The 72,089-nt window shown below is 42.2% G+C and overlaps 2 protein-coding genes across 2 annotated transcripts; one reads left to right on the top strand and one right to left on the bottom strand.

Annotated features, from left to right (window-relative positions):
- The first annotated feature begins 16,680 nt into the window (after positions 1–16,680).
- Positions 16,681–60,622, top strand: LOC142198013 (arylacetamide deacetylase-like). The gene is made up of 5 exons (XM_075268805.1): positions 16,681–17,156; positions 50,525–50,747; positions 52,829–52,898; positions 56,522–56,693; positions 58,377–60,622. Exons 1-5 carry the CDS (start codon positions 17,019–17,021, stop codon positions 58,989–58,991), a joined length of 1,218 nt encoding a protein of 405 aa, XP_075124906.1. The 5' UTR covers positions 16,681–17,018; the 3' UTR covers positions 58,992–60,622.
- Positions 60,623–64,755: 4,133 nt separating this feature from the next.
- On the bottom strand, positions 64,756–65,937 carry LOC142196751 (cysteinyl leukotriene receptor 1-like). Its single transcript, XM_075266726.1, has one exon. The coding sequence runs from the start codon at positions 65,892–65,894 to the stop codon at positions 64,854–64,856; it is 1,041 nt and encodes a 346-aa protein (XP_075122827.1). The 5' UTR covers positions 65,895–65,937; the 3' UTR covers positions 64,756–64,853.
- Positions 65,938–72,089: the final 6,152 nt, after the last annotated feature.

Raw genomic sequence — 72,089 nt, 5'->3', positions numbered from 1 at the left:
CCGTAACCATCACTATAAAGAATTTGCTCAAGGCAGGGGGTAGGGGGCCCTGGAGAAAAGCTTGCATCGGGGCACACAAAACCTTATTTATGCTACTGGTAACGCCGCAGTTTGTGTCAGAAATGCAGCGGAAAAAAAATGTGCCTTTTTATGGTCACTGCAAAGTGCGAAATCTGTAATGTGGCCCCTACCTTCTGTGATTTATATTATTGGTATATTTTATGGGGCAGGCGCACCTTAGGGGTCTCCTCGGGGTCTCGGGCCTGCCACCCTGCTAGTTACATTCATGCTCATATCATCTCATTGTAAATCTTAGCAAAAATAGACTCCATATCAGATTTTGAATATATTTTGTGGTATGGAAGAATCGTGTCTCTGGCTGCGGAAAGGAGAACGGCTTTACAGGCATTTTGGCAGAATTGAGCCTGTGCATAAAAGAATATAGATGTATATTTGTGTATGGAAACCTTATTATATGGCAACATGTAAATATCTGCACACGGAGAGAGACTTTCTTGTCCTTTCTGTCCAGACTTGAGCTTATGGGACAACCAGTCACAATGGGGGAATATATCAAGCTCAAATATAGGATGAGTGGTAGTTATGGGTGGAGGTGACACCTAGGATTTTACATAGAAGTTGGCGTTTAGTGAAGAAATAAGGGGGGGTAATAGAAAGGTGATAGCGGCACAAAGCACAGTCAGGGGTGCCAAAGGTCCTGGCAGCAGGAAATATAGCTGAGTGGAAGGCAGTGAAGATGGAGGAGAGAGCAGCAGTACTATTGGCTAATCCTAGTCATGTGACCATATGGTTACTATCCAGCATAGACAGGAACCATACACTGCCCTTAGCAACCAATCAGCTTCTAGATAGGGATAGAAAATGAAAGGAATGATCTCATTGGTTGCTAGCTGTGTTTGAGGCTCTACTGCAGTGACCTCTCACCTCTGACCTGTGACTCTGCCATACCTCCCAACTTTTGAAGAACAGAAAGAGGGACAAAATGTGCGGTGAGCATAGCGTGCTTAGCTACGCCCACTTTTATGCTGACTCCGCCCATTCTCATTAATTTTTCATGTGCCCCCACACAGTATAAGGTTAAGTTCACACATGAATTACATGTGGCAAAGTTTGGTAGGGAAAAAAACGCTTTTTAATTAGGAAGCAGTTTTTGGATCTTGAAGCGTTTTTTGGAGCGTTTTCTGGAGCAGTCTTTAGTAAAAACCGCTTCAGAAAACGCCAGGTGGTTTTTCCCTGCCGGGCAGTGAATGGACCCGAAAAAAAGCGTTGTGGTTTTTGGCAAAAACCGCGACGCCGTTTCTGCCTCAAGAAAGGTCATGTTGCCGGTAGCAATATACAACCCTTTTTTTTTTTTTACCATAACGTGATACCTGACCCCTTTTTCTTGCCCCCCACACGGTATATGACCCCCTATATCTGGCTCCCAACCACCAGAATGTTCAGGGGATTTTATAAAAGGCGACACCACACAATAAAGAAGACACAGACATGAATGAATAAATTAAATTAATCTAAATTTTATTACTATAATAAATCTAAAATAATTAGAAGCCATCCAGTAGAATTTATAGGATTTACTGCATAAAATAGTGTGAACCAGAGGAAGGCGAAAAGAACCCCCATATAAGGGGGAAAAAATTCCTTCCTGACCCCAAGTCCTGGCGATCGGCTACTCCCTGGTTCACTGCAGTGATGACACTGGATGGGGCCCTGTCACATGTATATATTATATCTACACAATAAGTATATATTATCTAATTTATACTGTACTATATGTTAAGTATACCTATACTTATGCGGTCTATACTATTCTATATTATACTAATCTTATACATTTTTAGTGCATTTTTATTTTCATTTTTTTTGTCCTTATTATACCTAATCCTATTCCTGCGGTATATAATCCTATTCTATATATAATCTCTATCATTCTAATTTTTTTTTTCAATTTTTATACTATTTTTCATTACTATTTCTATGCTAATCTTATTCATGTTATATCTAGCTTATCTTATATATAAAGTCTAACATCTAATATTATACACCTATAGTTTTTTTTATTATTATTTATATATATATTCTTATCATACACTTATTTTTTTGCTTTTTTATATTTATTTTATTATTTTTATACTATATAGTATTATTACACTTACACTTAACTTATTATACTACAATTACACTAAAATATCACTCTATATATCATCATATACACTTATTTTTATTTATTTTTTGCTTTTTTATGTTTTTTATTTTTATACTATATTGTGTTATTACACTTATTCCTATAGTTTATATCTTATCTAATATATAATATCAGTTATTCCAATCTATATATCTTATATTTATTTTCTTGTTTATACTTTTTTTTTTTTTACTATTTTCTAGTATTAGCCTATCTATAATATTTTTGTCTTATTTCTGTCTTAGCGTAACATTTCTAGCTGATATAATTTTATCACATACTTACGGTATATTTTACCTCTATTTCTATTTTAGTTTTTTTACCTTTTTTATTTTTATTATTTTACTTAGATTCTTACCATACTGTTATGTTGTTGTAAGGTGTTGTCTAGGAATTGGACCAACTCTTGTAAAGGCCGGGGAAAATAAAAAATAAAATCCTCACCCGTACCTATCCCTGGCACACTATCACCCGCCACCTATGTCTATTCAGTCTTTACTAGTACCTGGATGCTGTAAGTCCTGCGTCCCACGTGACCGTTGAGATCAATCAGTAACCGCAGCAGTTGCTGGTAAGTAACCGATGATGGTGTGAGTGATATCACCAGTTCCCTCTCCAGCGGCCGCTGAAGCCACTGATTGATGTCAGCGGTCACGTGGGACGTAGGACTTACTGTTTAAACGGCAATTTTCTTGTGGTCTGTGGGCATGCGCAGTCTGCTCTACCTGAGGCCTGAGGTCTAGAAGTCTGAAACCTGCAACGGAAGAAGATGATGAAGAGGACTTTGATGATGAAGATGAAGGTGGCGCTGGAGAGAGTTCTGTCGCAGCATTGGGGACGCCTCCAGTGCTGTTTGAGCCCTGAGGACCACACCCAGTGCTGCAAGAGAACTCATTTGCATACCATTAAAAACCAGGATTCCTACGGAACGGCGGCGCGGAGAAGACATCTAAGTTAGGAGAAGAATAGCCTTTCTTAAGGCTATTCCGACATGTTATTCAGAAAAAAATGTGTTTGAAAGATAGGATCCCTTTAATGATTACATTTTGTTCACTTTGCTGGCACTTTCTGCAGCCGCCATAAATGATGTGTGTCACATTACGGAAAATCAGATTTTTTGTTGCAGATTTTGCTACATTTTTTGTGCAATGTGTGTATGGGATTAGCCAGAATGTCCTCCACTTTGCAGGTACTGTAAAACGCAGCATTTTTTGTTGCAGTGTTTTTGCTGTGGCCAAAACACAGTGTTTTCGCAATGTGGGACCCTGGTCTTAAAGAGGACTTTTCACTACCTGGGGCACATGCGGTTTTAAATACCATAAGGGCCAGTTCACACGGACTTATGGGCGGGCATTCTGGCACGTATACAAGTGTCAGAATGTGAGCGCTCAAAACAGATCCCATTCATTTCAATGGGTCTTTACAGGCGTATAATGCGCGTAATTTTGCGTGCCAGAATGAGCGCCCGTAACTCCGTATGAACTGGCCCTTAGAAAGCCGACAGTGCGTTGAATTCGTTCTGTGCCCCAGTTGAAGAGCTATTGGTGCTGGTACCGTAGCTCTTCACTGTCAAAAGGGCATTTCTGACAGTCAGTCAGGAACATCATTCCTCACAGCAACATCAATAGCACTGTACTGTCAGAGCGGTGAGGAACGTCTTCCTCCGCTCCTGATAGTACTCGTCCATAGACAGGGGGGGGGGGGACGTTCATCAGCGTCATCACTGGGCGGTAAGCAACGCCCCCTCTCACAGTACAGCGCTATTTGACGCTGCTGTGAGGAATGGTGTTCTTGACTGACAGTCAGAAACACCTTCTTGACAGTGAAGAGCTACGGCACCGGCACTGATAGCTCTTCACCGAGGGCAGAGAAAGTGAAAGGCGATAGTCCGCTGAATTCAGCGCACTGTTGGCTTTCTAGCGGTATATAAAACCGCATGTGCCCCAGGTGGTGAAAGGTCCTTTTTAAAGACCTTAGGAACACTCTAGTAAACAGAAGTGATAGGCAGAGCAGTACATCAAATTAACAATATGACTATGTAGTAGGTACAATATGACTACAATATTGTACCTACTACATAGTCATATTGTTAATTTGATGTACTGCTCTGCCTATCACTTCTGTTTACTAGAGTGTTCCTAAGGTCTTTAAAGAGGACCTTTCACCACCTGGGGCACATGCGGTTTTATATACCGCTAGAAAGCCAACAGTGCGCTGAATTCAGCGGACTATCGCCTTTCACTTTCTCTGCCCTCGGTGAAGAGCTATCAGTGCCGGTGCCGTAGCTCTTCACTGTCAGAAGGTGTTTCTGACTGTCAGTCAGGAACACCATTCCTCACAGCAGCGTCAAATAGAGCTGTACTGTGAGAGGGGGCGTTGCTTACCGCCCAGTGATGACGCTGATGAACGCCCCCCCTGTCTATGGACGAGTACTATCAGGAGCGGAGGAAGACGTTCCTCACCGCTCTGACAGTACAGTGCTATTGATGTTGCTGTGAGGAATGATGTTCCTGACTGACTGTCAGAAATGCCCTTTTGACAGTGAAGAGCTACGGTACCGGCACATTTGGGGCCCCACTTTTAATTTTGCCCAGGACCCCACTTTGTCTAAAACAGGCCCTGACCATGTGACTTGTTCCACCACAACAAGCCGACCTGCAGCTGCGATAGGAAATAAAGATGTTATTTCTCTGGTAATGCAGCGACACAAAACATAGCAATTTTATTTAAAAAACGTTTTTTATTGCACAAAAGTAAAAAACATAGAAAAGCTACAGGTCTGTGGTATCAATATAATCATACCGAACCATAGAATAAAGGGGACAGGTTATTTATAACACATGGTCAACGGACAGCGCAACCCCCCCCCCCCTTCCCCAACCCCCAGTGGTGAGACCCCCCAGCGATCAGATACTTGTAACCCCCCTGTGGATAGGGAATAAGGGGGAATTGTGGCAAAACCTCTTTAAGATCCAGTTCACATTATAATTTGCCAGTACCATAGATGTGCCAGGTAGTGCCCAGTACATGCCCATCACATACCAGTCACATGATCTGTTCATTGTAACTAATTAATATCCCAGACACATGGAAAATTGGAGCAAAAAACAGAATGTGAACACAGATATGTAAAATATGTCGGCCATTTTAGCCTAACTGTAATAAATGTACTGGAAACATCAGTGAGTATTTACTAATATACTGTAATAAGCCCAGCATTGTGGTTGTCCCCGCTAAGCAGTGCTGCCCCCTTGTGGAATACAGACAGCTTCCCTGTTTTCAGTTACAAAAGGACCCCTTATGAAGGAGTATATACCCAGATCTGTCCATCAGCGCCCTCTATTGAATAACCCTGTGCATGGCGCTGTATATGTGCTAGTTATCTATAGTGTGATGGACGGGTCTATAGAGGCCAAACTTGTTACAGGTCACCTCTGCGTATATACACTGTGTGCTATGGATGTATTACCCTGTGTGTAGTGTATATAATGTGTGGATTAGGATTTACCAATCGGTGGTGAAGATGGTACCTGCAAAAAAAAAATAACACAAAGACACAAAACCACTGACAGACACACACAGAACAGCAGACAATACAATACAGAGAACAATAAAGTGCCCATGCGGCTCCGCAATCCAAAAATTTCCAAATCGCTCCTCGTAGAACACGAGACGCAAAGATCCTGCTGCAGCACTGAAAGACACCTCAGTAACAAGTGAGCCGAGAATTCAAATCATAACAAGTCATAACAGTCAGTGCAGGTGCCGCAGCTGATCAGCCGCATGCCAGTCACATGCCAGTCACAGCAGCAATGTAGCAATGTATCCAGGTGGTGTGCGAGTATAGATGGTATAGATACAGAGTATATATATATATATATATATATATATATATATATATATATAGTCTTTATTTTTTTGGCATTATATATTTTTAATATTTAAAACTCTCTTTCCTTTTTATTTCGCCTCCCCAGGGGACTCTAGTAGTAGCTGGTAGTGTTGCAGGCCATTAATCTGGCTGTAGACAATTTTCTTCAATTTAGGGGAAAACTCCATCTTGACCCCAATCTGTCAATCAGAATAAATCTTCAACATCAAAAACCTACTGTGTCCTGTTATGGCAGGCATGGTCGGACTGGGGTGTCTACAGGATTTCCAGAAATTGGGTATCACCATGATACCGAACAGACAGAGGCGGAAGACAACAGGGTGCTGGGGACAGGTGAGTATGTTGGGGTTTTTTTTTTTTTTTTTTTTTACATTTTTACACCTCCGGGGCAGCCACAGGGGTCACTCCAATTTATGGACAACCTCTTTAAAGGGGTTGTCTGGGCCACTTCACTGGTCCCCCACATAAAGTGGTCTCTTCATTGGTCCCCATACTGTATGAGGAACAGTGATGGGGCCATTATTTTATGTGGGGGCAGATATGGGTGCCAACATCCTGGGGGAGGGCATTAAACTGTGTGGTACATATTAAAGGGGTTATCCAGGTTTAATGATTGTTACGGACTATGCCCAGGATAGACCATAAATAGCTGATTGTTAGGGGGTGCTGACACATGGCCCCATCAGCTATATGGAGCCATTTCCGGCGCACGTTCTGTACACAACAGAGGTCCAGAAGCAGAAAGCTTTGTCTACTGTATTGTAGCCCAAAACCTTCACTACAGCTCAGATCTCACTGACCTCACTAAGTGCTGAGATGCAGTGATGGTACTGGCTAATATACAGTGGGCAGAGCTTTCTGCTTCCGGCCCCGTATTGTGTACAGAACATGCGCCGTAAGTGGCTCCGTGCAGCTGAATGGTCTGGGGGCCGGGTATCTGCCCCCTACAGATCAGGTATTTATGACCTGTCCTGAGGATAAACCATAAAAAAAATCTTATTCCTGGACAACCCATCTAATATACTCCCTAAATCCTCACACTTTAAAAAGGTTGTCCAGTATAACTTACCCCCTGTCCTGATGTTCCGGTGTTCTCCCAGCCATAAGAATTTTACACAACCCACCTGAAATTCCACCTCATATCAGCCTCCTATTCATTTCAATGGGACTCACTAGCTGATTTTCTCAGCTAGCAGAAACAATAAGCGTCCTGCTCGCTCTTCAGGCGGAATCCATCTGACAACTTGCATTGAAATGAATTGTCAGGTGGATAATATACCTTTACCATCAGAATTTGGAATTTGGTCCTGCCCAATAGAGGCAAAATATAGTGGCACTCTTCTTCAAAATCAGCGTCCTGTGAGGACTTTCTGCCCCTAGTATGCTTATACAGAAAACTCCAGCCTTTCCATAGATATAATGACATGCTGCGATTTGCAAAAACACATGCATTTATGAGATGGCAGCTTTTCCGCTGCAGATTTTTTTTCTGCAATGTGTGGATGGGATTAGCCAGAATCCCGTGTACTGTGCAGGGACTGTAAAAATTTCTATGTATAGGACTGATGGAGCGCTATATTTGGCTATTAACATCATTCCCATAGAAGTGAATATAGTGGTGGTCACACTTGCAAACCACTCCATTCATAAGTGGGACATGGGAATGGAAAGGAGTTCAGCGCTCCATCAGTCCCATAGAAAGGAATGAAGCAGTGGTTATACATGTACACATGGGACTCAATGACCCCTCTTCTCATTATTTCTTTGTATAGAGAATAAATGCTGTTCTCGTGAATGCTGGGGGTCTCAGCTGTTAGATCACTAAACTAGATATACAGTACACCACATGGGACATACATTTTCCAATGCAAGGAAATGTCTCAGCATAATATAATTTCCAGTGAATTCTCTAAAGGAAGGATAGAACAATAGTGTGCCATCACTACAAACAATAACACACATCTATATAGTATTAGACAACCCATATGGGCCTACAAAGCAATATATCAAGAATGGGTAACATAATACGATTACAATAATTTGGTAATAGTCAGATAATGGTATTTACTATTTGCATTTCCAACAGAAGAAATAAAGAAGAAAGGAAAAAGAAAACATCCAAAATATAGCAACAAAAAGAGCAGAAAAGATAGAAAAAGAAATAAGGAATGAAAAAATAAGAACTGGGGAAAAATGAGTAGGAACATTGAAGAATAGTAACCGCTGTCAGAGGCGTAACTTCATGCTCCTGGGCCCCAATGCAAAGTATGTCCCGTCCCCCCGCCAAATTATCATGTGTCATCTATGAAACTGGTGTCTTCTTATGTTTGGTCTTTGGGCTCCCTCTGGCTCCTAAGCCCGATAGATATTGCTACCTCTGGATTCCCTAAAGCTGTGTGGCCCTGGTTCCTACAGCCAGCAAACCCATTTGTTACCTAGATCTCTGATTTGGTGGATCACATTTTCTCCATTATTGGTGTATTTTTGATATCACTCTCTCTGTCCTAGGAGAAATATTAGTTTTCTACTTGGACACCAGTTTGTATAGCCCACTGTAAAAATCCTATTAACAACACATCTAAGGCCTGGTTCACATCTGCGTTTAGGTTTCCATTCTGGGAGTCCACTTGAGAACCCCCTGAATGGAAACCTATATGCATTAGAAAGCAGTTACTATGCGGATCCCATAGCCTATAATGGGGTCCGTGTGGTTTCTGCTCTGTTTCTGCACCAAACATGTGGAGAGAAAAGTGTTGCCCCATTATAGTCTATGGGGTCCGCGGATTTCCCAGGAAACTCTTTCTAGTGGGTATAGGTTTCCGTTCAGGGGATTCCCAAGTGGACTCCCCGAACAGAAACCCGAATGCAGATGTGAATCAGGCCTCAGGCTTTAAGATACAACATCAAATGAGAGGTTTGGAATAGCCAACTGCAGGAGGGGCCACTTTCACATGATCAGTATTTGGTCAATATTTTACATCAGTATGTGTAAGCTAGAACCAAAAGTGGAACCTATTCTGAGAAAGACTACAATGGTTTTGGCTTATAAATACTGATATAAATTACTGACCGCATGAATGTGGTCAAAACAGGGAAATATTTCAGACATTTCCTGGAAATTGATTTAAATATTTCCAGCAAGAAAGTCATTTTGAATTATTTTATTTGTGTTTCATGTTGATTGATTCCAAATTGTCTCCATCTTGTAAGAATTATGATGGTTATGCTCAATCTTCTATGTCCCACAGAACAAGCTTGTCTTCCAGGTCTTCTGAATTCTCTAAGGTATCCATTATATCGGTATTGTTGGTAGTCACACTGTCCTCGGGCGTCCATTGCTGTTCCTGCTTGCAAGACAGAAAATGATTTCCATAGTATAGTTTTGGTCCATGTATAAGACCACATACACGGTCACACAAATTAAATCTGAAATTTTTTCCCCACTTACAAAACTAGAATGGAGATTGCATAAAAATTTGCCAGTGCTCTGCTGACTAAATAACTGCAGAGCCCCAAATCTGCTCTAGCATCAACATCAACGCAGTAACATGTGCCCAGGGAGCTTAGTGGCATGAGTGTCCATGGCTGAGCTGCTACATGCAAAAACCTACATCACCTAACTCAACACAATGCCAAGCATCAGACTGAGTGGAGTGAGGATCCGTTCCCACGGAGTAACGCGCCGCTCATTTAGACACGTAAACACGTGTCAGAGGGAGGGACTTCAAAACAGATCCCATTGACTTCAATGAGTGTCGGCTTACGTGCGCTACACATTGAATTCAACGGGAGGCTTTATAACCCTTTTGATTTCAATGTGTAGCGCGCGTAAGCCGGCACCCATTGAAGTCAATGGGATCTGTTTTGAAGCGCTGCGCTCTGACACATGTTTATGTGTCTAAATGAGTGGCACGTTACTCCGTGGGAACGAAACCTAAGGCTGAGGCCCCAACATTGCAGACACACAGCTTTTTTCTTGCAAATTTTGCTGCAGTTTTTTGAGCCAAAGCCAAGAATGGCTAGTAAAGGAATGGAAAATATATAGTAATCTTTTATACTTCTACCTTCTGTTACATCCACTACTGACTTTGGCTCAAAAAACACAGCTAAATCTGCAACAAAAAAGCTGCATTTCTGCAACTTGGGGCCTTAGCGGAAGCGGCTTTGGTAATACCAGGAGAACGTTACTTCCCTGACTGCATTACACTAACTGTAAAGTTTAGATGAGGCGGGATAATGCTATGGGGTTGTATTTCAGGGATAGGTCTTGGAAGTAAAGGAGTCGGCTTTGCCCGGAAAGCACACGGACCCCATTATAGTCTATGGGGTCCCCGTACTTTCACTGCACACCGCTTGCTAATGCGTTTGGTAATTCATTTGGGGAGGGAGGGGGTTCCCATGCAGACTCCCTGAACAGATCACCGAACGCAGATGTGAACCATCTTATAGATGTGAACTACCTTACGAGGCCTTATACGTATACCATATATACTCACACATATACATTATAGCATATATACATTTATATACATTCATATACCATATATAAGTCATATACACTCACCGGCCACTTTATTAGCCACTTTATTAGGTACACCTGTCCAACTGCTCGTTAACACTTAATTTCTAATCAGCCAATCACATGACGGCAACTCAGTGCATTTAGGCATGTAGACATGGTCAAGACAATCTCCTGCAGTTCAAACCGAGCATCAGTATGGGGAAGAAAGGTGATTTGAGTGCCTTTGAACGTGGCATGGTTGTTGGTGCCAGAAGGGCTGGTCTGAGTATTTCAGAAACTGCTGATCTACTGGGATTTTCACGCACAACCATCTCTAGGGTTTACAGAGAATGGTCCGAAAAAGAAAAAACATCCAGTGAGCGGCAGTTCTGTGGGCGGAAATGCGTTGTTGATGCCAGAGGTCAGAGGAGAATGGCCAGACTGGTTCGAGCTGATAGAAAGGCAACAGTGACTCAAATAGCCACCCGTTACAACCAAGGTAGCCAGAAGAGCATCTCTGAACGCACAGTACGTCGAACTTTGAGGCAGATGGGCTACAGCAGCAGAAGACCACACCGGGTGCCACTCCTTTCAGCTAAGAACAGGAAACTGAGGCTACAATTTGCACAAGCTCATCGAAATTGGACAATTGAAGATTGGAAAAACGTTGCCTGGTCTGATGAGTCTCGATTTCTGCTGCGACATTCGGATGGTAGGGTCAGAATTTGGCGTCAACAACATGAAAGCATGGATCCATCCTGCCTTGTATCAACGGTTCAGGCTGGTGGTGGTGGTGTCATGGTGTGGGGAATATTTTCTTGGCACTCTTTGGGCCCCTTGGTACCAATTGAGCATCGTTGCAACGCCAAAGCCTACCTGAGTATTGTTGCTGACCATGTCCATCCCTTTATGACCACAATGTACCCAACATCTGATGGCTACTTTCAGCAGGATAATGCGCCATGTCATAAAGCTGGAATCATCTCAGACTGGTTTCTTGAACATGACAATGAGTTCACTGTACTCCAATGGCCTCCACAGTCACCAGATCTCAATCCAATAGAGCATCTTTGGGATGTGGTGGAACGGGAGATTCGCATCATGGATGTGCAGCCGACAAATCTGCTGCAACTGTGTGATGCCATCATGTCAATATGGACCAAAATCTCTGAGGAATGCTTCCAGCACCTTGTTGAATCTATGCCACGAAGAATTGAGGCAGTTCTAAAGGCAAAAGGGGGTCCAACCCGTTACTAGCATGGTGTACCTAATAAAGTGGCCGGTGAGTGTATATACTTGTATGAATACTATATACACACATATATACATAGACATTATTATAGCATACTGTATATACTCACACACAGTGTCGGACTGGGATGTCGACTGGGATGTTTAGGGCCCACCAGTGAAATTGTTTCTAGGGGCCCACCACCAGGGCCCTGCAGATCAGCAGTACCGAGACACGATGGCTAAATTTAATAACATGTCAGGAGCCATGCTGTTCACGCACCATACCATGGGCACCACTGCACTACTTAAACCTACTGCTACACCTTGTATGGCAAGTGAACAATGCGGCTCCTAGAAATGTTACCATTACCTGTAGCCACACTGTCCTGGAAAAGCTGATCTGCAGAGGTCCTAGCTGTTGTATCATCACAGATGTAATATTGATGGTCTATCCTAAGGACAGGCCATCAATATTAGAAACATGGATAAATCCTTTAAAGTGGTTGTCCAGGAATTGGAGCAACTCATGTGTCAGGTGGGAGGTGTAAAATAAAAAATAAATAAAAAAGCATACTCACCTCTCTCCATTGTCCGTCGCCAGTGTCCGTTCAGTCTCGTGCTGGCGCCTCCTTGCTGTGAGTCCTGCACGTCATGTGATTTTTGAGACCAATTTAGGTACAGGATTTCCAGAAATGAGTTGCCACCATGAGACTGAACAGATACAGGTGGGGGACAACGGGGTGCTGGGGACAGGTCAGTATACTTTTTTTTTTTTTTTACACCTTTCTGGTGGCCGCTACAGTGATAACTCCTGTTTATAGACAACCTCTTTTAAGGGGTTTTCTGAGCCAAATCTTGTATGGCCACTTCACTGGTTCCCATCATACAGTGACCTCTTCACTGGTCCCTATCATACAGTGACCTCTTCACTGGTCCCCATGATACAGTGGCCTCTTCACTGGTCCCCCATAATGTATGGGGAACAGTGATGGTGCCATTATACTGTGTGGGAGCAGTGATGGGACTAACATCCTGTGCAGAAAGGGGATGTTAAACTGTGTGGGACATATTAAAGGGGTTGTCCAGGGTTAATCTATTTTATGGCCTATGCTTAGTATAGGCCAGTCTTTCTCAAAGTGGGCGATAACGCCCCCTTGTGGGCGCTGGAGGCCTATAGGGGGGCAGTAAAGGGCACAGAGAAGATTGGGGGGCGTTGAAGCGGTTTAGGGGGGCGATGGCTAATTTAAAGGGGTGGTATCATAACAATGATTCTATCTATACTGCTTGTTAATGTGGATTTAAGACTTTTCCTAAATACACTGCTTCAGCAAAACTGCTTTGTTTGTCCACTATCTTACTTTATTCACTTCATTATGGACACTAGCACCTGGCCCCCTGCTCATTGCTGAGGGAGCCACATGACGTAGCTCCCTGCTGTGTGGGGGGAGAGAGGGGGGGGGGGCTGAGTGTACGGAGCCAGCCTGTGTCTGCACCACACATACACATCACCTAGCTCCCTGCTGTGAGATAGAGGGGGGGGGGGGGGGTGTGTAGAATAAGTGCTGCTTTCTTATATAAAGCAGTCTAAATCTTACTGGGCTAAAGAACCTGGTCTCTCTGTTCACTAGGATAAAGCTTTATTATATAGAGCAGGCTGCTAGTGGGCAGAGGAGCCAGGTCCTTTAGGAAACTCCGTACAAGGTAAATCCAAGTCTACAGGACCTTTTGATGACATCACAGGCCCTTCAGTCATCCCATAGGATCACGCTATGTGGTGGGCGGAGCTACATGCTAATTTGGGGGCGGGGCTAATTGACGAGAGCAAACAGGAAGAAAGAAGATTTTTAGGCAGCTTAGAAGGCAAATCAAGCTTCATGAGGCTACCCCTTTAAAATAGTTTTTTTGCTTTTAACACAAACTTTACCGCTCCTTTACGCTTAACGCGCGTTTCCTCGTGTAACGCCATCTAGGGGACTAGACAGTAACTATTTCCTGTCCAAAAGTTGTCAAACTGTACCATAGATGGCGGTAAGCTCCAATGCAAAGCGAGATGTTTCTAGTCCATTCTCGAAAGCACTAGGCCCGCCCGCTGCCTCATATAAAAGTGCACGCGCCATCATGTCACAGCCAGTCATGTCATTCGACGATATTACGAAAACAAGTGAATTTAGCCGCTAAAAAAATTGGGGGCGCTAGAAAATAATTAATTCTCGAAGTGGGCGGTAGACAAAATAAGTTTGAGAACCTCTGGTATAGGCCATAAATCAAAAAAGTTGAATCCGGCCTCTCTCCGATATAAAATTTAACTTTTATTTAATTCCACATCATAAAAAATGACAAAAAATGATGTAACTGAAAATAAACAGAACGATAAATTCCCCCTAAAAAAACGCAGACGCGTTTCGGAACATCAGTTCCTTCCTCCTCGCTCTGAGGAAGGAACTGATGTTCCGAAACGCGTCTGCGTTTTTTTAGGGGGAATTTATCGTTCTGTTTATTTTCAGTTACATCATTTTTTGTCATTTTTTATGATGTGAAATTAAATAAAAGTTAAATTTTATATCGGAGAGAGGCCGGATTCAACTTTTTTGATCATAGTTCTTCACACCCAAGGGATAGAGTGTGCCGTGCACCCCAAAGTTATATAAGAAGAAGCCGAGAAGCCAACTATATTTGGGTGAGCTAAAGAAAAAAACTTTTTTTCATTATAGGCCATAAATACCTGAAATCACACATGGCTACTAAAGAAAAAAAAAAGTGTTTTACAGAATCAACAAAGTGAATTAAATTTACCTCATCCACACGTTGCAGGGAAAAATAAGATGTGGAACAGCCGCAAACTCTAAAATGCATGCGCTTCAAAAAACATGGCCGGTTACTTTCAGCTACGCAATCGGGAGAAAGTACAGGGAAAATGCATCAAAAGCGTAATGAAAAACACTGTGGAAAAAATACATTGTGATTCACTGCTATTTTTTTTCCACAGGGTTTTTAGCTGAGTCTCGCTGTTGGGCCTCATCCTTATCTCCTTATCATCTCATTATACTGTGTACTACACTGTAAGGGTGTATTCACATGGAGGAAATTGGCGCTGAATTTGGTGTGGAATTTCAGCACTGAAAAAAAAGCTTCCCATTGATTTCAAAGGAATTGAAGTTAATGGAAGCCTTTTTTTCAGCGCTGAAATTCAGCACCAAATTCACCGCCATTTTCCTCCGTGTGAATGGACACTAAGGCTAAGGCCCCATGTAGTATCCCACAGTAAAAAAAAACGCTGCAGGAAAGACCCCGGCGGCAATGCATGAGTTTTTCCCACACCGCTTATTGCAGAAACTCCACAGAGGTTTTCATGTGGCCGTGTGCAACTTTAGAGTTCACCTGTGAAAAATAAATTTGTTTTCAAGGGTGAATACGGAGCAATTTTGTAATAATTTGACATACTCTTGCAATTTTTGTTTAGAAATGTCTCTTTCTGTTCATTTTATTCTTTATTAAAGAGTCACAAATGTGGCATAGATAAATGGTAAGAGCACATATAAGAAACAGTAATGTATCTGAGAAAAATGTTCTCTACTTGCTGTGTCTTTTTCCTGCTATTGTTATACTTTACGGATGTTTACTCAGATTCTAGAAAAATCAGTTATGGTCCATTAATGGGGACTTCAGTTTATCAGATTACATAGGAGACTATGGAGAGAAGAAGGGGAGAAGTGTGCAGAAATTGAATGAGAGATGAAAATCACAGACAGAGACTCCTCGAGCTGAATTGTAGGTTTTTATTCAGATCAGTGCTGGTCACTACAATATCTTGTATGATCCTACATGCTTCTGAGTGAGAGAGAGCAGTAGAAAGTAGATTCTCCTCTTCTTGCTGTGACGGAGACATGATAGCAGATATTTTCCACACACCAATTCTGAGACAACTAACAACTAGAGGCAGAATAAAAGTCATATAATGGATAGAAATAGTGTTATTATAGTAGTACATATGGAGAATTTTAACCATTTTTTAATTTTCACCATAAAAGGTCACTGAATTGAAGAAACTATGTAATTTATTTTATGAGAGAAAACTTACTTGTCTGGCTTGATTCCTGCTCCCCACAATTACTAGACTGAATTTTACTGTAAAAAATTATGTTGCATTCCATATTGCTAGAGCAAGACAGTGACCAAAGGTCACAGAGGTGTCAAGTAACTATCTGCAATAGAAGTCTAGGTAGGGAGGAGTGAACGGGGGCTAGGTTAAGGAGAGAGACAGCACAAATACTATTACAGATATCTGTAAGTATGTTTTATTCACATCATTATAGGGCAGAATTTCTTTATAATGCCCTATATGATCTTGCCAATGCCTGAGAAAGAGAGCGTTATGGAGCAGATTCTTCTCTACTTTCTGTGTATTGTCTTCTCATACATGTAGTGTTCCTGCCTGATAACCCGGCTACAATAAGGACATCATGGCTGGGTTTTTGACAAGTCCCAGACAATAGAAAGTTTCTGCATTAGTGGTCATATCCATTGGTAACCGATCAAGACAACCGACTGTCACCAGTAAGATGGTTAGAGGAAATCTTTAAAACTCTGCAGAATTTTTAACTACTTATATATGCAAAAATTTTAACTTTTAATTATCTACAAATATAGATATGATTATGTTCATGAGAATACCCCTTTAAGTAAATTTTAATTAATTATTTGCTAACACTGTACTGAGGTCTTAAAGCTCATGATGACGTCTTTTGCTTGACCTCATAAATATGTTCTTTGAATGCATAGGGAGGCTGTGAACTTTGCTATTTTCTATTGCCTATGCAGCAGACCCTCCTCTCTTTCCACGTGCACGGCTAAACAGAGCTCATATCCAAAGTAATAGTGTCAGCACAACAAGCCTGGTTTATCTCTATTCTCTTGTACGCAGAATGTATTCACTCACATTGGATCCTATCCGGAGACGAGCTTAAAATTGTATTTTCCTATTCCAGGCAAGCATGCATAATAGAGACAAACACATACAAACCTAACAGCCTGTTACAGCGTCTCTATAGACTGCACTGGAGATCAGATGACAAGTGGGCTCGGGTCCAACAGATTAACTTTGCCCTATCAGTGTCTGCTGCTGACTTGTAACACAGTCAGTGCGAGGAGCCTTAATCACTGGAGAGTAGTGGGTACAGTAGTTAGACATGGCATCAAAATTACTGTGCTTTGTGCTTCTGTCTGTACTAGTGGCGTATTACATTTATAAACCTCTGCCAGACAACATTGAGGAGAAATGGAAAGTTATGCTGATGGATGCCGCCTTCAGAAGTCTTGCACATTTGGTAAGTTCAATGTTTATTCTTGTAGTATACTTACAGTATTGCTTTCCTGTGCATGAGCCATGTAGTCGCCTTTAAATGCTTTTGACTGTAACTAACATAAAGGCATTATGGTGTCTGTAAGAAGGATTTAGAAAATCCTGCAGAGTTCTCGTATGCATATAATAGACTTGGTAGTAGGAAATCTGTTCATTATATCATATGCTGTATATCCTATGGATACCTTCAGATACACCAGCATTTACCTGCTAGTTTTTTTTTTTTTTTACTATACATTATCCTGAATTATACCAAAATAATCTTTGCTATGTATATATCTGAATATACAGTAGCAGCGTACAGTATAGCAAACATTTCTCACTCCTGCGTTCCTGCTTATGTAAACATATTGAATGACAGTAGAAAAAAAGAAAAGATGAAGATAGTGTATGAGCTATGCTTAAGACACAATAGCAAAATCATATATGAATATATACTTCCCTTTACAATTGGATTGTTGGCAGATTCCACTATAGTAAACCAGTATACAGAAATAGACTTAAACTATACACTAAATCATTAATAATAAGGACTAACCCAGGACTAAGGATACTTGCCAACTTACCCAGTACAATATGTCTAAGAGGTTCCTGAAAAAAGGAGAGATCTCCTAAGTGCAGTGTGACCTAACAATAACTCACTTCTCATTTTCACAGTCCTTTTCCCTCCCCGGCGTCATCGCAGACAATGTTGTGATACTGCATCAGAATGTTGTCTGCAATAAGTCTTAGGAGTGAAGAGATCTGCAGTCTGCAGGAAACCGAAGTCCAGAGTGCAGTACCTGCAGAACCTGATCTGGGATCTGAATTTAGAGCATGTAGAGTATTTAGGAGGTCTGGAGAATGTATTTGGGATGTCTGTTATGAGGTCTATATGTATATATGAGTCCTGGTCATGGGTCTGTATATATTTAGATGGTCCCATCTGGGTCTGTATTTGTAATACTTGGCTTCCTTGGAATTTCAAGGATATATATTCAGATTCTTTCAAATAATCTTGAGGATATGGGAGAAATGATTCCTGCTTTCAGCCCAGCTCCCTAACCCTGTAACTCGAAGAACGGAAGGAGGAAGGAGGACATATTAGAGCAATGTGGGGCATAGCAGTTTAGAGTAATATCTTGGCAACTTAGACACACATTTTCATGGGGAAAATGGTGTTACATTCAGGTGAGCCTGACCTATCTAATTTTGTTGCTGGTTTAATATACTTCATCCTAATGACATGCTGTTAAATGGTTATTCCCATTTCTGGAAATCATTGAAGAGAATGTAGTAGTTGCTTGCATATCCTGACCAGTCTGGTGGGACTTAAAAAAGGCAAATTGTTGCTTTACTTTCTTAACATAAATACCAGAGGAGGAAAGGTTTGCCAAAATTCTATCTATTTAACTTCTAAGATGCTGTACGGTCAATAGTGACTAGAGATGAGCGAACACTAAAATGTTCAAGGTTCGAAATTCGATTCGAACAGCCGCTCAATGTTCGTGTGTTCGAACGGGTTTCGAACCCCATTATAGTCTATGGGGAACAGATACTCGTTAAGGGGGAAACCCAAATCCGTGTCTGGAGGGTCACCAAGTCCACTATGACACCCCAGGAAATGATGCCAACACCTCTGGAATGACACTGGGACAGCAGGGGAAGCATGCCTGGGGGCATCTAACACACCAAAGACCCTCTATTACCCCAACATCACTGCCTAACAACTACACACTTTCCACATTCAAAAAAACCTCTATCAAAGTGGGAAAATACCTGGAAACCTTCTTTACTCCCCAAATGGATGGACACAAACCCCAATTTAAGCTCAACAAACAGTAACAACCACCCCTTTAAATCACGTTCCCCATGACAACCACAAATGGAATAGGCAATGGGAATTCCAAAAGCCCTCACCCTTAACTGTCATTTTGAGTGTGTGTGTGTGTGTGTGTGTGTGTGTGTGTGTGTGTGTGTGTGTGTGTGATGTGGTAAGACCTTCCAAAATTCACTTTTCTAGCCCTTAACATGAGCCCTTCCAAACAAAGTTACATGACCTTAAGCTGAGCTACCAGCAGAGATTGAGGCCCTTGGCATGAGTAGAGCCTTGCACCAGCAGTGTTTTTGGCACTTAGGGTGAGTTGAGCCTTGTACCAGCGTGTGTCCCTTAACATCAGGCGGGCCCTAAGTTCTGCGCTTTGCACAAAAGTTCCACATTAACTAGGCTGAATGGTACAAAGATTAGTAGGCCCGAGAACCAGGAACAGGTCTTGCAATGGCTGTCGGATAACGCTTAAAGCACATTGTCCACCAGCCAGTCAGCCTCTACCTCCTCTTACCCAACAGTCTTGTCCTCCTTCCACCCAAAATTCCCAATCTTCTCAGAACAATAACCCCAACTGTCCCTGCTCCCCAGAGCTGTTCTCCCTTCCTTTGACTGTACCGCAACCTGCCCCTCCATTTCGCGATTCCACGGACCTAACAGACGAGTATCTGTGTCCAGATGCTCAAACACTAGAGTCTCCTCCATTCCATCTCCGGTCGATTTGGTGGCGGATGACCAGCAACCCACCCTCATCGACGACGATGAGACGCAGTTGCTGTCAGGGCAGCCAGTTGACATGCGCATTGTGCAGGAGGAGGAGGCGAGACAGGAGTTGGAAGAGGAGGTGGTGGACGACGAGGACACCGACCCCACCTGGACAAGGCAGATGTCAAGCTGGGAAAGTAGTGTGGATGTTGAGGCAGGTGCAGCACCAAAAAGGGTAGCTAGAGGCAGAGACATGTCCAGAGGCAGAGGTCAGCTGCTTTGCCGAAGCCAGGCCAGACCCGGAATGTCCGAAGATGTTCCCTTTTGTACCCAGCCCAGAAAAACTCCCCCATCGAGGGCACGTTTCTTGAAGGTGTAGAGTTTTTTCAAGGAATGCGCCGAGGACAGATATAGTGTCGTCTACACAATTTGCCTCTCGAAATCGAGTAGGGGCCCTGAGAAGAGCAACCTGTCCACCACTTCAATGCACCGTCATTTGGAATCCAAGCAATGGAATCAGTGGCAGGCAGCAACGGCAGGACAAACGTCGCCCGCCGTTCATGCCACTGCCTCTGCTCACAGTGCTGGCGATGCACTCCAGAGGACGAGCCAGGACATCACTTCATCTGCCTCCGCCACTTTGTTGACTTCTCCCTCATCCTCCCCTGTTTCTGTCTTATCTCCTTCTCCTGCACCATCAAAGGCACCATCAGGCGCTTCTTTACAACAACCCACCATCTCTCAGACATTGGAGCGCCGGCAGAAATACACCGCTAACCACCCACCCACGCAAGCCTAGAACGCCAACATCGCTAAACTGCTGGCCCAGGAGAGGTTGGCGTTCCGGCTTGTTGAAACTCCCGCCTTCCCGGACCTGATGGCAACTGTGGCACCTCACTATGCCGTCCCTAGCCGTCTCAACTTCTCCCGGTGTGGCGTCCCCGCCTTGCACCAGCACGTGTCACTCAACATCAGGTGGGCCCTTAGTTCCGCGCTTTGCTGCAAGGTCCACTTGACCACCGACACTTGGACAAGCGCCTGTGGTCAGGGATGCTGCAGTGCTTATCTTTAATGACAGGCAGGGTGAATGTGGTGGAGTCTGTTCCCCGGGTGCAAACTGGGGTGGCCTATCTCCTCTCCCAGGCCAAAATTCATGGCAGGAGTAGACTGAAACCCTACGACGCTGCAACCTCCACCACAGCTACTAGCGGCAAACGCTAAAACACTGGTGTGGGGAGACGTCAGCAGGCGGTGCTGAAGCTCATCAGCTTGGGGGACAGACAGCACAGTGCCTCCGAGGTCAGGGATGCCATCCTGGCTGAGATGGCATTTTTTTTTCCCTGCTACACCTGGGGCCTGGCATTTTTACGCCTGTGATAATGGCTGGAACCTGGTAGCGGCTCTGGAGCTTGCCAGCCTCCAACACGTTCCATGTTTGGCCCACGTCTAACCTAGTGGTGCAAAGTTTTTTAAAAACATACCCAAATGTACCAAAGCTACTGTTGAAAATGCGGCGCTTGTGCGCCCACTTTTGCAAGTGCACAGGAGTCGCTGCTAGCCTAAAAACACTCTAGCAAGGCCTACATCTGTCCAAACACAGGCTGTTGTCCGTCATTCACACACGCTGAAACCCTACAATACCATATCTTGAGCAGGGTGTGTGAGCTGCACAGACCTTTGATGGAGTTCCATCTACAAAACCCAAGGGTTCCTCAAAGTCAGCAACCAAAGTTTCTGCACCATGAGTTTCCAGGGGTGGCAGAGTTATGGCTAGGGGAAGAGGCATGGATAGGGATGATGTCTAGGGGCAAAAGCAGTGTGGATGTGGAGGCAAGCTAAGCAGGAAAAACTGGGGGTACAAGCTAAGGCATGGACTGGGGTGATGTCTAGGGGCAAAAGCAGTGTGGATGTGGAGGCAAGCTAAGCAGGAAAAACTGGGGATACAAGCTAAGGCATGGACTGGGGTGATGTCTAGGGGCAAAAGCAGTGTGGATGTGGAGGCAAGCTAAGCAGGAAAAACTGGGGGTACAAGCTAAGGCATGGACTGGGGTGATGTCTAGGGGCAAAAGCAGTGTGGATGTGGAGGCAAGCTAAGCAGGAAAAACTGGGGGTACAAGCTAAGGCATGGACTGGGGTGATGTCTAGGGGCAAAAGCAGTGTGGATGTGGAGGCAAGCTAAGCAGGAAAAACTGGGGGTACAAGCTAAGGCATGGACTGGGGTGATGTCTAGGGGCAAAAGCAGTGTGGATGTGGAGGCAAGCAAAGCAGGGAAAATGGTGGCTAGAGGCAAAGGGATGTCCATAGGCAGCAAGGGCAAAGATGCAAAACTCTCCCGTTTCAAGAATTTTCCTGACTTGTTTCCCCACAAAACATTCCTGGGAGGAGGGCTGAAACACCACCCTCCTCCTCCTCCGCTGTTAGATTTACCCCAGCTACGAGCTGAAAACGCTGCAACACTGGTGTGGGGAGACGTCAGCAGGCTGGGCTGAAGCTCATCAGCTTGGGAGACGGACAGCACACTGCCTCTGAGGTCAGGGATGCCATCCTGGATGAGATGGCAATTTGTTTATCCCCGCTGCCCCTGGGGCCAGGTTTTTTAGCTTGTTGGAGGGCTCTGGAGCTTGCCAGCCTCCAACACGTTCCATGCCTGGCCCACATGTTCAATGTAGTGGTGCAATGATTTTTAAAAACATACCCCAAATTAGCTGAGCTAAGGGTGAAAGTGCGGCACTTGGACACCCACTTTCCCAAGTCTACAGTACCTGGAGCTAGCCGCAATACACTCCAGCAAGGCCTACATCTGCCTGAAGCACCTACTGTTGTGCGAGGTCACCACACGCTCTAACCCTAGATACCGTATGTTCAGCAGGGTGTGTGAGCAGCAGAGACCTTTGATGGAGTACCAGCTACAAAACCCAAGGGTTCCTCAGAGTCAGCTCCCTCACTTTCTGCACCATGAGTTTCCATGGGTGGCAGACTTATGGCTAGAGGCACAGGCATGGATAGGGGTGATGTGTAGGGGCAAAAGCAGTGTGGATGTGGAGGCAAGCTAAGCAGCAAAAACTGGGGGTACAAGCAGCCGGTGACATCATCACTGACAAGCACAGCTGTCTGTCAGCTGACAGGCTGACTTTCACCAAAATGAACAGACAATGGATAGACTCATCATATACATGTCAGTTACATGACAAATTTAGTGCAATTTGCAAGTCCAAGATGGTTTGGAGATCTGCGGAGAGGAATCTCACCACCTCTTGCGGGTGCCATCATTTGGAAGGCAAGCCCTGGGCTCAGTGGGTGAGAGCAAGCGCAGGATAATCGTTGTTTGGCCTGGCGGCCACTGCCTCTTCCACTGTTGACAGGGCTGGCGCTGCAGTCCAGACCAGGAGCCAGGACACCTCCACATCTGCCTCTGACACTTTGGGGAGTTCACCCTTATCCTCACCTTTTCCTGCCATTTCTCCTTTTGCCCGCGCCATCATGCGCCTCTTCCCAGCAACTCCCCATCTCCCAAGCCTTTCATTTCATGCTAAAGTACAGCGCAACCCACCCACATGCCCAAGGCTTCAACGGCCTCATCTCAAGAAATCTGGCCCAGGAGATGTTGGAATCCCGGCTGGGGGACACTCTGCCCTTTTTGGGCAGAGTGTCTACTGCGCCACCGCACTGTGCCGTCCACACCAGCACTTTCCCCCAAACATGAGGCGGTCCCTAAATTCAGCGCTTAGCCCTAAAGTTCCATGTGACCAGTTACGAATGGACAAGTGCATGCGGACAGGGACGCTACCTTTCAATTTGGGCACAGTGGTTGAATGTAGTTGAGGCGTGGACCGGGTCGCAAAATGTGGTGGCCTGACTTGTCTCCCCACACAACATTCCTGGGAGGAGGGCTGAAACACCACCCTCCTCCGCTGTTAAATTGACCCCAGCTACGAGCTGGAAACGCTGCAACACTGGTGTGGGGAGACGTCAGCGGGCCGTGCTGAAGCTCATCAGCTTGGGGGCCAGACAGCACACTGCCTACAAAGTGAGTCATGCCATCCTCGATGAGACGGCAATGTGGTTTTTGCCACTGCACCTGGGCCCAGGCATGTTGTCATGTGTGATAATGGCCGTAACCTGGGATTGGCTCTGTAGCTTGGCAGCCTGCAACATATTCCATGCCTGGGCCACGTTTTTAACTCATTGCTGCTAATCTTTTGAAAAAGGTACCCCAATGTTCCTGAGCTACTGGTGAAAGTGTGGCGCTTGTGCGGATAGTTTTTAAAGTGTATAGTTGCCGCTGCTAGCCTCTATGCACTCCTACAACGCCTGTACCTGCTGGAACAACGGCTGTTGTGCGACGTCTCCACACTGCTGGCACTAAACATATCATGTGTTGAGCAGAGTGTGTGAGCAGCACAGACCTTTGATGTAGTTCCAACTCCAAAACCCTCGGGTTCGTCAAAGTCAACTCCCTCAGTTGCTCAACCATGAGTGGCCATGGGTGGCAGACTTATGTGAAATCCCATCCCATCCATTGCACTGGACACGAAACATTAGCATGCGCTCAGCACAACTTCGGATATGGCAGATGCGTTAAGCAGGGTGCAGGGTACAACACAGACCAGGCCCGAGCACCAGGAACAGGTGTTAGAAATACTGCAGCATCTGCCATTTCCTTCCAATTTTGGGGTTTTGGACCCGCCACCGACTTGTCTGGACCTAAGTGGGGATCATGAGACACAGTTGCCATCAAGGCAAGCTGTGGTCATGTGCGGTTTGCAGTAAGGGGGCAGTGCGCAATTGGAAGAGGAGTTGGTGGATGACGAGGCCACCGACCCCACATGGACAGGGGTGATGTCTAGGGGCTAAAGCAGTGTAGATGTAGAGGGAAGCTAAATCAACAAAAAACCTGGGTAGAAGCAAAGGCATAAACTGGGGTGATGTTTAGGGGTGAAAGCAGAGTAGATGTGGAGGGAAGCTAAGCAGCAAAAACAGTGGGTAGAAGCAAAGGCATGCAAAACTCTACCCTGTTGGAAGACTTATTCCTAGGTCTGGAACACGTTAATGGCCCCCCTGGACAAATTACTGCCACTCAGGGGCCTAGTGTCACCAGGAGGGACAAGTATAGGCGCATGTTGTGGGAATACCTGGCCGACACCAGCTCTGTCCTCTCCGATCCCTCTGTGCTCTACAGCCTAAACTTATTTTCTCATCTTTTTTTCTGAACTGCACATCTCTTGCCTGCTTCCTTTGGGATCTTAGAAATGGTGGTCCACTTCCACAGATGGTAACTTCAATAGACAGTGTAACGGGAGTAGCTGAGGGATCGCTGTCTTAACCACTTTTTGGCACAAAATTAACTTCCAAAGCCAAATATGGTGCAAGTATATGATGCAAGGACACCTACACACCTATCTCTGACACATTGGGGAGTTCACCCTCATGCGCCCTTTTGGCCTGCACCATTATGCGCCTCTTCCCAGCCACTCCACATTTCCCAAGCTTTTCATTGCAGGCAGAAGTACAATACAACCCACCCCCATGCCCAAGCCTGTAACAGCCTCATCGATAAACTGCTGGCCCTGGAGATGTTGGTGTTTGTTTATGCTTCTGGAGACCCAGGCCTTCCGTCAGCAGATGGCAGCTGGGGCACCTCCCTATGCTGGGCCTAGCCGTTACTACTTCTCTTGGTGTGCTGTCTCTGCCTTGCGCCTGCATGTGTCCCATAACATCAGTCGGGCCCAGAGCTCTGCGCTTTGCTGCAAGGTCCACTTGACCACCGACACATGGACAAGCGCCTGTGGTCAGGGATGCTGCAGTGCTTATCTTTAATGACAGGCAGGGTGAATGTGGTGGAGTCTGTTCCCCGGGTGCAAACTGGGGTGGCCTATCTCCTCTCCCAGGCCAAAATTCATGGCAGGAGTAGACTGAAACCCTACGAAGCTGCAACCTCCACCCCAGCTACTAGCGGAAAACACTGTAACACTGGCATGGGGAGATGTCAGTAGGCCGTGCTGAAACTGATCAGCTTGGGGGACAGACAGCACACTGCCTCCGAGGTCAGGGATGCCATCCTGGCTGAGATGGCATTTTTTTTTCCCTGCTACACCTGGGGCCTGGCATTTTTGCGCCTGTGATAATGGCTGGAACCTGGTAGCAGATCTGGAGCTTGCCAGATTCAAACACGGTCCACGCATGGCCCACGTTTTCCAACTTGTTGGTGCCATGTTTCTTTGAAACCTACACCATTGTGCCTGATATACAGGTCAAAGTGGGGCCATTTTCGTAAGTGAGAACTAGCCTCTGCTAGGCAGAAAACATTCAGAGCACACTCCTCTCATCTTCGCAACGTTGGCTGGCGGAGGAAGACGAGGGGGTTGGAGTGGCATCTGATGTCCCTATCCCACACGAGGCTAGAGGGTGCACTTCAGTGCATCCCATTGCTTCACCACAAATGGTGTGAAGGGGAGTGGAAAATGGAGGAAATGGAGAGTGACCCTTACAGTTGGGGCCAGCAAAGGCATGCCAAGTAACACACTGGCACACATGGCTGACTTCATCTTGGGTTGCTTTTCAACACATATTTCACATCATGAAGAACAAATAATACTGGATTTTTTCAAGCCTCGAACCCCGGTCTAGGTGTAATGTCTGTTCCTTTCTTATATTAGGGGAGAGGGAAAAAAAATTACTTCAGTGATACGTTTAGCGTACATAGACTGACTATTAATGTGTATCCCACTTAGTGTTGTTAGGGTTACACACCGTCACAACCTGGCTAAAGCTTCTATAGCTGTTAATAAAGTCAACATAACTTTACGGTATCCAAAAAGACAGCTGGTACCGACAGAGAGCAAGACAAATGTCACCCAAAGCTGTGAGCTCTGAACACCCACAGTGACTTTGGCGTCATCATCATTATAAGGGAGCGGGTGGTAATAAATAACTTGGCAGTGCCTAAAACCCAAAAAGCTTATACAACTATATTTACATTAAGATACACAAATGAAACTTTTCAGTAGCATGTCATGAGACAAGCTGATAAGCTCTTCCTTTGTGCAGTGCTATTTGAAAGTTAAACGCTGCCTTTATTTTAATTCTGGAGAAGGTGCAGACATTAGATTTAGAACATGTTGTCTTCATTGTCCAAATCCTCTATATAGGTAACGTGTTTTTCGGGCCGAGCTGTCTGGGAACGAGCTGGTGCAGCACTGACAACCTGGGTGAATATGGCAAGAGCCTGAGATGTAGGGTGAATGAATCCCCAAATTATTTGTGGAATTCCCAGTGAGACAATGGCACTGTATACCAGTATTAAAAATTGTGGGTGCACATAACCCCCATATATTCTTTGAATTCCCAGTCAGACAATGGCACTGTATAGCAGTATTAAAAATTGTGGGTGCACGTAACCCCCATATATTCTTTGAATTCCCAGTCAGACAATGGCACTGTATACCAGTAGTAAAAATTGTGGGTGCACATAACCCCAATATATTCTTTGAATTCCCAGTCAGACAATGGCACTGTATACCAGTATTAAAAATTGTGGGTGCACATAACCCCCATATATTCTTTGAATTCCCAGTCAGACAATGGCACTGTATACCAGTATTAAAAATTGTGGGTGCACATAACCCCCATATATTCTTTGAATTCCCAGTCAGACAATGGCACTATATACCAGTAGTAAAAATTGTGGGTGCACATAACCCCAATATATTCTTTGAATTCCCAGTCAGACAATGGCACTGTATACCAGTATTAAAAATTGTGGGTGCACATAACCCCCATATATTCTTTGAATTCCCAGTCAGACAATGGCACTATATACCAGTAGTAAAAATTGTGGGTGCACATAACCCCCATATATTCTTTGAATTCCCAGTGAGACAAAGGAACTGTATAGCAGTATTAAAAATTGTGGGTGCACGTAACCCCCATATATTCTTTGAATTCCCAGTCAGACAATGGCACTGTATACCAGTATTAAAAATTGTGGGTGCACATAACCCCCATATATTCTTTGAATTCCCAGTCAGACAATGGCACTGTATACCAGTATTAAAAATTGTGGGTGCACATAACCCCCATATATTCTTTGAATTCCCAGTCAGACAATGGCACTGTATACCAGTATTAAAAATTGTGGGTGCACATAACCCCCATATATTCTTTGAATTCCCAGTCAGACAATGGCACTATATACCAGTAGTAAAAATTGTGGGTGCACATAACCCCAATATATTCTTTGAATTCCCAGTCAGACAATGGCACTGTATACCAGTATTAAAAATTGTGGGTGCACATAACCCCCATATATTCTTTGAATTCCCAGTCAGACAATGGCACTGTATACCAGTATTAAAAATTGTGGGTGCACATAACCCCCATATATTCTTTGAATTCCCAGTCAGACAATGGCACTGTATACCAGTATTAAAAATTGTGGGTGCACATAACCCCCATATATTCTTTGAATTCCCAGTGAGACAATGGAACTGTATAGCAGTAGCAAAAATTGTGGGTGCACGTAACCCCCATATATTCTTTGAATTCCCAGTCAGACAATGGCACTGTATACCAGTATTAAAAATTGTGGGTGCACATAACCCCCATATATTCTTTGAATTCCCAGTGAGACAATGGAACTGTATAGCAGTAGCAAAAATTGTGGGTGCACGTAACCCCCATATATTCTTTGAATTCCCAGTCAGACAATGGCACTATATACCAGTATTAAAAATTGTGGGTGCACATAACCCCCATATATTCTTTGAATTCCCAGTGAGACAATGGAACTGTATAGCAGTATTAAAAATTGTGGGTGCACGTAACCCCCATATATTCTTTGAATTCCCAGTCAGACAATGGCACTGTATACCAGTATTAAAAATTGTGGGTGCACATAACCCCCATATATTCTTTGAATTCCCAGTGAGACAATGGAACTGTATAGCAGTATTAAAAATTGTGGGTGCACGTAACCCCCATATATTCTTTGAATTCCCAGTCAGACAATGGCACTGTATACCAGTAGTAAAAATTGTGGGTGCACGTAACCCCCATATATTCTTTGAATTCCCAGTCAGACAATGGCACTATATACCAGTATTAAAAATTGTGGGTGCACATAACCCCCATATATTCTTTGAATTCCCAGTCAGACAATGGCACTGTATACCAGTAGTAAAAATTGTGGGTGCACATAACCCCCATATATTCTTTGAATTCCCAGTCAGACAATGGCACTGTATACCAGTATTAAAAATTGTGGGTGCACATAACCCCCATATATTCTTTGAATTCCCAGTGAGACAAAGGAACTGTATAGCAGTATTAAAAATTGTGGGTGCACGTAACCCCCATATATTCTTTGAATTCCCAGTCAGACAATGGCACTGTATAGCAGTATTAAAAATTGTGGGTGCACGTAACCCCCATATATTCTTTGAATTCCCAGTCAGACAATGGCACTGTATACCAGTATTAAAAATTGTGGGTGCACATAACCCCCATATATTCTTTGAATTCCCAGTGAGACAATGGCACTGTATAGCAGTAGCAAAAATTGTGGGTGCACGTCACCCCAATATATTCTTTGAATTCCCAGTCAGACAATGGCACTATATACCAGTAGCAAAAATTGTGGGTGTATATAGCCCCAATTCTATTGCTAGGGGACTTGCAGGGTATTTCTGAGGTGAAGGTGGGGGGGCACACCGTTGGAACGGGGATTTGGGGTGTATATATGGGGTATACGGGAATACACTGTCAGTGTGTTCCATTCAGGATCCTGGGAAAGCTGGGTTGCGGCGATTGAGCCCGTCAGTGCCACGTTACACTGACAAGCTTCTCCCTGGAATTGAAGTTATATGTAAGCCCAATATATTCTTTGAATTCCCAGTGAGACAATGGCACTATATGGCAGTAGCAAAAATAGTGGGTGTATATAGCCCCAATCCTATTGCTAGGGGACTTGCAGGGTATTTCTGGGGTGAAGGTGGGGGGGCACACCGTTGGAACGGGTATCGGGGGTATATATCGGGTATACGGGAATACACTGACAGTGTATTCCATTCAGGATCCTGGGAAAGCTGGGTTGCGGCGATTGAGCCCGTCAGTGCCACGTTACACTGACAAGCTTCTCCCTGGAATTTAGCTCTTATAAGAGCTGTTGGTTGTCTTCTCCTTCCTATCCTAGCCTGTCCCTGCCTACCCAGAATCTAACCCCTAGCTAACTGGACGGAAACCTCCGTCCTCGGTGAATTGCAAGCTCAGAATGACGTGAAGCTGGGCGGCGCTGTTCTTTTAAATTAGAGGTCACATGTTTTCGGCAGCCAATGGGTTTTGCCTACTTTTTTCAACGTCACCGGTGTCGTAGTTCCTGTCCCACCTACCCTGTGCTGTTATTGGAGCAAAAAAGGCGCCAGGGAAGGTGGGAGGGGAATCGAGTAATGGCGCACTTTACCACGCGGTGTTCGATTCGATTCGAACATGCCGAACAGCCTAATATCCGATCGAACATGAGTTCGATAGAACACTGTTCGCTCATCTCTAATAGTGACCATGACAGCTTAAAGGGTTTGTCCCATCTGAAGGATTCTATCTATACTGGTAGCTTATGTAAATTGTAGACTTTTCCTAAATATATTGCTTTAGAAATTCTGCTTTGTTCTCCTGCTTTGTTCTATGCGACCTTATTCATCCCATTGTTTACACAGCATTGCTATAATCACAGACCTAGAGGACAAGTGACATCACTCACTCACCGCTCTTGCCAGCAGGGCATAATTGCAGTTTGCTGATAAAGCTTGGTCTGTTATCTCTCTATGTAAACACACAGATAACATTGAGTCGATTTTGTACAAACATGTGTATATTATCTGACCTGCATAAGGGCTAGTTCACACAGAATTTTTTGCAGGCGTTTTTTTCCGCCTCAAAATCCACCTGCAAAAAAGTCTCCCATTCACTTCAATGGGAGCCACTCACTTTTTATTTTCGCTTGCATTTTTTTTCCACTAGTGGGAAAAAGAAGCGAGATGCCCCTTTTTCCCACAGATTCCGAGACTCCCTTCTGATTAGACCCATTCATCCGGGCCTAATCAGGAGAGGAATGCTGCAATGGGATGTCTGTGCACTGCATCGGCATCCCGTCGCGGCTTGCCGTGTGGTAAGTTCACACATGGAATTTGGTTTCCGCCATGTGAACATACGCTAAGTATTGTGAGACTTCTCCAGTCTGCTTAGAGGGAAGGGGAGGGAATAGAAATACAGGAAGTGAGAAGCAGATACAGCAGCCAAACTGCAGAAACACTGAGATGGGAAAACCCCTTTAAGGGTAAAACAGCCCTCCTCCCTTTGGTAAGCAAGTGGTTGCTATGTTATTTGGGGGACTAACAGTAGTTGACATGGCAGTCATCAAAACGTCAGAAAAATCACAAAAGCACACCAATGAAAATGTTAAATTATTCCACAAAAATGTTGATACACAGTTCTATTGGTTGAAAAAAAAGTTTATTTTTTTTTTAATTTTTTCCCATCTAAGTATACAGTTAATGCTCAGCGCAGTAATAGTATGATGCATCAATGTAGCAGAAACAGTAGCTGTACCTGCTCTATTGCTTCTGGCTCCGGGCTCTATTATACAGTTGGGATCCATGATTAACTGTCAGAATCGAAACATGATGTGGAAGAAGAGGGAAGGCTGCCCCTAAATTCATCTCCTTTGCCCCCTCTGGTGTTATTTCAGGGTTCTAAGGGAATGCCATGGCGGTGTGGACACCCCCAAGCTGCCATGAATAGTTGTGTGATAGACCTTGGCCTAATAGATGTGCAAAATGTGCTATATACTGCAAAACAGAAAGGATTACGTGATCCAAGGTTTAAGGCCCCTTGCAAGAGAGTAAAAATATAAATAAATAAAAGTGTAATATGTTCAAACTTATCTAAAAAATTAAATAAATGTTCAAAAATAAAAAAAAAAGTAAGCCAAAAATAAACATATTAGGAATCATTATCAGGGGTGAAACTTGTCTGCCTGCTGCCTGATGCAAACTATGGAAAGGTGACCCAGCAATCTTTAGCTGCATGATGGGGCACCCTAATTAAAATTGTAGACCACACCCCCCATTTACAGTTCAAAAAATCCCCCTATTTTTCTCCATCACAGTGTAGTGCTCCCTTTTACTAGACCCCACACTGTTTAATGCCCCCTTTACTGGCCCACAAAATATATTGCCTCCTTTTACTAGCCCCCTCATTTTTGGACCCCACATAGTATATAGCCCTCTTTTTTTGGCACCCACACAGTATATGGTCCTCTTTTTGTAGACCCCACACAGTATATGATTCCCTTTTTTGGCACAGTATATAGCCCCCCTTTTTTGGCACCCATACAATATATTGCCCCCTTTTTGGCCACCAAACAATATGCGACCCATTTTTTTTTTTGTCTCCTCAACATGGTATAGGACCTCCTTTTTATGGTCTGCACACAGTATATGACCCACTTTTTTGTGGCCCCCATACAGTATATGATCCCCTTTATCTGTGGCCCCCACACAGTGATTGGATTATTCCAATAGGTAGTGGCCGACAGTTTACTCACCCCGTCTACGCTCCTGTCCTGACCTGCCTCTGTTGCAGGGTGTGTTGTACCTGATGCTACAGGACTGGTCTTCTTTAGTGTTGTGATGTAATCTGCAGCGCTGGCAAAGAAAAAATTGAAAACTAAAGGGATTGTCTGAGATTACAGATTTTAATGCAGGCGGCAAATAAAATAGAAATACACTGACACTCATCTTAATCCTCCCCTCTATTCCTGCACTGAGCTGGACGTCACTTCCACAGCTCTGTTTGTATACAGAGTAGTGGCAATGGTGATTTTGCGTTGACAGTGCCCAGAGCTGCTGTAGTCAATCAGTGTTCTCCAACAGTAGTCAGCCACACTTGTTATGCAGTTTAAAAAAAAAGTATTATAACTAGAGATGAGCGAGTACTGTTCGGATCAGCCGATCCGAACAGCACGCATGCATTGAAATGAATGGACGTAGCCGGCACGCGGGGGGTTAAGTGGCCGGCCGGCGTCAAAGCGGAACTACCAGGTGCTTCCATTCATTTCAATGCGTGCGTGCTGTTCGGATCAGCTGATCCAAACAGTACTCGCTCATCTCTAATTATAACCTGATAGGTACCACAAGGACACTTTCTTGATCTCTTGCGGTGAATAGAGCTTTTGGTGTGTTTGGTGTTTATATCAGTAGTAGAGATGAGTGAACAGTGAAATATTCGATATTCGTTTCGAATAGCCCCTCAATATTCGACTATTCGAATGAATATTGAACCCCATTACAGTCTATGGGGAAAAAATTCTTTGTTTAAGGGGAAACCACAATTTGACTCAGGAGGGTCACCAAGTCCACTATGACACCCCAGGAAATGATGCCAACACCCTGGAATGCAACTGGGACAGTAGGGGAAGCATGCCTGGGGGCATCTAACATGCCCAAGTACCTGTATTACACCACTATCTCGACGGGAGCCCTGTCAGCTTGCGAAATGCGGGAGCTGACCTTTTCCCATAGGAATGCATTGACCAGCGTTGATTGGCCGAATGCCATACAGAGTACAACATTCGGCCAGTCAACGCTAGTTCTGCCGGAGGAGGTGGAGTCTAAGATTGCTCCAAAACAATCTCCATTGTGGGACGATCTCAGATGTAGCAGTGTTGAGAGCACAGCTCTGCTACACCGAGATGTAGCAGAGCTGAGTGTGCGCTGAGCTCTGCTACACCAGAGATGTAGCAGAGCTGAGTGTGCACTGATCTCTGCTACATCAGAGATGCATCTCTGGTGTAGCAGAGCTCAGCACACATTCAGCTCTGCTACTTCTCAGGTGTAGCAGAGCTGTGCGCTCAACACTGCTACATCTGAGATCGTACCACAATGGAGACTGCTGTTTCAGTAACATTCCCACCTAAATAAAGGTAATCCCTAGCTAACCCTGCCTGTACATCTGTCCCTATCTCACAGTCACATAGTTCATAGTCTCATATGACTCAGATTTTAAATCCACTATTCGCATAAATTGGAGGTCACCTGATTTAGCTAGCCAATTACTTTTTCCAATTTTTTTTCGATGCCTCTGTTGTCATAGTTCCTATGTCACCTCCCCTGCACAGTTATTGGTGCAAAAAAAGAGCCAATGAAGGTGGAAGGGGATACAAATTTTTAGTGCGTTTGCCTCGTGGTATTCGATTGTAATCAAATACCTCGAACGGCCTGATATTCGATCGAATATCAATTCTATTGAATGCTGTTCGCTCATCTCTAATCAGTAGCCTTTCCAGGAGTAAGGTTAAAGGTGATGTGAGCAGAGCCATATAGAATAGTACTAATGGGAGCAGTTTGTTTGTGAAATAGCATCATCGCACATTGAATTATTTTCACCTTGTAATTTTTTTTTTTTTGACATGGATAACTTTCTGTTTGCACTGCTTTGCATGTACCAGGAAAGGTCTCTGTTGTATATAGATGAGTTTAGGGAATTATACAGAAGGAAAACATGTAATCAGCTACTTGTACGGCTCATAATAAACATCTTATTTATAGCGCTTGTGCTTGGATTTTGTAACAATTTATCTCAACACATAAATTTGCTTTAAATGTCCCCTTCTGCAAAAAAAACAAAAACAAACCTGCACTGCAGTAGCAACTAACATACTGAAAACAGATGGTATCACAGGAGGAATAACTACCATTTCACGAATATAATGAAGCATCTAATATTACTTCATGAGGACTGGTCTCTTAGGACAATTAGACTTTACATCAAAGAATAATGACATAAAAAAGCAAAGAGTGTTTAATGTACCATAAAGTGGTAACGCATAAAAGACTCCTGAATATGAGAAGACACTGAATCCACTCTTACTGTGCCTAGACTGAAGCTGAAAAGTGATTTCTTCTCCCTATTGTAGTATCCCATGGGGAAACTCCTAGTAGTAATATGTAATAATCGGCTACATTAGTGACATTTGTGATGCTTCTAGCACTTTTCCAGATATATGCAACATCTTGTAATGCTGTAAAACAGGAGAGGCCATTGCTCTTCTGTTTTCTAGAAGGTGCGAGTAGTTAGCTGTGGCCTAGCTGTAAGCAATGTCCTTCAGTGATCAACTTCAGCTCTCTAGTTAGTGGTATTTAGGCTAAGAAAGACTACCCCACCCATGAGACCCCACAGCTCCCAAAAAAAGATACTTTATTGACCCCTGCTTATCAAAGAGGAAATCATTACCGAAATGAGCACTGCACTTCCCGAATAGTGGCTGAAATGGCACCAAGTTCAGGGCACCAGTCCCATATTTACCACAGTGGTAATGGACTAGTGTTAAGTGAATCAGCTTGCAACGAGCTTCATCCTGAATATTCCAAATTGTCAGTCTTTTGCCGAAATCAAACAATTTGAGATTCATTTTGAGTGAACTAAAATGGCTGCCGTGACAGGATTTTTTGGTAAATTATTATACTTTGAGGTCTCTTCAGACCCTAGAGTATAATAAGTGTAGGCCCAAGGGAGGTGTAAAAACTAAAAAAAATCATTTATACTCTCCTTCCCTCACCTCTTTTGGGCCTCCTCATGGTGTACATTGATCTTAAAAAACAGTGTTACTCACCTCTCCCAGGATTTGGAACGACCCCATGCTGCACCTGTAGTGATGTCACGTCACGTGGGTAAGGCCGGCATCGCAGGCCCTCTTCAATGACGGTGTCTGTGACATCATTGAAGAGGGCCAAAACAGCAAGGAATTGCAGATGAGCACAGGAGAGCTGAGTACCAATTTTTTTTTAATGTTTTTCACCTCTCCTAGACCCCTCATCATTATACTCTGGGGTTTGAAAAGACCCCAGAGTTTAATAATAGTTTGTGGGTGGTGTACCCTAAAAATTTTGGGTTCTGCCAAACCAGAAATTTTTGCAATATTTGCAACAAACACCATTTGGCCACAATGGGACGTACTACTATGTGGAGGGGCCACTATGTAAAATTATACTATGTCTAGGGGCCACTATGGGACTTAATACTGTATGCAGTTTCTACTATGAGACATTATACTATATGCAAGGGCTGCTATGGGACATTATACTGTGTTGAGGGGCTGCTATGGGACATTACATTGTGTGCAGAGTCCACTTTATGATATTCTTTTGTGTTGAGGGGCCTCTATGGGATGTTATATGGTGTGGAGGACACTTGGGGACATTATAGTGTGGGGGTAAACGGGATACTATGCCATGATGAGAGGAGGGAAGGCTCATGTCAAAAGTTTGCTTTGTGGCCCAGTTTTGACTAGATAGCCCCTGTATGTAAAGCATATCACTAAAGGCTGTTAGATCAGTGGAGAAGCTCAGGCGAGATGGCAGCACCTATACGCATGTACAGTAAACAATTTAAAAATCTGCAATCAGAAAATAAAAACGGTTTAGAAAAAAGACCTTTCTGTTTTTGACAAAAATTAGAAAAAAAAAATGGTCGGTGTATCAGAAGGTTCAAGGACAAAAGTGATGCAATTTCTTATCCTCATATAACCTCTATTCTTCAAGCCAAGAAAAAAGACTGATAAGATAAGACTTTTTTTGGTCTGAGGATTTGTTGGATTGCCTTTATTAGTTCATGCCATTAAAGCCCTAGTTAAAATACATGGTGGTGTTGGGTATTTAAATATATTGGCTGCTGAGGAGCTGAGCTGAGTTGAAACCACATAAAAATGTCCCACCCTCTTGCAAAATTATGTGAGCAACACAGTCTAGTTCCTTACTGGTCCTGATCATGTGGGATCCATGGTACATACTAAGGGTTGGTTCACATCTGTGCTGGTATTCCGCTTGGGGTTGTCCGCAAGGAAACCCCCCCCCCCCCCCGAACGAAATACCAAACACAATTGCAAGTGCTGTATTGCAAGTGCTGTCTGCAGTAAAAACACACAGACCCCATAGACTATAATGTAGTTCCCATAATGTAGTACACAATCTACTTTCCTGTCCTCATATTTAGTGCGGAGATCTCACAGCAAGCACACGGACCCCATTATAGTCTATGGGGTCCGTGTGCTTTACTGCAAACCGCTTGCCAATGCGTTTGGTATTCTGTTCAGGGGGTCCCCATGCGGACTCCCCGAATGGATTACCAAATGCAGATGTGAACGAGGGGATAGGAAGAGTGATACTGAGCACAAGCAATAAATGTGAATGATTTCTCATCATCATCATGCAGGGTCCTCATGGTGCCTCTTTGTCCAAAAATTGGAAAACCACTTTGCATGTGCAGTTTCAAAAAATAGATACCATACTTTTTTTTTTAAATGCATGCATTTTTTGAGCAAAAATTCACTGTGTGAACACAGCCTTATTGGGAAATGTTGTTTAATGGGACCAAATTGTGTGACAAAGACAGACAAAAAATAGCCAAATAGTGGGTTTTTTTTTTTTTTTTTTAACACTTTTTTGTGCCATTGCATCTGGGGACTCATACCTTAATTTTTCAATCTACATACCAGTGCGGTTTGGTTTTTGCAGGACGGGTTGTAGTTTTCAGCACCACATTGTAGTTTGTACACCAAGTATTTTTGGACACACTAATACCTTAAGTGTATGTGTTTCACTTTATTTATGTACTTTTATATGTGTTCTAGGGAAAGGGAAGTTATTTGAATTTTTATTTTCTTTTTTCTTTTTCTTTTTTCATTTATAGAAATGAAAAATACTGGCACTTCTATAACAGTCTGAATAAGACAATAGATATATTCAGAATACATGATATTATTATTCAATGATAATACAAATCACCTATCATGAAAAATATCAGAAATATCCCAATGGAACATAGTTATATGTTAGAGAGTTAAGTTATGCCCCAACAATATTCACTAAAGTACTATTCCTAGTGGTATGGGACCAAAAATCAATGTATCATGAACAAGCTTCAAGCTAACCAGTTTACATAAGTATTAGAGATGAGCGAACACTATTTGGAACAGCCGTTCCGAATACCACGCTCGCATAGAAATGAATGGAAACTCTATGTGCCGGCCGCTTCCATTCATTTCTATGCGAGCGTGATATTCGGAACGGCTGTTTTGAATAGTGTTCGCTCATCTATAATAAGTATGCATACCTATTTTGAAGACATAAAACAGAGGCCCAGGTGCACACCGCCGGCACACCCCAACATACGTTTCGGGAACCTTCTTACGGTGGTGGAGTGCTTTGTGTTTTGTAATAGAAGGAAATAGCAGACAATTCTGGGACCCTTTAATAGGCTCCCGAATGTCATGTAAATAGATAATCTCCCATAGCTCTCGTTACAGGGGCCGGTGATCTAAGCCAAAATGGCAATGTCGGTACGGAAGGTTAATGCCGGTGATCTTTGCGGGCACTGATTGTGAACATTGCTGTTGCAATCAGTTCCTGAGCGGCCACCTTATGTAAATACTCAATAACTGTCACATTATTATGGCTAAAGACGGGTAATGGTTAAACAATGTGATAACTTCTTTTAATTAATTGTCAATACTGCATCACTTACTTTTTTTTAAGCGTAATATTATTTATTATTATTATATAATTTATTTTCTTCAATTAATAATTTTTTAATCTATTTTTGGGGGAGACTTTTATATATATATATATATATATATATATATATATATATATATATATATATATATAATTTTTTATTTTTTATTTTTTTGGTGCCATACAGGGCTTGAAGCTGATAGTATACCATTATTGATATAATGCTAAGACAAATGACAATACTGTATTGATTGGTGTAGCATCTCAGCACACACTCAGCTCTGCTACATCTCAGGTGTAGCAGAGCTCAGCGCACGACCAGCTCTGCTACACCTGTGCACTCAACACTGCTACATCTGAGATCTGACCACAATGAAAACTGCTGTGGACCGATCTTAGACTCTGCCTTCTCCGGCAGAACCAGCGTTGATTGGCCGAATGCTGTACTCTGTATGGCATTCAGCCAATCAACGCTGGTCAATGCATTCCTATGGGAAAAAGTCAGCTCCCGCATATCGCAAGCTGACAGGGATCCCAACCAGATAGAGCCCCAAAGAGCTGTTTCAGTAACATTCCCACCTAAATAAAGGTAATCCCTAGCTAACCCTGCCAGTACATCTACCCCTGTCTCACAGTCACATAGTTCACAGTCTCATATGGCCCGAATCTGAAATCGACCATTCGTATAAAGTGGAGGTCACCTAATTTAGCCAGCCAATTACTTTTTCCGATTTTTTTTCAATGCCTTCGTTGTAGTAGTTCCTGTCCCAACTCCCCTGCACAGTTATTGGTGCAAAAAAGCGCCAGGGAAGGTGGGAGGGGATACAAATTTTTAGTGCGTTTGCCTCGTGGTATTCGATTGTAATCGAATACCTCGAACGGCCTGATATTCGATCGAATATGAATTCGATTGAACGTCGTTCGCTCATCTCTACTAAGTAACCTTCTCAGCATGGGATCAAAATATAACAATAGATACATATATAGTATACCCCTAATAAGGTATCTCACAAGGGAAAATACACCAATATATAATGTGGAAATAAATTGGCTGCCTCGCAATGAAATAGGGGACTACAAGGTTATAAAAGTAATAAAGTACATTCAAGATCAAAAGATATATAATCTACAGGCAAATGCTAACACATGACAGAGGAGTCCCAAGGTGCCTCTCTTCCTCAAGATGTACAAGCAGTTCAAGCAGTGTAAGCCAAAGCATGAGCAACAAGGTGTTCCTCTCAGCTGCACAAGCAACTCCTGCCCTGGAATCAGGCACTTATATAGCATGCCCCTTCCTGCCATGGATACCCTGGGCAAACCATGATATCATTGGGTAGGACCATGGGAAAGCAACAAAGTACTTCTCCCATGGTGCAATCCTCAACTTCATTCTCTCACTGCAAGTCCTATATCAACACAACACAATACGCAATGTAACCTGAGCAACAAAGGCAAGGCAAGACATTTAACATTGTGCGAAGGCTGTGCAAATTGTGCAAGTGGGATAAAGAAGGCATTGCCCATTGCACGACAAATAAACACTAGAGATGAGCGAACAGTGTTCTATCGAACACATGTTCGATTGGATATCAGGCTGTTCGATGTGTTCGATTCGAATCGAACATCACGTGGCAAACTCCAAAAAAATTCGATTCCCCTCCCACCTTCCCTGGCGCTTTTTTTGCACCAATAACAGCGCAGGGGAGGTGGGACAGGAACTACGACACCAGAGGCATCGAAAAAAATCGGAAAAGTCATTGGCTGCCGAAATCAGGTGACCTCCATTTTAGACGAATAGTGGATTTCAAATCCAGGTCATATGAGAATGTGAACTTTGTGACTATGAGACAGGGATAGCTGTACAGGCAGGGATAGCTAGGGATAACCTTTATTTAGGTAGGAATGTTATTAAAAATAACTTTTTGGGGCTCTATCGGGTGTGTAATTGTGATTTTTGTGACATAAACTTTTTCCCATAGGAATGCATTGGACAGCGCTGATTGGCCAGAGTACGGAATTCGACCAATCAGCGCTGGCTCTGCTGGAGGAGGCGGAGTCTAAGATCGCTCCACACCAGTCTCCATTCAGGTCCGACCTTAGACTCCGCCTCCTCCGGCAGAGCCAGCGCTGATTGGTCGAAGGCTGGCCAATGCATTCCTATGGGTATGCAGAGACTTAGCAGTGCTGAGCCAGTTCTGCTCAACTACACCGTGTGCCGGTCAGCCCATCTGATATAGCAGAGCCGAGTGTGCACACTCGGCTCTGCTACATCAGATGTAGCAGAGCCGAGGGTGCACTAAAACCCTTATGCACACTCGGCTCTGCTACATCAGATGTAGCAGAGCCGAGGGTGCACTAGAACCCTTATGCACACTCGGCTCTGCTACATCAGATGGGCTGATCGGCACACGATGTAGTTGAGCAGAACTGGCTCAGCACTGCTAAGTCTCTGCATTCTCATAGGAATGCATTGGACAGCCTTCGGCCAATCAGCGCTGGCTCTGCCGGAGGAGGCGGAGTCTAAGGTCGGACCTGAATGGAGACTGGTGTGGAGCGATCTTAGACTCCGCCTCCTCCAGCAGAGCCAGCGCTGATTGGTCGAATTCCGTACTCTGGCCAATCAGCGCTGTCCAATGCATTCTATTAGCCCGATGAAGTAGAGCTGAATGTGTGTGCTTAGCTCAACTATGCCGGTGGAGTAGTTCAGCTAAGCACACACATTCAGCTCTACTTCATCAGGCTAATAGAATGCATTGGCCAATCAGCGCTGGCCAATGCATTCTATTAGCGTAAGCTGAGTTTGCACAGGGGTTCCAGTGCACCCTCGGCTCTGCTACATCTGATGTAGCAGAGCCAAGTGTGCATAAGGGTTCTAGTGCACCCTCGGCTCTGCTACATCTGATGGGCTGACCGGCACACGGTGTAGTTGAGCAGAACTGGCTCAGCACTGCTAAGTCTCTACATTCCCATAGGAATGCATTGGCAGCCTTCGGCCAATCAGCGCTAGCTCTGCCGGAGGAGGCGGAGTCTATGGTCGGACCTGAATGGAGACTGATGTGGAGCGATCTTAGACTCCGCCTCCTCCAGCAGAGCCAGCACTGATTGGTCGAATTCCGTACTCTGTCCAATCAGCGCTGGCCAATGCATTCTATTAGCCCGATGAAGTAGAGCTGAATGTGTGTGCTTAGCTCAACTACGCCGGTGGAGTAGTTCAGCTAAGCACACACATTCAGCTCTACTTCATCGGGCTAATAGAATGCATTGGCCAATCAGCGCTGGCCAATGCATTCTATTAGCTTGAGCTGAGTTTGCACAGGGGTTCCAGAGCACCCTCGGCTCTGCTACATCTGATGTAGCAGAGCCGAGTGTGCATAAGGGTTCCAGTGCACCCTCGGCTCTGCTACATCTGATGTAGCAGAGCCGAGTGTGCACACTCGGCTCTGCTATATCAGATGGGCTGACCGGCACACGGTGTAGTTGAGCAGAACTGGCTCAGCACTGCTAAGTCTCTGCATTCCCATAGGAATGCATTGGCCAGCCTTCGGCCAATCAGCGCTGGCTCTGCCGGAGGAGGCGGAGTCTAAGGTCGGACCTGAATGGAGACTGGTGTGGAGCGATCTTAGACTCCGCCTCCTCCAGAAGAGCCAGCGCTGATTGGTCGAATTCCGTACTCTGGCCAATCAGCGCTGTCCAATGCATTCCTATGGGGAAAAGTTAGCTTGCGAAAATCGCAAGCTGACAGGGATTTCCATGAAATAAAGTGACTTTTATGCCCCCAGGCATGCTTCCCCTGCTGTCCCAGTGTCATTCCAGGGTGTTGGTATCATTTCCTGGGGTGTCATAGTGGACTTGGTGACCCTCCAGACACGGATTTGGGTTTCCCCCTTAACGAGTATATGTTCCCCATAGACTATAATGGGGTTCGAAACACGTTCGAACACTCGAACAGTGAGCGGCTGTTCGAATCGAATTTCGAACCTCGAACATTTTAGTGTTCGCTCATCTCTAATAAACACAACTGGGTTCCGCTCATGTAGGAGAACCATTGTGAAAGATCAATAAAGAAAGAATAACTCAGCAGAAGACACTGAAAGTGCCAGTAGCATGAAATAATTAGTGCAATATCAAGTCATCACAATTAAAGGGACACATACAGTACAGTATACACAGTGATTAAACATATCAACAGCATATGGCATACATCTGGCCCATTGTGAGTGAGCACCAAGTCTAAGGGTTGGTTCACACTAGCATTTGTATTTCATCCGGAAGGAGTCCACATGGACACCCCCCGGACAGAATACAATCGCAATTGTAAGCGGTGTGCTGGCAAAGCGCACAGACCCCATAGACAATAATGGGCTCCGTGTGCTTGCCGCGCACTGCCTGCAGGAATCATTAGTGCACAGTGTGCGGCAAGAACACGAAGCCCATTATAGTCTATGGGGTCCATGAGCTTTGCCAGCACACTGCTTACAATTGCGATTGTATTCCGTCTAGGGGGTGTCCATGCGGACTCCTTCCAGATGGAATACAAATGCTAGTGTGAACCAACCCTTAGTCTCCCACCTAAAGCCATAATTGTGGATAATATCACAAAGGGATATTAATTTGTACTGAATCATGATGATCTCACTCTTTTATATGTATATTTAGTCTTTATACACACAAGTCAGAGATTTACAACTCTGTTATAAACGTTCTGCTCTTTGACCTCAACCATAAACATGTATGAAAGCTGTCATCTACTTCTAGACACTGACACCTGGGATAGACACTAGTATACTACTACAATTTCTTCTTTTATATTGCTGTCATATTACAATAACAACATATGTGTAAATATTCTATGTATTTTGCTTATAGAAATTTGGTGGATGGTTTTTGAGAGACAATTCTTTAAGGTCACACCATGTAAACTACTTATGCTTGGTTCGCACTACCATTGTATCTCTGTTGCTCTGTTCCACCAGAAGACCAGAACAACGGAGAGGCGTACTACTGAAAAAGCGGTAACACAAGGAGTCAATTGACTATAATAGGGTCATTCGGGTGTCTGAAACTGAAACTGGTAAGGGGAAAAAGTCTGTGCAAGATGATTTTGAGGTGGACACTGTGACCGAGTCTCTAACAGAGTATGATTTGTTTTCTTATGTTACACCTTCCCCGACCTCCTGTGATTTGTTCAATTCCTGGAAAACCCCTTTAATGGGCTTAGATACATTGGCTTAGTGGGCAGTATCATCCATGATATGTTTTACAGTTGTCATAGATGAATATACCTGAACAATTGTTAGTGCAGATGTGTTGTGGATAGTTGAGCATCTTTTACGGTGTTTTCTTCTTGTTTATTGGCTGATCAGGAGAATATCTATCCAGGCAATGATTGGGCAAATGAGTGTTTTTGAGAACTCTCATTCCCAATCATGCAATAGGGTCTTTTTTAGGGAATAGGTGTGAGCGAACCTTTTCATAACAAGCCATTTTTTGTATCACATCCACGAACCACTACTATACTCTCTTCAGACCACAGATTGGAATGAGCAGAGCCCCCGCTTCTTGAATGTACTAATGTGTTGCAAAGAAGAAATACATTGTACTGACACAGGCATATTGTAACCTGCATGTACTAAGGTAGATTGTGTTCTGCACAACCAAATCTAATGCCAGTTGTTCAGTAGTAAAGAACAGCCAAAGCAAATATCAGAAGTCCAATGCGGCAGGAAGAGATCAGCGATCCCATGGTGCACCCATTAATTGCCAATTCACACAGGGGTCTACGCGTGACACTTATGATAACCAATACTCAGACATGCAATGGGTTCTCCACATGAGTCTGTAGATACAACAGACTCAGCTCTGAAATTGCACTGTATGGACAGACAGCTGGACAAGTAGCAACAGAGGACAACACAGCATACCTGAAGGCTATGGAAATCCTTCCTTTTATACAACAGTTTTTCCACCTGGTGTGACTACAAAATATCATGTTGTAGCATGCGAAGACTGTTCATAGATCAGCACCAGAGGTATAATACTATTGCACAGCCAATGGGTGCCATCTGGCTTTCCCATTTTTGGATAATCATTCCATTGTCCCTTTTCAGTGGGTACTAGACACACAGATGCAAAGACTCAGCAGCAAAACATAAATAATGTGACTGTGATCGTACGTGATCAAATCAAAGAGCAAATCTAGAAAAAATGTCCTATTATGGAGCTGTATACCCCATATAAAGCAGCACTGAAGACAATAGTTACTGCCATATACTAGTAAAAGTTCTTACTTAATTTCAACATATAATTATAATAGAAATCCACCCACTGTAAGTACACGTTTATATGCAGTGAGCAAACACACATGCTTAATAAGGGTGGTTCCTACACAACAGCAACACTTGGCTATGGAAAGTTGACATGTGCCAAGTCACCATTATAGGACTTTTCAAAAGTTTAACAATAAAACTCAGTCACACGTACAAAGCTTTTCTCTCCTAAGACTTTTGGCACACACTATCTCTCCAGCTAATAAATTAAACTTACAACCTAGCTCCTACAGAAAAAGTATGCGTCAAGTAGAAATCAGGGCTGTTCCTGCACAGGTGGAGCAGGTTGGCACCCTATCTATTGCAGAATAGTACTAAACAAGCAAATGTGATATAGATATGACACCGAGATATACACTCATGATAAGTGCAGGGATCAGAGAAATTACTCCAGCAGCTAGCAGGAGTTAAAGGGGTATTCCAGTCTTAGACATTTACAGTATATGTCAAATTGTACAGTTTTACACATTATTCATTATCCATAACATATGCTATAAACGTAACAAATGTAGGTTCTACATCTATCACCAGAATAGGGTGTTCCTGTTATCTCCAGAATGGGGGTCCAGCAGAGCTCTGACGATTCTTTAAAAGGGTTATGTTTGGGTAGAAAACTTTTTACAGGGCATGCTTACTCAATCTATGAGATTCACTCAATTACTAGATGTGATGTGGCATCAATGTAATAATTGGTGCTCCAATGGGCCATCATCTATAGATGTTCCACAACACGTGCTGGTGCAAGGCGGGGACGGCACACCGGGAAAAGTAGTGACAGCTAGGGACGGTATAGCGAGGTGCCACAGCTGCCATCAGGTCACGGAAGGCCCGAGTCTCCACAAGCCTGAACGGCAACATCTCCAGGGCCAGCAGTTTGGAGATGTGCCCGTTTAAGGCTTGGGCATATGGGTGGGTTGCGCTATAATTTTAATTGCGCTCAAACACCTGGGAGATTTTGGATTGCTGGGAAGAGGCGCATGATGGTGTAGGAGATGGAGCAGAGGCAGGAAAAGGGGAAGATGAGGGTGAAGTCCCCAAAGTGACAGAGGAAGAGGCAGACGATGATTGTCCTGCGTTTGCTGTCTCCCACTGAGCCCAGTGCTTGCCCCTTGCAAATGACGGCGCATGCCTGATGTGGTAAGGTTGCTCTTTTCAGAGCCCCTACTCAGTTTGGATTTGCACGGTGTGCAAACCGCCCTAAATTTGTCCTCCACGCATACTTGAAAAATCTCCACATCATCGAAGAATGTAGCCTGTATGGGGGAGTTTTTCTCGAGTGGCTAGGACAGGTAACATCTTGGGCCTTGCTGTGTCTGCCCTGGCTTCTGTGAAGCAGCTGTCCTCTGCCTCTGGACATGCCTCTGCCTGTAGCCACCTTTTTTGGTGCTGCGCTTGCCTCCAGATCTAAGCTGCTTTCCCTGCTAGACATCACCCCTGCCCAGGTCGGGTCGGTCGCCGTCCACCACCTCCTCTTCCAATTCCTGAATCTGCTCCTCCTCCTGCACACTGCATATGACAACAGCCTGCCCTGATGGCAACTGTGTCTCGTCATCATCACTGATTTAAAGATGGGAATTAACTTCAATGTCAGAATACATGCTCTTTATATTGCTATTCCTGCATATAATTATGTATTGCCACTCACTTCAGATGACAATGTCCAATTGTTCTGATATAGCAGTAACAGTGACAGTAATTTGTGCCACATTAGTACAATAATAACATGCTAGTTCGAACTTGGTAATATCTAATGTGTGGAATCTGGTCACTAAAATCCTCAATGATTCCTAGAACATGTTTCCTGTGATTGTACCTGCCAGACCCACCAGTGTTCAGTTATGAGACGTCTTAAATGTTTATTCCTGAGGTTCCCAAAGATTCTGAAGTCACAACCCTTTTTTGAGAGAAACTTTTGTTTGCTAGCCCCCTTTAACCCATCCCACAGTTCACAGTCACCTTCTTCCCTGCTAACATTCAAATCCCCACTTCCAGATTTTTGGGGTTTTATGGAAACAGTTAAGATTCAGAGCAGTATGGTGGCCCAGGGGTTAGCACTGTAGCCTTGGCTCTGGAGTCCTTGGTCCGAAGTGCAACATCTGCAAGGAGTTTGTATGTTTTCCCTGTGATCGCATGGGTTTTCTCCCTTACTTCAAAGACATACTGACAGGGAATTTAGATTGTGTGACCTATATGGGACAGTGTTGATAATATCTGTGAAATGTGATAGAATAATGCCTATAGAAATGAATAAGAGTTATAGATATAGCATAGAGGAGTAAGCTACAATGTTTTAGTGTTTCACAAGTGACGCAATAGTCACATTTATGTCAGTGTATCTGTTTATCAAAACAATGGACACATTGATCGCTAAAACAGCGGAAATCAATGGTGCTCAATTGGCCCTATTGACTACAATAGGATTCATTGGGTGCTCATTCTTTTAAACTGAAAGTTTTGCAGCATTTTTTCATCCAGCAATTTTCAATGGTTTCTATAACAGCCTCCAAACAGGCTCCAATGCAGATGTGAACGCAGCTTTATTGAAACAATGTAGTTCACATGTTGGATTTGACTGGCAGCAGTGAAAGTAAACCATGGGATGGATTTGGGGAGGTTCATTTATTTTGTAAATCCTTTTGTGACGCCATCCCTGAGCTTCTTATATGACCCCCCACTTTAAGAAACACTGGCTTACTGCTTATTATTTTCAATAAAACCATTGTTTGCACCACAATAAATCTCCAGTAATTTATAGTATGTGCATCCACCATATTGATGTGTTCACGTTAGACTCACAACATATGTAAATGTTGTTTTTTCAAACATTGAACAATTTGCTTAAAAAAAGTGGCTTGGGAAGAACTCTGTTGGGAGGCTTTTTTGGGGGGCTGATATTGAGGCAGATTCCTGACCAAATTCCTGACCAAAAAACACTTTGTGAACTCAGCCTAATGGAGAGGAATATGAAGGTTTGAAAGTTAACCAAACTCTTAGGCCCCTTGCAGATGACTGTGGTGTGGGTCAGTGTGCTATGCATGTATTTAACGGATAGCACACTGACCCATTCTTTTCTATGGGTCCATACACACGACTGTGTTTTTCATGGTCCCATGTGCGGGCCAACAATCCGGACCGCATCAGATAGAACAGGTCCTATTTTTGTCCTATTCATTTAATGAAAGAAGCCACTGAAGCACGGCCCGTGCATGGGCAGCACATGGGGACATCCATGTATCCCCCATGTGCAGCCCATACTTTTATTTCTGAACAGGCCAGTTGCAGCACAGTCATCTGCTGCCAGCTTAAATGTTTTGAAGTAGATGATGTTTTATATTAGTTTGTGAAAGGAAAAAAGCATTTCAATGGAACAGTGTAAAAAAGGTCCTTACTAATCTAGTTCATATGCATTGGGGCACATCAGCATTATTAAAGGGGTATTCCCACGTTGCATACTCACCAGTCTTCACTGCTGTAAAATCTTCGTTCTTCCTGGTTTCTTGCATCATTTGGTGGGCGGGGTTTCATATGCAACCTGTCATTTAGCTCTGCCCCCAAATTAGTGTGTAGCTCTGCCCACCACATAGCGTGATCCTATGGAGCGGCTGAAGGGCCTGTGATGTCATCAAAGGTCCTCAAACAACACTATATGCACAATATTGGACTATGAAGTACAGGCAGGATCAACTCCATGCTGTGCTACATACAGAAACTGCCTGTCTCTGCCATAATGAACACAATTGAATTAGCTAGCCTGATAACTGGGAGAACAGAAGACGTTCAGAAATGAAAGCAGCTCCGCTCCCCTTTCTGAGAGCAGGAAGCTAGGTCACGTGGTGTAGACACAGGAATAGCTAGAAACACAGGCTTGCTCCCGTGCACTTAGCTCCTCTTCCCTCCCCCCTGAGAACAGGCAGATACATAAGTTGACTTTTAAGTCAAGGGCTGTGTCAACAATGAATTGAATAAAGTAAGATAGTGGACAAACAAAGCAGTTTTGCTGAAGCAGTGTATTTAGGAAAAGTCTTACATCCACATTAACAAGCAGTATAGATAGGATCCTTGTGATGGGACAACCCCTTTAAGTCTTTATAACTGCATTGACAGTGCAGGGAGAGCTTTATTTATAACAAGGTGCACCCCTCCTCATTTCTAGCATCATTTATTGTGGGGCTGACGCGTAAAATTGGAAAAGTCACAAGGTTTTTGTGCAAAACCCCAATTTGTACAAAAGATTAGCAACTTTTGGCATACAATGCATAAAAAATTTGCCCCATTGTCCCAAGTCCTCATGTAAATTAAAAGTGGCATCCATACATCTCACCAAATGTATCCATATACATTAACTAATGAAGGTCTATTGAAGGCTCCCACTTCACCTCCACATGTTAACTTGAAGGAATCTGTCAAAGGCAGAGTTTTATGGATTTATTTCCCTTTCACTTTGTAAAGAGATATTGCAATGTACTATAATAAAAGTCACATCTGCTAGTGTTCAATCCCCTTACCGGCCTAAGTACAAATGAAAATAAATAAAATAAAATTCTGTAATGTATTCAAAATGCAATATATAGTTGCAGTATATTTTTGCAACATAAAAAATTATAATCATATTTGGTACTGATGCATATTTAATGCCCCATATTACAAAAACAATGCATAAAGTCATATACAAAATTGTAACCAATAGAAACTACAGCTAAAAAATATTGTAACGACATAAATTACATTAATAAACTCCCTGCACGCAGCTCTAATTATGAAAAAAAGGATAATAGTAAAATAAATGATTTTAGCCTACATATATTAGTATCACCATTATCACACTGACCTACAGAGTAAAGTTAACATGGTATTTTTGATGCATAGTTCACTGTGATTTTTTTCCATCCCACTAAGAAAAAGTTAATAAAGCTAATCAATAAGCTAAATGTTTCCAGAAGTAAAAAAAAAAATCAACATATTGTGCAAATAGCAAGCTGTCATATGGCTGTCTCAACATAAAATGATTTAACCCTTTCCCGACATCTGCCGCAATAGTATGGAGGATATCAGATATTTACAGTGGTGGAGACCTGGCCTGAGGTGAGAAGGAGTTAACTGGACAAGGTGGCAAAACCAATATGTATGGGGATGTCCTGACAGGAGATCTTGGTGGGGATAAATATTAGGCCATTTTAGCTCAACTGCCTGGTCCTATCATTCTGATGAGATGATATACTGTCAGAAAAATCTGACAGTGGCTTCCTCTAATGGCTTCTTCCAGACTGAGCATACATGTGTTTAGCGTTATTGGGAAAGATAGTTGTCTACCATTGATCTGTGTATGAGGAGCTTTAACAATAAATGCTGTTGTGTCTAGCTTTGCTGTTACATATTTTTTATGACATCCTCTTCAGTTCTTTTGACTGCCTCTGAGCATGTCCACCTAATGTTTGCAGTGTTGGTAAGAAGAAGCTGTTTCTTAGACCACTGATGCTTGATGGATGGCCTGTACAAATGCAGGAGTTATTCTACAGCCTATGTATTAACTCATCACAGCTTTTTTGACAGAGCTACTGAGCACGTACGACCACTATCAGTGGACACACTAGGTGGACAGTCTGTGAGAATTAAAAGAACACCAGGGATTGCCAAACATCTACACAGGAGATTTTTAATGATTTCAGTAATGTTATATTTTCCTGATATAACATAATAATATAATATTTAATCACTTGATGACCCCTCTTAGACACTACTGGAAACTCACTTTCACAGTGTATGGTATAACCTTTACAATGTCTGATAACACAGGGGACCTGTGCACATAAGTAGCCCCAACAAGAGTTTAAGCTACTGTATCAATAGACACCATCTACAACAATTTTTATGACGCTCTTCACCTAGTTTTCTCTCTTTTTTATATTACCTGTGCTTTTCTATTCAATCACAGGGTACTTTTGCTGAGATGTTTGGGGTGAAACATTTCATGGATGTAATGATGCTTTTAACCTATGCTGAACACATAGAGCCCATATCGGATAACCATGTTATTGTCACGGACACAACCTTCAACAGTGTTCCAGTACGTTTATATGTACCTAAAGGGCAATCAAACACAAGAAGAAGGGCAATTCTCTACATTCATGGTGGTGGATGGTGCGTAGGAAGTGCAGGTAAGGACTAATGGCTAGAAGCTTTCTGTGGGGACTGTTATATCATCATATATTTCTATTTTCTTATATGTTAATGCTCAGAAAACACGTGACCAACCTTAGATTCACTTAACCACATACATTAAAAATTATTCTGTACAGTATAGCATTATTACAGACAAGAATGAGAGGATACTTGGGATAGAGTCAAAATAGGATGTTATGTTAAGAGAGCAAACCAGTCCGTAACTAATTGGATTAGTTATGAAATTTCAAAAATTTGGGATGTGATTGAACCTGAAATCATAGGAGTTTGCCACCCACAAATCATTATTATACTATTTATTAATAGAAAAATGGAAAAATAATACACACTCTGAAAGGGAATTGTCTGTTGAGCAATTTCCCAGTGGCTGCTGCAGAAACCTGGAAGAAAGGGATTGACAGAGACAGTGAGTCCTAAACTTGACGCAGCCCCTGTCCCTACCTACTTGCCTCAACTACCCTAGATGGTAGAGGACAATTGGGCGACAGTCCCTTCTCTCTATAAGTGTTACATAGAACAGGACAAGACAAAACAACATGGAAGAGGAGTCAGCAAGCCGAAGTCAAACCAGAGAGACAAAAAGTATCACATCGAAATCCAAAGAGAAGTCAAAAGCCAAAAAGCTGAGGTCAGTAAAAGCAAGAACCAGGACAAACACTTAGCAAGGTCAGGGACACAATAGGCAGCAAACATGTGTAGGCTGATGACCTGTATATAGGAAGTCCAGAACCTGCCTCAGACTTGAATGGTAGATAGGCTGTCAAATACAAAGCCCACCAAAGTAACCCTAACCGTGACAACACAAAATGACCAGAGTCCAGGAACAGGTAATCATGAACGGAACACCTCCTGCGCAATACAATGCGGCTAGAGGATGGCGCCCTAGTTCGAACAGGTGAGGGCATAACACATTACTTGCATACTTTGTGAAATAACAATTGTGGGGCATCATTTCTTAGAACTTCTTCTTTGCACTGTATTGTTCCTCTGTAATTCCTACTAAAAATATATAAATGAATTGACAACTGTGTTAACTGGATGAATTGATAACAGGTATGCATACTCTAATATGGTCTGACAGACTGACAAACTGTGTAGGGACCTGTCTGACAAGGGGAATGGTTAATATCATAATATATTTCTAGGAGGAATAACAGAGGAACAGCACAACTGTAATGCCTGCGACATGCTGGAATACAGTCGTGTGTATTTAGCATTAGTGTAGGAATGTAATAAGGAGCAAAACAAGCCAGGGATATAAATAAAGACAAATAAATATACAGAGCCATGTCTGTTCCATTCATAATGTGATCACTGTTTGGACCAACACCGAGTCCTGGCATCAGTATGAGTTTATTTCACGTAGAATACAAAATGGATGTTATTGCACTTTACTAATTCTGAAAAACACATCCTGCTTTTATGTCTTTGAGGCACATCAGCCCTTGTGGCAAATTCCAGATGTCAAGTTTTCGTCTGGGCATGATCTTATGTCGATGAGTAACTTTAGTTTCCATAAAAACTTGATAAAACAAGACTGCCACAAAGTCCAATTCATAATCCAATCAGACCGTACTAAATTTGATTGGACTCACCCATATTTTCTGTTATCAGGATCCAAGAATTAGGACGGTTCCTTAGTATTAAAGATTTTATAGTAGATAGATAGATAATACACTTCAAAATACAGTATATTGCAGACTTAGAGAGAAGTCAGGTGGTTTTGTAGCAATATAACTTGAAGTTGATCCATGCTGTGCTTGGGGCGTCTAAGGTAACTAGATTCTACAGGATCACTGTTCTTGTACCAGGGAACAGGGCCTACTGCTATCAGACACCAGAGGGGAAAAACTAATGAAAAAGATAGCAGCTGTAATGCTCCTATATTACTTAGAGACCACCACTAAGACTATCACATAGCTATATAATGAAATGTTTAATCTGTAATGTATCCTTAAGAGTCATGTTTTTACAAGGTCCATAGAATTGAATGTTGTGTAATGTTCTCATATGATGAATTCATTGAACCCTTGTTTATTGTCTAACTATCCTGCAGGAATGAAGCCATATGATCAGCTATCAAAACAATCTGCACATAGGCTGAATGCCATAGTTGTATCAATCAAGTAGGTACTGTCTGCTGTTCTATAGCTCTTATTGTTACTCTTGTCCTTTGTTTCAGACATTGAACTCTTACACTACAAGTAGAGCTGCCAATATGTGCATAAGATTTTCACTAAACTTTTGATCCTCAGTCATGCTAAAGTGCAAAGTAAATCTCTAATTATTAACTTAGAGGTAAACTTGTATGCCATGTAACATTGAAGAATGCTAAATACTAAAGCCTTGGAGATAAGACAATCTTGCAGTGCCATTGTCTTATTTTGTCTGCCCTACCAGTCTTTTACATTTGATAGCTATTAAATTAGTTTTCCTGTCTAAAAATATTGATGACCTATCCTACAGATAGGATATTACATCTCTGAGGGACTGAGACCCAGCACCCCAAGTATCAGTTATTCTCAGCAGCTGATACTCAAATATTGGACCAGGAAGCAAACAGTTCTGCTCTCTGTAGTAGCTGAGCTGAATCATCTGCAATTCCTGATCTGGCCACTACAATGAGAACAGTGCTGGCTACTTCCTACTCCATTCTCTGACTATCAGCAGAGAACAGGTGGGGAAACTGGTTTCCAGTCCCCCAATTATCTTATATTGATGACCCATCCTTAGAGCAGTTATAGGCAGGAGGCTGTATTCCTCCTGCAACTGGGGCTAAATATACCAGCCCCAGTTACAGGGGAAATCAGTCTCCCCCCCCAAAAAAAAAAAAAAAATTGTGGTCAGATGTCACCAATGATCTATTATAACCTTATGGGGACACAATGTAAAAAAATATATAAATAAATAAAATAAATAAATAGAAAAGTAAAAAATAAAATAAAACAATTAAGAAAATAAATAAAATAATACCTCAATAACATGCCCTTATTAAAGGGTTATAGCTTCACCCATGATGAACCATGCAAAATAAAAAACTATTTTAAAAAGTTTTTAGTAGCACTTTGTGCTATTAAATAAAAACAAACACGAAAGGTGAAAAACTGACAGGTTTTCCCTCCACTTTTGTTTTTATTTTGCAGGAATAAATAAAAAAAACTTCCACACTCTAAAGGTAAGTTCACATGGGGGTGGTTCCGGTCCAAAATACGGGCAGCTGCGACTGGATGCCGGTGCAGTGCATCGGCATCCAGTCACGCACTTTGCTCCGGATTAGGCCCAAATGAATGGGCCTAGTCAGGAGGGAGTGTCTTCAGGCAGATGTTGTGAGGCGACTCTGCCTGAAAGAATGAGCATCTCGCTTTTTTTTACGGCCTCATAATCCTGACCAAAAAACCCTGTGTGAACTTACGCTAGGTTCACATTAGTTCGGCAGTCCATTCTGCGGTTTCCGTCTTCTACATGCAGAAGACGGAAACCTGTCAGACCGGGTCTGGTCGTGAGCGGCGGTGAGCGTTTTATGCTCTCCGCCGCAAAACCGTTTTTTTTAAATCGGACCTAGAGTACTGCATGTCCGACTCTTTGTCTGATTTAAAAAAAAAAAATGGTTTGAAAGAGTCCTGCAGATTTCCGTCTCCTGCCTCTGTTTTGTGCATGGATCGCAAACCTGCAGAACGGTGACCGGGCACAGATATGAACGAGCTCTTACCCTAATAGTATAAAACTATTCAAGTTTATTAGTATCTAAATATAAAATGCATACAGATACAAATAACATCATCCAATACAAACACAAATATTGTGGGGAATCAAAGAAATAATAGTACTAGTAAACACCAAGGTGGTATGTGTAGTACAGGGTAACACAATAAGTAATAGGTAGTGAATAGAGTAGCTGCAAAAAGCAATATATATGCCCATAAGATCATAGTATATATTATATGGCTATAGAGAACTAAATATAATCATCAACTGAAAGGTCTATAGGCAATGACAAAGACAAATGCATGACCTATTTTTACCACATCACACTGTTACCAAACAGACCTACCACGCCACCAAAGGACACGCCCGATGCACATTTTGCCGACTCCAATGGGCTTCACCCACGGGCCGGGATCGGTAAGTAAGGCTGCGGGCTCAACAAACACTATTATTATACTCAGAGGTCTTTTCAGACCCCTGAATATAATGATTGTAGGCCCAGAAGAGGTAAGGGAACATAAAAAAAACAGTGTTACTTACCTCTACTGGCTTCGGGCAGGTGAAATGCGTGTCCTTTGGTGGCATGGTACATGGATGATGTTATTTGTATCTGTATGTTTTTTATGTTTAGATACTAATAAACTTGAATAGCTTTATACTATTAGAGTGAGGAAGTTTTTTTCTATTTATTGCTTGCTATGTGAGTTTCTCCACACTTGCTATGCAGTATTGGCCTCTTATGTGTTATTGCTTATATTTTGCTGGATATAAAAAAAAAAAAAAAAAAAAAAAAAAAAAACATGCAAACATTAAAACAACATAAAAATAAAGCCCTGTGTCTCCAAAAAAAGAAGCAGAAATTAACTGAATAACACAAATGCTAAAAATGTTATAACCCTCAAAACCGCACATACAAAAAAACCTGAAAATGTGTCTGGGTCTGAAACAGAAATTGGCCCAGTACTGAAGTGGGTAATAGAGCATGACAACCTAATTACTGTATACTATAAGAAATGTTAGCACATAGATGAAGTTCTGATTTTGTTAATGAACTATTATCCATTACAGGAAAATATCTATCTATATAGACATTGCAGGAAGGTTGTGTATATCTGCAATATTGTCACCCCATAAAAATAAACCTGCTATATCATCATGGTTAATTAAGGAATTATGCTTAAAAAGCGACACTTTCAGTAAATAAACCTAATAAAGAAATTGTAGTAGTTAGACATAAAAACTTACATATAGGTACAAAATGGAAAAATACTGCCTTGTGGAGTACCGTATATACTCGAGTATAAGCCGACCCGAATATAAGCCGAGGCCCCTAATTTTACCACAAAAAACTGGGAAAACTTATTGACTTGAGTATAAGCCGAGGGGGGAAATGCAGCAGCTACTGGAAAATTTCAAAAATTAAAATGGTCGGAGTTTTTGGGTGCAGTAGATGCTGGGTGCTGGGAAAGGGGAGGGAGTGTTTTGGTTGTCAGTCTGCCCATTCCCTGAGCTTGAGGACTGTTTTTTCTTCCCGCACTTGGAATTCAGTCTGGCTGAATATAGGGTATCTGCAGTGCTCGTATTAACCCCTTCCTGACGGAACAGGGGCACTGCAGATACCCTATACTCAGTAGACCGGGCACTTTCAGACACAAGATACCTAATGTGTATGTGTTTCACAGTCATTTTCAACTTTTGTACATATTTTTTATAAATCTTTTTTTTTTTTGCACTATTTTATGGGAGATTCTATACATTGCTATATATATATATATATATATATATATATATATTTTGCTGACTAGAGTATAAGCCGAGGGAGGCTTTTTCAGCACAAAAACTGGGCTGAAAAATTCAGCTTATACTCGAGTATATACAGTAAGTGTAATTTATCTATATCTCTGAAATACCACGCTGATAACATCGCTGTGTTGGATTCTTTTTGCAGATCTGAACATTTTATTTTTCTATTTAATCTTGAAAATATTTACTTTTAGATTCTTTTTGATTTCTTGATTTTAATGTGAATTTTGTTTCTGCACAGTTACCGCCTAGCACCAAAATTTCACTTCCCCATCCCATTTGATGATGTGTACAATGTGGTTACATTTTTTCTGCAAGAAAAAAATCTAGAAAAGTATTCTGTAGATCCTAATCGGATAGCTGTATCTGGAGACAGCGCTGGAGGAAATTTAGCTGCTGCTGTAGCACAAAAGGTATGACTACAGATGTATCATTTAATAACTTCCAGTTATCTTTCTGATAACCTTGTACTTATAGTAACTCTCTGGTTTTCTTTACCATCACATTATGCACAATAACAAAGTCTGTATTATATGGATTCATAATATGATGCCTATAGCTTGCTATCGGACCATACTGTATGTCTTTCTGCAGCTGTGAAGGCACATAAAGGCCATTTCACCCATGTTACTTTATCTTAAAATCTATTTTTTATTTGTTTTTTTTTGTTTTTTTTATAACATAGAGCCTTGGTGAGGTAAGTAGTTATGTTAGCTTCATTGTCTCTGTTACTAGGGGTAGGTCTCTGTTATGTGGGCCAGTCGAAGCCTCTATCTATACAGAACATGCAGGGTATTCATCAATATGGTCTTAAAGATCAGCCTTTAAAAAATATACCTTTGAGGCAAGTGATCGACTCCAATATCAACTCTAGTCATCTTCTGATACTTTAGTAGGTAAGCCACGTCCTAATGGTATCAGGGCTGAAAAGACTGGTATGAGACCTCCTAGGCACCTCCTTGCCAACATTGACTAAGGACAGAGAGGTAACTAGCGGGGAAGAAGCAGTAGTGGCTGCAACAGGGCCCAGAACATTAGGGGGCCCAGCGACAGCCGCTACTGCTGCGTTTTTATTTAATAGGCCATTACCAGTTGGAGTTACTCCAGCCGTAACAGGCCTTATTTACTTACCGAACCTGGCAGGGGCCGGGATCGGTAAGTAAGGCCCCACAAACACTATTATTATGCTCGGGGGGTCTTTTCAGACCCCTGAGTATAATGATCACAGGCCCAGGAGAGGTAAGGAACATAAAAAAAACAGTGTTACTTACCTCTACTGGCTCCGGACAGGCTTCGGGCCTACTTGTGTGACGTCCCTGACGTCACATGACCGGGGCCTGTGCCCTTATGCGTTGCGACGCAGGCCCCCTGGGTCACGTGACGACCCGAATGTCATTGAAGATGGCCGGCATCAGTGAGGAGTGCAGGAATAAGTAAGTAACAGAGATTTACTCCGATTATTATACTCTGGGGTCTGAAAAGATCCCAGAGTATAATAATTGTTCATAGATGTCCACAATGGGGCATAATACTGGGTGAAGGGGCCACTATGAGGTTTAATACTGTATGCAAGCAAGGAGGTGTGACTCAGAGCGCTTATATTATGTGCCTTTTATCATTCTGACACCACCCACTTGACATTAGAGAGTCTAATTAGCATTCCATGCAACAAAACTAACTAACTGATTCCTTGGGAAGACTAGCAGCTAAATAGAAAGATTCCAACTTTGCCGGGAACCACTAGACAGGTACCTATTAAAGGATGCAAAGAACTGGAGTTAACTGGATATAACAAAGTACAGAAGATTCTTGGTTGTGGGAATGGGTGGTGGACAAAATTGGACTTAAGTGCAGGACATCAGGACATCAAAAATTTTGTCCTAGTCCGATAAGGTAAATGTAAACTATCGCAAGTATCTTTACTTGTATCTTGTCGATGCTAACACATTTTTAAACATTTCAATAAAATCTAAAGTTCAATGAAATGTAAACTAACACGGTGTTCTTAACAAAAATAAACTTGACTCGGCATGTCTTAGAATACTTGCTGACTCCTATACAGTCACTCATTTGTTTGTTTTTGTTGATTTTTACAGCTGCTTCATGACCCAGAAGTCAATGTGAAACTGAAGATCCAAGTGCTAATATACCCAGTTCTCCAAAGTCTTGATCTTAACACTCCGTCTTACAGAGACAATGGCTACATGCCTATACTCTCCAGGACACTGATGGCCCGTTTCTGGAGTGAATACTTCACCACAGATCGATCGCTGTTTGAAGCCATGATGTCTAACAAGCATATACCGTCTCAAGAGGCTCATCTATTTAAGAATGTCAACTGGAGTAGCTTATTGCCTGAAAATCTGAAAAAGAACCATGTGTACAGTATTCCTGCGACTGACAACAAGAATACAATGCTTGTTAAAAAGTACCCAGGACTTTTGGACGTGAGAGCGTCTCCTTTGTTGGCAGAAGATGAAAAGTTGACTGGTCTACCGATGGCATATGTTGTTACATGCATGTATGATGTGCTTAGAGATGATGGCTTTATGTATGTGTCAAGACTCAGAAAAGCCGGGGTACAAGTAGTCCATGAACACTATGACAACACCTTTCATGGCGTACTATTAATGACCAACTGGCCATTCGATGTTTCTATAGCACATCGTATAGAGGAGAAATACTTAAACTGGCTTGAGTCTAACCTGTGAAATACATTGTTTTAGGTTTCATTTTTTTGTACCTTCTGAAATCTGAGAGCCTCTTGTCCCTCTGTGTGTCTTCTAAAACATAAAGATTATCATCCCATTGCCATTAAATTGTAGTCAACATATGGTATTTACTTAAATCAAAATAAAATTGCTTGAAATAGGTGGAATACTAGAGGATTACTAGAAAAATATATCCTTAGATCCTAAGACAGCCGACATAATCTGTCCACATATGACTAAGAAACAAAGCATGAATACATTTCTACACTGGCCTTAAAAGGGTTGAAAAATAGAATAAAAAAAATTACTCACCTGTTCAATTTTCAATGATCTGATGGTTTCTGTTAATCTCTCTTTACTTGTCATGCAGTGATGATGTCATATTCATTCACGTGACCACCAATCACTGCTCTTCGTGGTCTTGTGTAGTACATACAAATATTACTACCGAGGCCAGGGATTCCAGTAGTCACATGTGTGGCATTTCATGATTGCAGGAGGGAAACCAAAATAGACAGAGGCCACCAAAGTAGTGAATCTGGAAGCAATGGGGGATTGAACAAGTAAGTAGATGGCCTCCATGTATTATTAAAGTGGAGCCTCGAAGAATGTTGATTTGACAATAATGTCTGTACAATAGCTTTTACTGCATGAGATCTTTAGCTAGCCATACACATTAGATAGCTGCCAGTAAGGTTAAAGCTCCATGTTGCGGAAACGCAGCTTTTTTTTTGTTGCAGATTTTGCTGCATTTTTTTGAGCCAAAGCCAAGAATGGCTACAAAAGACATGGGAAAGATATAAGAAGTTCCTATGCGTTTCCCTTTTGCTGAATCCACACCTGACTTTGGTTAAAAAAAAAACATAAAAATATCTGCAACAAAAAAAGATGTGTTTCCGCAATGTGGGGCTTTAGCCTAAAATGGTGATCAGCAGCTGTCACCACCTTACTAACAGCTATCTCTATATGCACACGTATATAAAGAAGGCTGTCACTTGGACACCCTACTGGACTCCTAAACCCAGAGTGAGTATTTATGAATGAATTACTAGTTATACTATAATTTTTCTCAAAGTACTACATATTATTCTGCTCAGCTCCTCCTCCTCATATAACACAATGTCACAGATCAGACTGCATGTTCAATATTACAAGTTCACTTCTAAGGGGGAAGGGGATGTCACAAATCAACATTTAGCAACTTGCTACATTCTGGGGGATAATTTAGCAAATCTAACAACTGAGGAAGGATAAACTTGGAGCCTAGGAGCCTAGCAACTGTAAGGGAGTCTGGTCTACCACCTCCCCCAAGCATATTCAACTACAACCACGACATTCCATTAATAAACAATATACCTTTGTTATGTATGTCACATTTGTAGATTTACAGAAAACAACTTTGACATCTTATTAGAGATGAGCGAACACTAAAGTGTCCGAGGTTCGAAATCTGATTCGAACAGCCACACACTGTTCGACTGTTCGAACGGATTTCGAACCCCATTATAGTCTATGGGTGGAAATGCTCGTTTCAGGGGTAGGCAACATTCGATAAAATCATACCAAGTCCACGAGTGACGGTCGGGCTGGATTCTGCTTGAAGTCTTCTCCCGGCGCAGGGTCCCCGCGTCCTCTTCCGGGTGGAATTCACTCTGCCTAGGCATCCGGCGTAGGCAGAGCCGACTGCGCATGCGTGTGTATGCGCGTGCATGCCAGCGCATGCACAGTCGGCTCTGCCTAGGCCGGATGCCTAGGCAGAGTGAATTCCACCCGGAATAAGACGCGGGGACGCAGCGCGGAGAAGACTTCGGAAAGGTAAGAGAAGGACCAGCGTTGATTGGCAAAATGTATAGCATTCTGCCAATCAACGCTGGTTCTGTATCGAACTTTAAACTTCGAACAGCTAGTAGTGTTCGATTGAGTACGAGTATTTCGAATACCGTAGTATTCGATCGAACACCTACTCGATCGAACACTACTCGCTCATCTCCACATCTTATGTAAATGGTGATGGTGTACTGGAGGTAGAGGAGTTTTTCTCCAAATCTACAAATGTGACATACATAACAAAGGAACGGTGTTTATTAGAGATGAGCGAACACTATTCAAAACAACTGTTTCGAATAGCAGGCTCCCATAGAAATGAATGGAAGCGTGCTATTCGAAACAGCTGTTTTGAATAGTGTTTGCTCATCTCTATTGTTTATTGTGGTTGAGCCGATCTTGAGATTTCAGGATCGATTTTAAAATCCAATTTCTGATCATTTTCCAGCCAAACCTGATACCGATCGTGAAATTTGCTCGATCGCCGATTGGGATACAATCTTCCCTGTTCCCGATCGTTCAACCCTATTGTTTATCACTATAATGTGCTTTGGAACATGGTGTTGACAATTGAAAATTCTTGGGGGAAGTGTAAGGGCCCCTTCACACGGCTGAAACGCACGCGTTTTTTGCACGTTTTTTTACGCGTGTAAAAATGAAAACATCGCGTGACGTTTTAATAAACGGCGCGTAAACGTGGCGTTTCTGTGCGTTTACGCGGTCAAAAGACGCACAGAAAACGCCGCGTTTACGCACCGTCTATTAAAATGTCGCATAAACACGACGTTTTCATTTTTACACGCGTAAAAAAACTTGCAAAAAACGCGCGTGTTTCAGCCGTGTGAAGGGGCCCTAAGAGTCCCTTTAATTTCCTCTAATTTCACAATTTCCTTCTTTTTTACCTAAAAGAAACCTTTTTCAACTTTTACAGGCGGGTGTGGGTCTATACATGCAATTCCATTTGTTGAGAAATGTACTCGGTATGGAAATCTATATGTACATGGCTTTTACAATGAAACCATAGTATATTTCATTTATGTAATTTTTGTGATCCTGGAGTATCTGTTGTTTTATGGTGTCTCATTGAAAATCTTTTTGCAAATACTACAATTGAATGTATGATTTCTCTACTCTTTATTTCATAAATCTTTTTTTTATTAAAGATGAAACTTTTCTTTTTACAAATAAAAGTGTTTTTTTTTTTCAACATGGTAAATTAACAAATTCTTATGTTGTATGCGCTCTTCAGTACATCTCTTGAAATATACCTAATCTGACAAAACAAATTGGGGTTTGAGTCTAACCCAGGCCTGTGGCAAATGGAACAGGCAAATGATTTTTTGTGGAATTATTTCATTAAAGAAAAGTATAATATGTACAATGCAATATTATTATGCTGTTTACTATATTTGGATCTCTGTACTGTGGCAAGAATCAGTAGTTGGCATATCCATAAAGTATATTGCAGAGGTTTTCCCAGTAATGACATTTTTTTCATAGTTATTATTTATAAGAGCCTGTTAACTGGGGGTCCCCATTGAATAAGGGCATGGGAATCTGCATTCAGCGCACTATTGGCTTTCCTGTTATGTTACTCTGATGAAGAGCTATTGGTGCTATTACCATACCTCTTCACTGTCAGAAGGGTGTTTCTGACAGTCTGTGAGGAACGCCTCTACTGACTGTAGAGTTCATTGCGCTGTACTGTCAGAGGGGGGTGTTCCTTACAGCCCAGTGATGACGCTGAGAGGTGAGGAACGCCGCCCTGCCTCCTTACAGTACTATTACTACAGAGCTATGGACTGTGTTATCAGGAGAGGTGTTCCTCACAGACTGTCAGAAACATTCTTCTGACAGTGAAGAGCAGTGGCAACGGCACTGTCTGCTCTCTAGCAGCATATAAAGCCACAGGTGCCTGAGGACCTTAAAGGTCCTCTTTAAGGCTGAAGCCCCACATTACGGAAACACAGTTCTTTTTGTTGCAGATTTTGTTGCATTTTTTTTTTTTTTTTTTAGTCAAAGTCAGGAGGGGATTGAGCAGATGGTAGAAGTATAAGAACTTCCTATATATTTCCCATTCCTTTTGTAGCCCCTCCTAGGTTGGGCTAAAAAAAACCACAGCAAAATCTGCAACAAAAGAAGCCGCGTTTCCACAACGTAAATAACAGTTACAAAAAGAATTTTACACATCCACATCTGAACCTGAACCTAAAACCATTTTGGAAGTTGTCTCAAATAGATCACACCCAATGTCCAATGTAGATAGGATTCAAATTTGTCTTGAAACCAATTTAACACAATATCACACCTTGCTAGCAAAAGCCTTCAAAGGCTGCAATTCTCCTCCAATGGATAGCATATCATTTTGTGATAACTTGTCATCAAACCAAATTGTTTAGAAAAGCTGTTTATCTTGTGGTAACATATCCAGCCATGGGAACAGGTAGGGGAGAACACAGATGTAGCTGCCCATTCTGATTGTTTTTCCAATTTCACAGTACATTCTATAGAAAATTAAACAGTACTGTTAGGAAGTACAATTTAATTAGCAAAAATTAATCTCTCCATTACCTCTGTGAACTGAAAAGCTTTGGATTTTGGAAGGAAAAACAAAAAATGAAAAAAGATAAAATATCTGCAGGTGAAAGGGGTAAAAGATCCTTCATGAATACAATAAGTGAAGTCTTCTTTAAATGTTGAAATTCTAGCTGAAGTCATTGTCCATTAAAGTAAATGTCTATTCAAGTGAAATGGCTCTCAAGTATTAAAAACCATTATTAGCATGCAGAAGATTAAAATGTAATCTCTAAAGCATGACTTTCCTATTTAAGGGGCCACTGCGTTCTAACTATGCTGACAATTACTGTAAGGTTTGGAAGGCCTTTTGTTCTAAGTTTAAATTGTAATAAGTAAAATTGTATAGTTCATAGAAATGAGTTATATCTAGGTTGGGGGCAAAAGTTCTCCAGGGCAATGGCGTATTGGGAACACTGATTATAAAGTACTGACACATTAACACTTTAAAGACTAAATACGCCTTTGACAGCAAAAATGATTCTTAAAAGCTTAGTGGAACTTTAATAAGTTTTCAGACAACTTAGTCTCATTTGATAGAACGTTTTTCTAGACCAAAATGTATTGCACTTTACTTAAAACGTTTGCTATTTACTGTCTTAAAAGTACTCTCAAGCCCCTGCCACTAGGTCTATCTACTTCAGACTAGCTGATTGTGTTATTGCTGATAGGATGTTAGTCATAGACGGTAAGCAACTTCTCTGATGATGTTCAGATTTGGGTTCTTTTGCTCAGGGATTTTTTAGCTGAATCACAACCTTTATTTGGAGTCTAGTGTCCATTGATCTCCTAAAGTATGTTGCCGTGGGCTTTTCTGAGTTACTTGGTGATGTTTTACAGTTACTTCTAGCAGAATGCCATGTTAAGAAATCAGTAATAGTAATAATGGATTGAAGATAGACTGCTTTCTATTGTACATGCCCATGTTTCAGACAGAAATACAAAATATGCTACAGCCATAAGAGGACTAGATAGACTGCCCAGTGGGAACCTGCAGATGAATTTTTTGATGAAAACTCAAGTATCCTTTAACAGTTCTGCTGATAAGGGCTGTAAAATAAAATAATAAAAAAAAAACAACAGCACTCACCTTTCCTTGGTCCATCAATTGTAGTGGGGGAAGGTCAGATTTTCCATAATCAGGCACCCTGTCAACAGTGACATCCCATTAGGATGACTGCAACAGCCAATCATATTCCTCCACTGTGACGTCTTCACAAAAGGCATGTCACTGTTGGTCAGTGCCCTCCTTTCACTGTCATCCAAACTCTCATCTTCAGATTATTTTACGAATAACCCAATGGTTTATGTTTAAACATTTAGGAGTCCATGCTCTTCTTTTACATGTTTTCAGTATAGCCTTTATTTTTATGAATCTTTAATTTCATTAGTTCAGCAGGAAAACATATGACATAATATAAATCTGTGCTCATGCATGTATATACAGTAAATAGAATGGAGGTTCTAGCAATTAAGTGGTACATTGCTACATTGTTCATTACTTGATCTTCGACCATTTCCATTCATTGGGATTTCCTCTACCATTTCCTCATTGATACCACTTGAATCAGTAGATGTAGCTTTTACATTTGGAGCTTGTTTGGGCTTGCAGAGTAGTAGCAGCCATGATTTATAACCATGGCCTATAAATACATATAGGAGAGGATCCAAGCAGGTGTTCAGAACAGCTAAGATAAGTGTTGTCACCACAATCTTCTGAAGAACAGCATGTAAGGTGCATAAGTTTGGATGATGAATCAGGTAATAGAGATGAACTGTCCTTTGAACATGGTATGGCAAAAAACTGACACAGCAAACCAAAAGAATCAAGACTATCATAGTAACATGCTTTCGAATGGTTTTCTTTTCCATAGGCATAGTCACAATGTGTCTGATGAGCAACCCATTACAAACCACAATGGCCAGGAAAGGGAGTAGAAATCCAACAACCAAAGCAAAATAGTTCATATACATTACCCTCTTCCATGCTGATATCAAAGCAGGTTCAAAGCACCTGATGACATTTTCCCGAATAGTGGTACCAGAAAGTAGGAAAGGAGTTGTACTTAGACCTGTAAAAACCCAAACAACCACACAAACTTTAATGGCTGTCTTCGCTTTAATTGTTTCTGGTTGCACCACTGATATGTAGCGGAAAATGTTCAGACAAGCCAAGAAGAATATACTCGAATACATGCTGAAATAGAAGGAGAATGTAGTCACACGGCACAAAAAGTCTCCAAAAATCCAAGTCCCATTCTTCTGAAAGTAGGTGATCCTCAGAGGCAGGAAAAATAGAAATAGAAGATCAGCCACTGCGAGGTTTAGTAGGAAAACAGTGGAAATACTTTTCTTTTTCCTGACTTTGCAAAAAACATACACAGCAGCACCATTAAAGACCAAGCCGCTGATGAAAACAATGATATAGACAACTGTATACACCACATGCTTGTAGTCATCTTCTATAGGACAAGGGTGTATGGCATCTTCTTCACTGGTGTTCATCTAGAAAGATAGAAACAAAGGGCGTTTTATGTTGTATGTTAGGACTCAGACTTAGCAATACAACAAGTATTGTAGCTGTATGGTTAAACCCTACCTTAGCTCAAATTAGGTGTCTCATATAGGATAGACATATAATGTTGGAGTGTCACAAAAATGTTTTTTGTTTGTTTGTTTTTTAAGTTGTTTGCCTTCTGCTACATATCTCAGATATGTTGAGTCAAAACGAAAGGTAAGGAAGGATATATCCCTATTATCAAACTGATATATAATTGGAGTAGGATTGTGCCAGTAGAACTATATTCATAATGACATTTAGGCTCTCATTATGTAGGGTTTCATTGCTCTTACTAAGTCAAAAAGTATAGTAATCAATTGGAAAAAAGGCATAGAACTCCAATATGGATCAATGGGATCTATTAGAATCTGTTATAGAATGAATCTATGATTGATCATTTAACCACTTGTTGATCATCTGATGACTTCAGCGTCTGGGTGGTTGACATTTAACTCTGCATATACAACCTGCGTACACAAGGGCAGGGTATAATATGTGTGAAATGGGTGATTGCCTGGGTTTGCAGTAGCAAGTAAACTGTATTGGCAAGCACACAGGAGACTACTGAAGGTGAGTATATATAGGGAAAACCATTTGGGATTTGTCTCACAAATATTTTTGATGTTTGTCAGGTACTTTTTGTTTGGACCGAACACATCCAAACTGGAACTGCCATTATTATACTCTTAGGTCTCTTCAGACCCCAGAGATTTAAGCAGAGGTGCTGGGACATGAGCAACCATAACTCTGGACTCTGCTGTGTTCTTTTTGGGCCTATTCTGGCCTTCTGAATGACATTGTGGATCACTGAGGCCTGTGATTGGGCCTAAGCAGTCATGTGAGTCACAGTAACATAATGACACTTGGTGAGTCACACTGGTGTAATGATGCTTCTGTCTCTGTGTCATTACACCGGCAGAGACCCCAGAGTATAATAACTCGACATCTGGTTCTATCAGAACAAGGTTGCACTAAACCGAACCGGAGGAACGCTTTGTCCAAAGACCAAACAAAACAAATCTTCAGAGGTTCTCCCATCCTTAGTGTTCACACATAACAATTTTAAGCAGAAGAGTGCCAGTGTATTTTGCCTATATTGGGCAGTGCCAAATTCCAAATTCTTTGAGTGGATTTTGACAAATTTCGTGCCTAATTCCCCATCAACGGAAAAGGTGTCTTTTTTGCCTCCCATTCATTTCAATGGTAGTTCTCAGGTGGAGAATCCTTCTGAAGAATGAGCAGAAGACATTTTTTCCACTTGCTAAAAAAATCAGCTACTGCATCTTATTGAAATGAATGGGAGGCAGATTTCAGGGGGGAATTTGAGGGGGGTATTGAGGTAAATTGAAGTGACAAAAATAAAAAAATATTAATACTGACCTTCAGTTAACTCTATTGGGCCTCCTCATTGGTCTGGATTCAGTTCTGAGGCCTGTCTTGACCTCCAGGCTGATAATGTCACAGAAGACGAAGCCCAAGAGGCGTAACAGAAAGTGAGTATTAATGGGGGTTTTTTTGTCTTTTTTTACACTTCCCCTGGGCGTCCATCTATCATACTCTGTGGCCTGACGAAACGCCAGATTATAATAATGTCACTTTCACGATAACTTAACTTGGGCTGTGTTTGTCTTAGAGAGCTAGAAATTGGATAGATAGGTTCTCAGGAGCCCCAAGGGAATCCTATACTATGCTTTAAGCCAATTTAAAGTGTAGTTCTTACTGAACTTGTTTATCCGGAAACGAACTGGAGACCTGAGCCGCTAAACCTGAACATGAAACGAATTTTGAAAGGTTCAGCCATTTCTACTAATGCACCAGATTTTGGCTCGTCTTTAATAGAGACTCTTTCAAAAGTGAGAGCAGCAGTGTGAGAGTCCTACATTTACACCTGAAGATGCAGGTATAGAAGAAGCAGCAACAATCCTATTAATATTATAAATGTGAAAGTTTGTGGGTTTGTGAGTTTGGATGTTCGGATGTTTGTTCCTCAATCACGCAAAACCCGCTCGACCGATTTGGCTGAAATTTTCCACACACATAGTTAATACACCCGATTGCGCAATAGGCTACTTTTCGTCACAACAGCGCACATACGTTTGTGTCAGGACCCCCACAAAACCCAAACTCACACCACCATCTCTGCAATCTCACACACTTTGGACCATAGCAAGCCACAAAATTCATATTGCCATCTACAGCCTAGCCCCTAACCCCACACAATCACATATACATATACTTTACCACTTTGCCCCTCACCTTAACGATACTCCAGGAGGCTCTCTTTAACGCTCCGGAGCAGCCATGTTTGCCGACTCCCACCGCTCTGACAATCCGCGACACCGCCCACCCATGTCAATACCCCTAGGCGGTCTAATAAATGCAAAAAAAAAAGTTTCAAAGAAAGTGAAAAAAAAATAAAAACAAATAAAAAGGATTAAAAATTCAAATCACCCCCCTTTCCCTAGAACACATATAAAAGTAGTTAAAAACTGTGAAACACATACATGTTAGGTATCCCCGCGTCCAAAATCGCCCGCTCTGCAAAGCTATACAAATATTTTTCCTGTTCGGTAAACGCCGTAGCGGGAAAAATTGTCAAAAGTGCCAAACCGCCGTTTTTTCCCTGTTTTGATTCTGATACAAATTTGAATACAAAGTGATCAAAGCAATAACATTTCCCGAAAATGGTAGAACTACAAAGTACACCCGGTCCCGCAAAAAAAGACGCCCTATACATCCCCGTACACGGACGTATAAAAAAGTTACGGCTGTCGGAATATGGCGACTTTTCAAAAAAAAAAATTTAAACACAGTTTTGGATTTTTTTAAGGGGTCAAAATGTAAATAAACCATATAAATTTGGTATCCCCGGCATCGTAACGAAACACACAATACAGGGGACATGTCATTTTGGTTGCACAGTGAACGCCGTAAAACCAAAGCCTGTAAGAAAGTCGCAGAAATGCATTTTTTCTTCAAATCCACCCCATTCAGAATTTTGCCCCTGCTTCCCAGTACATTATATAGAATAATTAATGGCGGCATCATGAAGAAAAATTTGTCCCGCAAAAATTAAGACCTCATATGGCTCTGGGAGCGGAGAAATAAAAAAGTTATGGGGTTTAGAAGGAGGGGAGTCAAAAACGAAAAACCAAAATAAAAAAATGCCATCGGCGGGAAGGGGTTAACTTCAAATACTTCTGTCCCAAAGTCACTATGTAAAGTTTCTCACAACACCGTATATATAGCAGCTCAAATACAAAGTAACTTCAACACAAAAGTCTCACGTATTCTCTGAATTACAGCAAAAACAAGATACAAAGTTACATTTCATATCCTATACCTTATACACAGTACGAAAACCTTACCCGCGCCTGTATATACCCACTGCTACAATCACCGCAGACGAAGTCGCGGGTACCAGCTAGTAACCTCATAAATCGGCATGGCTTGCATCGAAATGTTACACAGGTTTCGATGGAAAGTCCAATGTACTGCTGATAATTGTGCAGTTTTTATATTGGTTAAGAGCTACAATCAGCCTCCCACCAAGCATAGCACTATCAGGCAATGAGTGTCCCCTGGAATGTTTGCTCTCTATAATTGCCCTGATTATTGGGCAATGTAATGAGACCTTAACTTTTACACTTATGATTTCCAAGAGCAGCGTGGCATTAAAAAATAGTGAGACTCTCTATGACTGGAATTTTCTTTCATTACACAACTATTTTGCAATGAATTATTGTTTATATTTTGTTTATATCTATTTTATATGTACAAGTTTTATCACATGATAATAAGCCGATGGCAACACTTAATGCATAACGTGATGTTACTGAGTTCCGTAAACTCCTAGGCTCCATCTAGTGGCAGCTACAAACCAACGTCTGTGCAAAGAATTTCAAGAGTTTCATGTGACATTCGCTTTGAGTTTGTCATTTCACACAACCTTTTGTGCCATCTGCCTTGCTATAGTAAATTATCAAGAAAATGTTAAATGACAAATTTACCTCTGTTACATCTGCATATTTTTCTTCTTTGTTATGTTAGATTTGTTGGCATATGTACTAGCTTGAGCTAAACCTGTGAAATTCTGTGTTCTGATCACTGTAACAGTAAGAACAACTACAATATGACATTAAGCTATATACGAGTGTAATATATTTGAAATTTTTCTACACTGTTTTGCCTATGTAAATATATTGCAACACAAAGCACCGCGGACAATGATGGTGCTATATAAATTATTATAATAATAATCACTTCATTGTCTATTGAATACGTCTGGAGAGAATCCTCTGCTTCCTGGTCCCTCTCGAAACAGACAAACAAATGTTGCTCAAAAAATGACTGGCTGAGGATACTGATTTGGCTAAACCCTGCATCATAGCATTAAGGCATGTTGAAAAAGTCGGGCATGATGTTTAAGGGTAATGCCCCTAGAGGGCAGCAAGCAGAGGCACTGGTTTCCTATTTACATCTTGGAAAACAGATTTGCATATTGTCCCAAAATCCACCAGTGGAGCAAAAAAAGGCTTTTGTAAGTCTCCATACGCCTTTGAAGGTGATCTCTCCTTAAGGAGTGATAATATCCCCAGAACCTGGTCCAGAAGTCTCTCATCTCTGCCAAACCAGTTTTCTCTATGCTGTGCTGAGGAGATCCAACCAGATCAAAACAGCGCTGTTCACAGCTGGGATACTGATTTGGCTAAACCTCGCATCATAGCATTAAGGCTTGTTCAAAAAGCAGGGCATGATGTTTAAGGGGCCTGCCCTTAGAGGGCAGCAAGCAGAGGCACTGTTTTCCTATTTACATCTTGGGAAACAGATTTGCATATTTTTCCCATGGCTGAGGTGTATCACTAGTGCGGCCAATGATTTACTGACTTGTCCTTTCTTGTGTGTCGAGAGGGACCCAAAAACATCAGAATGGAAGTAGAAGGGGATCAGTAAATAAGTATTGGTTCCTTTAGTGTTTTCATTGCATTCTCAGCCTTTCTTTAAAATCGTTCCCCTGCAGAAAACCCAAAAAAGGAGTAAAAGGCATTTTTTTCATCAGTTGTTACTCATGTTATTACCATATAACATTGCTGCTTCTATATGTATTGGCTATTAGAGATGAGCGAGTAGTATTCGATCGAGTAGGTATTCGATCGAGTACTACGGTATTTGAAATATTCGTACTCGATTGAACACTAATAGCTATTTGCAGTAAATATTCAATTCAGAAACGACGTTGATTGGCCGAATGCTGTACAGTGAAAACAAGAGGTATATTCCAACTACCCTTGAAACTGATTTTGAAGTGGTATCCTATCCAATCTCAGCTCCAAATTCAGGCCTGTTAGTGCTATTATTGGGTTATTAAGTATCCCTGTATACCTTTAGCAATGTTTGGAGTGTTTTCTGAGTGTCTCAGGTTGCAGCTGCATCCTCTGTGTTTGTTTACATGGAGTGACTTCCTGCTGTGCAGCTTCCTGTGTACCTTCTACACTAGTTCCCTGTCACTCAGCTCCCCCTATTCTCTCACTCCATTCCACCCCTCCTCTCTGTCCCCTAGCTAAGCTTTCCCACCCACTACTAGTCCCTTTCACCCTCCCCCAGTCTCTCTAGCTAAGCTATCCCACCCACTGCTAGCTCCACTCCCATCCCCCTAGCTAAGTTTCAGAAGTGGAGAGATGGAACGTCACCAGATTATCAGAAAGTGTCCCTGGGGCGTTACATGCCCCAGGGATGTGGCTTATTATACATTCTTTTTTTAAAAAAATTGAAGTAAATTAGAAATTAGGAAAGGGGAGGGTTTTTTTCTTTAGGTGTTAATTCTTAGTTTATCCTGGACAACCCCTTTAAGGTTTCCACAATAGGAAGCCAGAGGGCCAGAAAATGAAAATGAATTGAAGGCAGAATTGCCTCAATTCCTCCAATTCTCTGACATGTAAACGGGCGCTTATGATCCCTTTTTTCTAGTAGGGCAGGATGAATCTTTTTCCACTGAGAAATTTGTAATCTGTTATCGTTACTGATCAAAACATTGAGAAAATATATCAAACTCAAAAGTGAAGAATGAAGCCAATATATTGATATTTAAGCAGGTTACAAACACTACAAAAGATCTCTTGGTTCAGACCAGATCACAAGAA

The sequence above is a fragment of the Leptodactylus fuscus genome, chromosome 3 (assembly GCF_031893055.1).
Source record: "Leptodactylus fuscus isolate aLepFus1 chromosome 3, aLepFus1.hap2, whole genome shotgun sequence".
Taxonomy (NCBI): domain Eukaryota; kingdom Metazoa; phylum Chordata; class Amphibia; order Anura; family Leptodactylidae; genus Leptodactylus; species Leptodactylus fuscus.
Note: the sequence above shows the minus strand (reverse complement) of the source record. Positions and strands in the feature narration are given on the sequence as shown.

Excerpts from the sequence above, each read along its gene's own strand:
- LOC142198013 (XM_075268805.1), top strand. The coding sequence starts at position 17,019 with ATGGCATCAAAATTACTGTGCTTTGTGCTTCTGTCTGTACTAGTGGCG. Across the intron at positions 17,157-50,524 it reads TCAGAAGTCTTGCACATTTG|GGTACTTTTGCTGAGATGTT; the intron begins GTAAGTTCAATG and ends ATTCAATCACAG. Across the intron at positions 56,694-58,376 it reads CTGCTGCTGTAGCACAAAAG|CTGCTTCATGACCCAGAAGT; the intron begins GTATGACTACAG and ends TGATTTTTACAG.
- LOC142196751 (XM_075266726.1), bottom strand. The coding sequence starts at position 65,894 with ATGAACACCAGTGAAGAAGATGCCATACACCCTTGTCCTATAGAAGAT.